This window comes from Taudactylus pleione, unplaced genomic scaffold (assembly GCF_031769625.1).
Source record: "Taudactylus pleione unplaced genomic scaffold, aTauple2 ptg000040l, whole genome shotgun sequence".
NCBI lineage: Eukaryota > Metazoa > Chordata > Amphibia > Anura > Myobatrachidae > Taudactylus > Taudactylus pleione.
The window spans coordinates 32822974-32893446 of NW_028284442.1; the positions used below are offsets into that span (position 1 = coordinate 32822974).

The following is a 70473-nucleotide window of genomic DNA, read 5'->3' on the forward strand; positions in this document are numbered from 1 at the left end:
GCCAGAGCTGGGGCACTTGAGCAGGGAGTCTGGTAGTATTCCCTAGGGAATTCCAGTGTGGAAAAAAATTGTATTCCCGTTATGTTGACAGCACTATTTCCACATACACACACACCTGGGCTGCAGGTGTGGGTTTGTGTGTGTGTGAGTTTGGTGAATGGTATGATATATCTGTGTGCAACGCTTGCAACAAGGTCGCTCATGCGCACTGACATGCATGGACATGTCTGGACCTGCCCCCAGTCGGGGTTTGCTGTTCGACGCACACTGCTCAGGACACTTTGTTAAAATGAATGCAATGGTAGTGTGGTGGCGGTCTCGGGCAAACCCCGACTGGGGGCAGGTCCAGACATGTCAGCGCGCATGAGCAACCTTGTTGCAAGCTTTGCATACAGATATATCCGACCATTCACCAAACTTTTTAGACAGGCCTCGTGTATATAATAAAAATGTGTGTGTGTGTGTGTGTGTGTGTGTGTATATAAAATTATTTTCCTGTGGTGTACTACAGGTTTCAGTATGCCCAAGCCACTTGGTATGCCTAAGCATACTGAAATACATTAAAAAGATCATGGAGAATCCCAACTGTAATACAGTCAGGTGCATAAATATTGGGACATTGACAGAATTTTCATATTTTGGCCTCTATTCACCACCACAATGGCTTTGAAATTAAACAAACAAGATGTGCTTTAACTGCAGACTTTCAGATTTAATTTGAGGGTAATTACATCCAAATCAGGTGAACGGTGTAGGAATTACAACGGTTTCTATATGTGCCTCCCACTTTTTAAGGGGCCAAAAGTAATGGGACAAACTAAACAATCCTAAATCTAACTTTCACTTTTTAATATTTTGTTGCAAATTCTTTGCTGGCAATTACAGCCTGAAGTCTGGAACGCATAGACCTCACCAGACGCTGGGTTTCATCCCTGGTGATGCTCTGCCAGGCCTCTACTGTAAATGTCTTCAGTTCCTGCTTGTTCTTGGGGCATTTTCCCTTCAGTTTTGTCTTCATCAAGTGAAATGCATGCTCAATCGGATTCAGGTCAGGGGATTGACTTGGCCATTGCATAATATTCCACTTTTTAGCCTTAAAAAACTCTTGGGTTGCTTTTGCAGTATGCTTCGGGTCATTGTCCATCTGCACTGTGAAGCGCCGTCCAATGAGTTCTGAAGCATTTGACTGAATATGAGCATATAATATTGCCCAAAACACTTCAGAATTCATTCTGCTGCTTTTGTCAGCAGTCACATCATCAATAAATACAAGGGAACCAGTTCCATTGGCAGCCATACATGCCCACGCCATGACACTACCACCACCATGCTTCACTGATGAGGTGGTATGTTTTGCATCATGAGCAGTTCCTTTCCTTCTCCATACTCTTCTCTTCCTATCACTCTGGTACAAGTTGATCTTTGTCTCATCTGTCCATAGGATGTTGTTCCAGAACTGTAATGGCTTTTTTAGATGTTGTTTGGCAAACTCTAATCTGGTCTTCCTGTTTTTGTGGCTCACCAATGGTTTGCATCTTGTGGTGAACCCTCTATATTCACTCTTGTGAAGTCTTCTCTTGATTGTTGACTTTGACACATATACACCTACCTCCTGGAGAGTGTTCTTGATTTGGACAACTGTTGTGAAGGGGTTTTTCTTCGCCAGGGAAATAATTCTTCTCTCATCCACCACAGTTGTTTTCCGTGGTCTTCCGGATCTTTTGGTGTTGCTGAGCTCTCCAGTGCGTTCTTTCTTTTTAAGAATGTTCTAAACAGTTGATTTGGCCACACCTAATGTTTTTGCTATCTCTGATGGGTTTGTTTTGATTTCTCAGCCTAATGATGGCTTGCTTCACTGATAGTGACAGCTCTTTGGATCTCATATTGAGAGTCGACAGCAACTGATTCCAAATGCAAATGTCACACCTAGAATCAACTCCAGACCTTTTACCTGCTTAATTGATAATGAAATAACGAGGGAATAGCCCACATCTGTCCATGAAATAGCTTTTGAGTTGATAGTCCCATTACTTTTGGCCCCTTAAAAAGTGGGAGGCATATATAGAAACCGTTGTAATTCCTACACCGTTCACCTGATTTGGATGTAATCACCCTCAAATTAAATCTGAAAGTCTGCAGTTAAAGCACATCTTGTTTGTTTAATTTCAAAGCCATTGTGGTGGTGAATAGAGGCCAAAATATGAAAATTCTGTCAATGTCCCAATATATATGGACCTGACTGTATGTACATTGAAGTGATACGATGCATCTGCATGACATTAGCTTAAAGTACAATACACATTTTACATAACATACACATTCACAAGCATCAGCATTTTGTGATAGTTCCCAGGATTACTTTGCATGCGGTTTTCCAAGGTTTATGTTTTGTTGATGTATATGTTGTACTGTTTAAATTCTGTAGCTTTGCAGAAAATGGATCAAGCTTCAATAGACTTTTAATGTGACATTTAATTTAGTTTCAAAAAGCCTAGTGCTCTGTTCATAGAGGAGGCATGATAATCTTGGTGCAGTTTCCTCAGTTTGATAAGAGATCACTAGGAGCACTGTAGGAACACTGCAAGTTTTATAAAGTAACGTTGTTCTTGTGAAATGTTGCATTTTGTCTAGTAAAAGTATATTTCTGTTGCTCTAGTTCTTTCTATTGTTTGCAAGGTGATATCATGAGTAACTTACAAAGGCATTTCTTGATATGAATATTCAGGCTTTTGTTTATTAGTTTGCATTCTTTTGGTTTATATGCAGGAACCATCAATACGACAGTTTCTGCTGACTAACTTGGTGCAAGAGAACGAACATTTTAAGTGGAGAGTGAATCTAGAGGCTATCACCAATCATCTGCCTGATCTGCTAGACTTTCCCGAGTTTCATACTACTTATCCTGGGCCTGCCCTGTTTCTGGGAGGGGCAAATTCTCCATACATCAGGTGATTATTAGGAGTATATTTAGTAAGAATCGTGTCTGGCCCCGTATTAAACACGTTGGGCATCACATGGACACGAGTGATTTACTAAGAATTGTATTTCAGCGAAACGTGTCTGTCAATGGTGTATACAACCGTGTGTGTGTGTGTGTGTGTGTGTATTCAGTGGTATTTGGACTGAAAACAATAGACCTGCCTGTCAGCAGCAAGTTTACCAGAAGCGCTTCACAGATCTGTGCAGTCTTCTGAGTGTAATAGTTATGAAAGGGTTAAATAATAAAGAAAAAAAAAGCTCAGGGCGCTTCCCTGCGCCCGTGAGGCCGCGACCTCCTCCCCGCGGCCTCCGCTGCAAGTGTATGGGCTGTCGACTGACCACCCGCTCACACCGCACGAAGAGCAGATATATCTGCCATCGACTGTGCAGCACAGATGACGTGATAGGTCTGTGAACAACATCGTTCAGACCTATCGCTGGTACACACTGGCCGACAGACACACGATATAATGTCCAATCAATTGATCAGCCAGTGTGTACCCAGCATTAGAGTGCAGGGGCTTTATCCACTGCAGCCTGATTGCTCCCCATAAAGTGCATGTTATACAGTGTTACTTTTTATTTTGTTGAGTTTAACTATAACATTGTGGAAAGATGGAAAGGAAGGAAATGTGGCCAAGCCCGAGTCAGATCTATAGATAATTATACTCCATTGAACAGGAAGCAGTAATGCAGAGATGTATTATCATCCTGGCCCCCAGCATGTGTGATGCGCTGTGTCTAACCTCCTGGATGGTCCCAGTGCGCATGCGAGAGATCTTACATGCAGCCAGGCCAGCAGGGTAATCCTGCAGATATGTGAAAATATTATAAGCCACAAAAGTACGCTTATCGTTTTTTAATAACATCTGAATGATTTTCCGTCGCCATACAGTAGTATGGTTATACCAACTAAAAAAAAGTATTTTCCTCTAGGTTATCTGCTTTCATACATACCAATGTTTAACGTAAGTGACAAATAGCGCTGGTTATGGCGTGTTTGGCACTTACCGCCTCTTCTTACATCTCCCCCAAGGGCCCAACCTTGGCTGTAATTAATGAGCTTGTCATTAACCATTATTTAGTCGGCTTTATTGTAACCAGATGGAATATCCATTTAAAACCATTGGCTAGATCTAATCCAGTGCAGGAGCCACAGGCATCCCAGTTTGCTTATTGTTCTGGTCGCTCTTTCAATAGGTGTCTTTCCGGGAATCAAGTCACACTATAAGGCTCATGGGGGGAAATGTATCAAGCAGTGAAAAGAGTGGAGATGTGGACCAGCAACCAACCAGCTTCCACCTATCATAGAGTGTACATGATAGATTCTACTTCAAAGCTGATTGGTTGCTATATGGAACTTCTACATTGGTCCACTCATCACACTGCTTGATACATCAACCCCACGATGTCTGTGATCAACAGTCTCCAAAGTCCATACACCTGCACACTTTCACAAACCACATCCAGGTGCAAACCCTACATCTGAAAATAGGCATAGTTATACTTTGCGTCCAATCTGCTTAGTGCTGACTACATCCCGTGACAGGGCCGGACTGCCCATCTGGCACTTCTGGCAAATGCCAGATGGGCCGGTTAGGCTGCAAACCCCGGCTAGGCAACTCTGCCTCCCGGCTCTCTCTGCTTGGCTGGGACACTGAAAGACGGGGGCGTGCAGCAAGACCAATGCCCCCTTTGCTCATGAAACACCCCCTTTGTGACGAGGCCACACACCCTTTTGCAGGGGTCCATGCCTGTCCCGTGAGAATGCCCCCTTTACAGCCCACTAGTACCTGTGTACACCCAGTTCCAGAGGCTGTTTAGTACGATAACACGCAAGTTACACTGTGACTATATACAGTATGTCTACAAATCATGCAGTGGCTCTGTCATTTACATGCTCAATGTGTAATCTGTAAAAATGTTTTAAAGTAATACAGATTTAAGTCAAGCTATTTATGATCATTTTTGTGTTAATAGTTCAGAAAATTATCCTGACATAGAACGGCTCTTCCCAGCTTCAAGCGTGGAGTACATTCACGATGCTGGGCACTGGGTGCATGCGGAGCAGACACGGGATTTCCTCAGCGCCATCTGCAACTTTATAGAGACAACATAACACGAGTCCCCCGTATCCGGCATAGAGCCCGCCCATGAGGAGCAGTGTTATGCTATCTGTGCTCTGCCGTCACGGAAGCTGGAAAGACTTTATACTATTTATATGTATTGCAATGTTTACAGGATGGGGTATTTATATTTTAGACTGGTTGACACAACTTCGGATGTATTATTATCACTTTTCAATTGTCGCCAATAAAATGTTCTTATTTAATAATAATATCCTGGCAATAGGTGATAAACAAAGTTGGACAAAAATACTACTATAAGTGGGCAATTTATTTTTTAAATTATTATTAAGTTCCAGAATATATAAATGTATTGGGAGTAGTCTGTTGGGACTGATCTATTATGACTATACATCTAATGTATTTCTTTTATCTCATATTTTATTTGTAATCTGTGTTAAGGACAAGTGGTATTTAAGTAATAAAAGCAATGCAGCATATCTACAACTGTGTCCATCTGTCCTTCCAGAGTAGTCTGTCCTGCACAGTCATGCTCCTGTTATCCTGATGTTAGGGCTGTGTCTGACTGCTATTCAGGAACTGTGCACTTTATTATATGGGCAGAGAATGCTCTCCAGATGACTACTATAGTTTATGATTTTTCATGCCCTCTGAAGATGTTCTCAAACCCGGTCCTGAAGGTTTCACAACAGTTTAGGTTTCCATGGTTGAGGACAGGTGATTACATCAAAATGACTGAGGTACTAATAAAGCCACCTGTACTTAACCATGGATATCTCTAAAACCTGCTGTTGGGGAGCCTTGAGGACCGCGTTTGGGAACCTATGTTCTATGCTTTTTATGGTCCTCCTACATTGCTGCCTTCTGACTTCACTTCCAACTTTCTTTTTTTTTTTCTGATTTGGGTAAACTACAAGCAGAGCTCTATGCAGTGCCAGAACTAGTGAGTGGTGGGCCCGGGAGCAACAATATGCTTTCCCCCCCCCCCCCCCCCCCAAACATCATATTATTAGAGGCTTGTGGTGCATGCCTATAAAAGGAGTGCGGTCTCGTGAGGAAGGGGACTTGGCCTTACAGCACACAGGGTATCAGCATTATACTATTTTGCATTCTACATGAATAACACTAATGCTCTGTGTGGAGTGTGTGCAGTGTATGTTGGGAATGGGTCATTTGGCACAGCAGAAGGGTGACTGGGATGGGACGAAATTTGAAAGAGTCTTTATTTACCTGGGTCCATGACAGAACTGCAGCTTGTCGAGGGAGGCTCCTCCTCTACTCCCTGGGTCTTTGCACCTGGGACGGTCATAAGATCATGACTTCAGATTCCAAACGGCAAGAGCAGGACCGATTGAGATAGGCAAAAAGGACTCAGAGAAATGAGGGGAGGAAGCATTTTACCCTCCTCCTCTCCAGGAGTGAAGCTAGCCTTTCTGTCCCCCCGGGCAAAGACTCCTTATGACCCATCCTTATCCCAGTGGACGGCATCACTTTTTACCTATATGACCGCCATATAATACAGACAGCATTAGTGACCGCCATATACTACAGACAGCATTAGTGATCTCCATATACTACAAACTGCATTACTCTGCAATATACTACAGACAGCAGTACTGACTGCCATATACTACAGATAACATAAATTTTTAATTAATTTGAACACAGTGCCCATTGAATTCGTATGCTAACCGAGGCTTTCTGGGCAGATTGTATGTCACGTGCATGTCTGTTTTGAGTGACACAAAAGATTTAGTGACTGTCGTGAGGATGTCGAAGATGATGAACATCCCAGAAAGCCTTGCACATCAAAACACATGAAAATGTGGAAAAAATTTAGGAAGTTGTTCGAATTGACCATCGACTCAGCATCCAAATGATGAATCAACATTACTACAAAACTGGCAGATTAGCGGGAAAGAATCAGAAGAGAGAGGCCAGAGTTGTGGGAAAATAGTTTCATCCTTCATCAGGACAATGCACCAGCCCACACAGCTCTCTCTGTGAACAGTTTTTGGCTGAGAAACAGATTGCAGTGATAGAACACCCTCCACACTCGCCAGACCGGGCACTATGTGACTTTTCTTTTCCCTAAAGTCAAATCTGTACTCAAGGGAACCCGTTTTACATCAGTTACTGAGGTAAAGAAGGAAATGACGGAGCTGTTGAGATAGCTGACAGATAATGAGCTGTGACCAATGGAAAATAAGAATACAGTGATGTGTGGCTGCAGAAGGGGAGTACATAGAAGAGGTAAAGAGTTAAAATGCACTTAATATAATTAAATATAAATTATAGCATCAGTCTCATTATTTAGTAACAACGCCTATTACTTGTACAATCAGGCTGGATTTTTATTAATGAAACCTTGTCTTTCCTTTGTAAAATGTATTGTTAGCTTGCGAGCAGGGCCTTCCTACCTATATATCTGGCTGTTATTACCCAGTTTTGTTCTATTAATGTTTACAATTGTAAAGCGCTACAGAATATGTTGCGCTATAGAAGAAACTGTTAATAAATAAATAAAATGTATGACTTCCTTGTCCCAGAGGCTATTATGCTTACGATGCAATCTCTGGTAAATTCTGTGACACTTAGGATGGAGGCACACTCAAAATCACATGCTGAAACAATCATCCCTGTGGTCAGAGCCGGGAAAATTATATCGGGGTGTGGTATAAAAGATAGACAATGTCTCTAGATCACAGGTTCTCAAACTCGGTCCTCAGGACCCCAAACAGTGCATGTTTTCCAGGTCTCCTCTCAGAAACGCAAGTGAAATAATTAGCTCCACCTGTGGATCTTTTAAAATGCTTTAGTGAGTAATGACTACACCTGTGCAGCTGTTGGGTGACCTGGAAAACGTGACCTGTGTGGGGTCCTGAGGACCGAGTTTGAGAACCACTGCTCTAGATAGATATTAGACAGGCAATAGGTCAACATGGACAAAAGGTCGACGCAGAAGAGGTTGACAGATAAAGTTTGACAGGTACATAAGGTCAGGGCCGTAACTAGGGTAGTGTGACCAGTGCCATGGCACAGGGCACCGCAGGGCAGGGGGCACTGTATGGGACTGTCAATTTTCTGTTTATTATCGTTCTCACTGGTAGCGTCCTCTTATTTCATCCCCAGCATCTCCTGGCCTCCCCTATCTCTTCCCTGGCCCTTCCCCATGAGGACATGGCCCTTTTTTGGGTGCGTATGTCCCTATTTGAAAAATGGGGGGAGCGCCAATGCTCTTTCTTGCACAGGGCACCAAAAAGTCTAGTTACAGCTCTGCATAAGGTCAACATTATCAAAAGGTCAACGCAATAAAATAGTCGGCAACTTTTTTTTTTTTTCTAACCTAATATTCATCCTAACCCTCCTCTTGGTGCCTAACACTCCCTTCCTGGTGCCTAACCCTAGCCAATGGGGTAAGTGCCTAACCCTAACTGTCCCTCCTAGAGCGTAACCCTCTGGTAAGTGCCTAACCTTATAAAACAAAGAAAAGCAATGCATTGACCATTTTTGTGTCAACCTTTTGACCCTGTTGACCTTTTGTACGTCTACATTCATCCATGTCGACCTTTTGCCCCTGTTGATCTTTTGTTCCTGTCACCCTAATTCCTGTCTAACATCTGTTCTCTATTTAGACATTGTCAACCTTTTTAATGTAGATCTGTTGACTGGAACCCATTATGTAATGAGTTACTATATTAACCTAGGGTACACTGACAAGCGGCACTGAAAGTATTGATAAGGGATCAATGTCTGGATGTAATGTAAAATATTTCCTGAAGAGTTCCATGTAATATTTCTTGTATCAGCTGTACTTCTAGTAAATCCACAAGGTGGCAGTGTTGTATTAATTCTAGTCATCTATAAAGCATTAAAGAAATGGAGTGAGTCCTTAAGGTAAATTTTTCAATCTTTTTCAAATCAAAATAGATAGGAATCACTACAGGGGGGAAATGAATTAGTTGTCCCAAGTCTCTAATCTTTGCAACAGCGATTTTTAGCTTTTTCTTTTGATTTTAAAAAGATAATTCACTAGAAGTGTTAAAAAATCTTAGAGACGCTCCCACTCTGAGGTATATTTAATAAAGTGCTGGTTTTTAAAAGTAGAGATGTTGCCCATAGCAACCAATCAGATTGTAATCTTCTAGAACAAGTGTGGGCAATAAATGGCCCTCCAGCTGTTGTTGAACTACACATCCCAGCATTCCTTGCAACTGTTATAGCATGGCCAAATAGCAAAATTGTGGCAGGGCATGCTGGGATGTGTAGTTCTACAACAGCTGAGGGGCCGTTTATTGCCCACCCCTATAAGAAAGTGCTAGATAAATGATAAGTAGAATCTGATTGGTTGCTATGGGAAACATCTCCACTTCTAAAAACCTGCACTTTAGTAAATATACCCCCTACATATCACATATATTTAAATGAATAGGTGAACCTCCAAGATTTCTGAGCCTCACTGGTGAATTCCCTTTTTCTATGAAACAAGGTGCCGGTGGTGACTTGTCACGAATTGCTGCGTTGGAGAGGAAGAGCAGCTGTCCTCGCGATACCTGTCGCTGATTGGGCACTGCATAAGGGGCACTACTGCTGTGGGCATTGTGTAAGGGGCACCACTGCTGTGGGCATTGTATTAGGGGCACTACTACAGTGGGCAATGTATAAGTGGCACTACTACTGTGGGCATTGTGTATAAGGGGCACTGCTACTGTGTGTCATAACATGAATAAGAGACTACTGTGGGAATCAGTATGATTTACCGCCGGCCACGTGGCCGGCGGTTCTAATCCCAGCAGCCTGACAGAGGAGGAAATCCCGATCATCCTTAAGGTAAGTATAAGACCAGGTTACTATAGGGACCTCGTTGCCCGGCGTTGGTGCTCGATATCAATCATCCAGCACTCCGGGAAGGTGCAGGACGATCAGTCAGCGATATCGTTATGGCTGACTGATCGTACCGTGTGTTCGCACCATTATTCTGGTTAGACTTTTTTTGTAATTTGTTCTGTAACCAATTATTTGGAAAAAAAACCCTTTCAAAATCCTGCATATGCCACTGTCTTCAGATAGGCAATGTCGGCAGTGGGTGTCTTTTTCCTACCTCCGGCGGCATCAGCATGATTTCACACAGCAGCTGCAACTCTAAATCAGGCCCATTGCCAGCTACTATTGTCATTATGCAATGGCTTTACATACAGGCACAGCACACAGCACACAGCACATGGAAACAGCGTAACATGATGCTGCACTTTCACATGACTGTATGTTAAACAAGAAAGTCCTGTAAGACTGACAGTATTCCATGTTCGAAGTCCACTCCTATTTTGCAGAACAGCCAATTAACACCATAGTAAGAGAGGTTTGTCATGCATTGTGCTTCCTACTTCCTGTACATTCAGTAACCATCCTGCATGGTAGTACGAGCTGAGATATGGCTGGTAATGTATACATCTTCTTCTTATTATTATTATTATTAGCATTTATTTATATGGCGCCACAAGTGTTCCGCAGCGCCTTACAAAGTACAAAAACAAATTGTATACAAGTGACTTACAGAACAATACAATACAGGACATGGATAATATATATTGCTACATTAGTTACCATATCACCCAGATAAGCAACAGAGCATTAGCAACCAAGTGTTAGGTGCCCTAGTGGTGAGTAAGAAGTAAATGACACTATAGTAAGGAGAAGCACAAGAGGGTAGATGGCCCTGCTCGTGAGAGCTTACATTCTAAAAAGGTGGGGGAAGACAAACTGGGTTGACACAGATGGGGTAGATGGGGATCTTATAGTAACAAATGAAGGTTCTGCAGTGTAACATTACACCTACTTCTGCCAGAGCTTTTATCCTGCACCTCTTCTTCCTTTGTTCTCCTTCTATCCCCTGCACTTATCTGGCTCTATGGGCAGAGGCATAAGAGACTGTGCTCTGAATGTTTCAAAATCAGTGGACAAGTGAAGTTACTCATAGCAACCAATCAGCTTCTACCTGTCATTTTTATAGCTAATAGTTGACTGGCTGCTATGGAAAACTTCTCCACTTGTACCCTTAGGGGTTGGCAATAAGCGGCACCCCAGATGTTGTAAAACTACACATCACAGCATTCCCTGCCACAGTTTTGCTATTTGGCCATGCTAAAAAAATATTGAAATGCATGCTGGGATTTGTAGTTCAACAACAGCTGGAGGGAGGGCTGCTTATTGCCCACCTCTGTTTGATATATTTCCTCCTGTGTGTTAGGGATAGCCATTGGGGGGGGGGTTAACCATCGATGGTACCATTGGTGTTTAACCCTAATGGTCATCCCTGCTCTATTACTCACCGGGCAGTGTGTCAAACAGAATTGGGGACTTTGTGGGATATGTCGCAATGTAAAAAAAAAATAACATTGCAGGGCTCTGTGCCATCAATGGTGGGGAACCATTGAAGCTCCTCTATCAATGGTAAACCGTGGAAAACCATCGATGATAGTTCATATGAATTCTGCACTTTATACAATTAACCCACTGATGACAGGAAGTGTTTTATACCTTTGTGACCAATACAAAGTTCAACAATTTCCTGTTAGGTATTTTTTTTTGCTGGACTTAATTTATTTCAGTAGCATATATATATGTATTTATTTTTTAATTGGGTTATATAATACATTAGACATTAGCTATTGTTTGCATTAATGAAAAAAATGACTTTAAAAAAGTGACATTTTATTGCGCTATCAATTTATCTAAGCCCCCTATATTATGATAGTTTTAACTATAGTAACATGAAGAGGTTGATGAAGAGGTTGGCATCTTATCTCCTTTCACTTTGTCTCCTAACACTGCTTAGTAAATAGACCCCACGGCCTGTATCAGCTCGGTAACTGTGGGTCCCGATGCAGGTCACACCCCCCCTGCATGATATCATGCAGAGGGGGTGGAGTCACAAACACCAAGAATGGCAGCAATGCCCAGAGCATCTTCAGGTTGCTCCAGGGGGCTGTAAGGGCACATCTGGAGCTTCCCAAGAACGCTCTGGGCGGCACTGCTGCAGAGATTCTGGCTACAGGGTGGCGTTCCAGGTAACCTGCTAGCCCAATGCAGGGACCACTGTTGAATGGTGGTGCCGACTACCAGGCCCGCCAAGAGCCACGCCAGGCCCCGGGGAAAGGGGGTGTGGCCTAATCACGGGAGGCGTAACCACGCCCCCTTAGGTCCCAAAAAAAAGTTTTGCCCCGACGCGGCTCTGCGCGCTGGCGAGAGGGGTGCAGTGAGCCCCTTCAGCCCGGCATATAACCAGTGGGGGGTGCGATCAGCTTGATCGGTCCCCCCACAGGCATAGGAGACTGCTGTGGCTACTTCTTAGCAGCCGCGAGCAGTCTCCAAGTGCAGGCCAGCACACAGCAGCGTGTGCTGGGCTGCTGTGATGTAAGAGGGGGGGGAGCGGTGCCGAGCCCCTTCAGCAGGCCTGGGCGCGGGTATATTGTACCCGACCCCCTCCCGGCGCCCCTGCCGACCACAGGGCTCTGCACTCGGTGTGACGGCACCGCTCGCAAACCCCTAGTCAGGGCCTTGTCCTGTATCAACTCGTACCAGCACCTTTCTTCCTAGATAATAAGCACTGCTCAAGAGTATTACAGTATCCTGATAGAAAGTTTTCTCCTTGAGTGATCTAACAATCTAACCACTGTAATATCATTTTCCAGATAAACTTCGGGCAGTGCGAGCAGAATTTGTCAGCCGCTGCAACATTGCACTCCTAAAAGGGCTGTTGGATGACTCACTGGACATAGGAATACTCAATAGCGCGGAGGTGGAAACAATTGATGAAGGGAACAGGCTGTGTAGTGACAAATGCCGCGCACTGATTGATATGGTGAAAAACAAGGGAGACGATGCCAGCAATGCACTGATCCAACAAGTACTACAGAGAGACAAGACACTAAGTAAGACACTGGGGATAACAGGTACATTATTACAATCATTAAGCTATAATTATATCACATTACTTTTAGTGACAACACTATATTTGTAAATATGAAATAAATGAAGAAAGACTAATAATAGAGCATATCGTTTTGATGAAAAGGCTTCATGCAAGCGGTGATACTGCGTGATCTCAGAATAACCTCTATACCCACTAATCATCCTATCAAAGTGAATAGTAAAGAAAAATGTTATATGTACAGTAGACAGAAGAGGATCACATCTTCCAACCACAGTGACAGCAGAGGCGCACACAGGGAGGGTTTGTGAGTACCCAGAAACCCCCTCAACAGGCAGAGTTTTATTATCAGACAGAGACAGCTGTGTGTCTCCATAATTACAGTGAATGGCCCCCTCGAGCCTGTTAATCCATGATCTGAACAAATCGGTTGTATATATATATATATACACATATATTTATATATATAATATATGTGTATCCTGTATACATATATATGTATATATATATATATATATATACACACACACATATACATATATATATATATATATATATATATATAGAGCACTTATTCAGAAACCGCCCTGCGTTTGCCGATGTCCAGGCACCAATAATGTTGTATCTTCCCCAATCTTGCCGTCCACTTTGTGGACAAATTAGACAGTTATTCTAAAAGTTCAGTGCTACACCTTTTTGGTAGGGGCCCAGAGCAACTAACCTGTTAGGGCCCCTACCAAAAAAATTATCAATGATATATGGGCCTGATTCAGAGCTGAACACTCTGACCAGAGCGCTCGATCTGAATCAGAGCCCTCCTACCTATTTTAGCAGCGTCCTCATGGACGCTCGCATAGCTGTGGGTTACCACCCACAGCTTATGCGAGCGTCCATGATGATTGTCGCGATGGTCAAGACCATCGCGACCATCGGGCTTGCGACGGAGACCCTGCGGTAGGGTCTCGCTGTCGCAAGCCCTGGAGTGATTTTGGCTCTATCAGAGCCAAAATCACTCCCACTGACATCTCTAGTGATGTCAGTGGGGCCGGCTTCAGACGGTAGGCGTTCCCATGGGAACGCGTCCGTCTGGCAGGCACGCCCCCGGCACGCCCACCAAAGGGGGCGTGCTGTCAATCAACATCGACAGCACGCCCCCTTTGGTGCAAGACCTGGAGCGATGGAGAGCCCGTCGCTCGCCGGGTCTCGCGCATGCGCACGACGGAGCTCCCTCCGTCGTGCGCATGCGCAGTGGGAGAACATCGACCCGCTTGCGAGCGTACTGCCGCTCACGAGCGGGTCTGAATGACCCCCTATGTTGGCAATGTTATTAAAATGGATAATATGTAAATACTCCCAGCACCACAAATGTGTTATACACACTGTAGGTAATCGGTATGTATTACCACCGGAACCTAAGTCCGGCGGATGAAATCCTGACGCCGGAGGCTGGCAGATGAAGATCCTGACCTAAGGTAAGTACCCTAACCCTCCCCTAACCCTCCCTTAGGGTTGCCTACTCCTAACCTCCCCCCTTAATGCCTAACCCTAACCTCCCCCCAAGGGTGCCTAAACCTAACCCCGCCTCCCTGCACCCTAACCCTCCCGGGCAGGTGCCTAACCCTAACCTCCCCCCAGTGGTGCCTGACCCTAACCCTCCCTGGTGGTGCCTGATAGCATGACCCTCCCGGGGGGTGCCTAACCCTAAGTCCCCCCGGGAGTCCCTAATCCTAATCCCCCCCCGGCGGCTATGAGCTCCCGACGCCCGGCTTACCTACGTTCGGTATGCCAGGCGTCGAGATTTTGGCATGGGGCTAATTATAGGTGTTGGTATTTAGACGCCCATGCCGGGCTTTCACTGTCGGGAAGTCAGCGGTCAGCATTTTGCCCGCCGGCTTCCTGACTACATCCCCCCTGTAGTGCCCCCAACTCCACATCATGCCACACATTAACTCCAGTTCACATATGCCACAGTGTCTCCTACGCTCATGATGTAGCTATGTGCCCCCTCATATGTGCTGGACCCTGTGCGTCAGCCTTTTGCCACCCTGTTGTTAATCCGTCACTGGTGTCCAGTGTTTTTGTATTGTTACAACAATAGACTCTCTGTAAGTAGATGTGTGTACCTGATGGGATGAAAGAGGGATAGCAACAGAGAGATGAGTGGGAAGAGGCATGTCCTACTTGAACATTAAATTCCAGTGTAAAATTAAATTAATGCTGTGTTAATTTGTGGGCTACATGTGAAGCAACCAGTATTTACCCTGCCTGCTATAACTAAATGAATGTATTTATATCTCTTGCATTGCAAAATCGGTCCTTTTTTTAGCTTTGCTCCCAACTCTGAATCAACCATCACATGCTTATAAAATAATTTCATTATTATCAGAGTGTGAAAAAAGTCTTTAATACCCCTTTTACACCAGAGCTAAAACTCGGATTATTGCAGGGTTAACCCGGGTAGCTCCTTGGTGTAAAAGGGGAGAGGGTTGGATCGCTGGGTCGAGTGACCCAGCAATCCAACCCAGGTAACTTGCAGGGTTTAACACGGGAATAACCCGTGAAACCCTGCAGTGTAAACGTCGCGATCCGGGTCAGGGTGACCTGGATCGTGTCGCATGCCTGCCGATTGGTCCGGCTTCAGTGGTGCTTGGAGATGACTTCATCTCCAAGTGTTCACTTCAACGCCGGTGTGAATGGCGCCGACTTGGGAATATCCTGGGTCGGCGCCGGGGAAATTCTTGGTCAGATCTGGATTGGAACCCTGTTCCAACCTCTGGGTCAGAACCGTAATTTCGGTATATAAGCGGTATAAGAGAACAGAAGTGCTGGGATCACCACACAAATGTCTGTTCATTTCTTATATTATAACTATTAAGGGGGAGATTCAATTAGCGGCTAATTACTCGTGCCGGCCAATTCAACTAGCGGCGTTTACCATGTTTGTTAAGACCCAGAGGTGAACTTTTCCACACCAATAAGCACCCTAATGGGGAAAACCCATTTTATGTGGAATCAATTGGGTAGCACACGTTAAGCCAGCGTTTACCGCACGGGGAAAAGGCCGTTTTACTGAATAGCTCCGGGTGTGAAGCCTCAATGTTTCTAAATAAGCTCTAGAGTTTATATAGAAATAATATGTTAGTAAGTATGTAATTATAAGTACTCCTGGTATTTCATTAAGATAGATACTTTAAGGCAATGGTTCCTATACATGGTCCTCAAGGCACCCTAACAGTCCAGGTTTAAAGGATATCCATGCTTGAGCACAGTTGGCTTAATTAGCACCTCAGTCAGTTTGATTATACTATCTGTGCACAAGCATAGATATCCTTAAAACCTGGACTGTTAAGATGTCTTAGAGGACCAGGTTGGGAAACCCTGCTCCTGCTGTAAGGTTTGCTTTTCACTGTAGATATGTAGATTTTCTTAAAAACAACTGTATACATAAAGGCTAATTAAGAAATTGTAATAAAAAGCCAATATTCTCTCTGAAAGCATTATTCATGGCTTGCAGCATCACTAATGTGGGTAAACCCATCGATTCCACAGTTTGTGCGGGATCAGTGTGTTTCCGTGCATTAACAACTGATTACCATGTGGGGAAAATGCTATTTCATTGAATAGCATTTCACCGTGCAGCGTGGGTAATTAGCCGAGAGATAAATTATAATACATACATAATGGAGGATAACGTTAAACCTTCTTATGTTTTCAGCACCTGAGGAGCTTCCACTGCCAACACAGGAACAGAAGAATGTACAGCCCAGCCCGAAAGGTGATACCAGCAAAAGTCTGTAAAGATTTCAATGTGAATTAATGTGACTGTCTTTGCAGGCCGGTGTGCAGATGGGTGTTGTATATCATCTACATATGAGCATATGGGCCTCATTGTGAGTCGGATGCAGTGGAACTATTTTTTTTTCTTCTGCGCATGCGTCCAGATATCGCCTGAGGCGCACGAGAGAAGCGCTGTCTCAGAAATGTAGTGGGTGTTCCTGTGCGTGTGTCAGGGAGGTGGCTTAGCAGACGATGGTCCCTGTGCAGTGACGCACCTCCTTGTGCAGTGACGCACCTCCCTGTGCAGTGAGGCACCTCCCTGTGCAGTGAGGCACAGGGAGGTTGCTTAGCAGACGCACAGATGGGAGTGTCGTGGGCATGTCGCTGATATCGGTTTCATACAGAGACTCCTATCTGCTCACACAGAAGGCTATACCCAGACAGAAAAACTGCACCTGCCAAAGGGCTGGTGCAAGTTTTGATGGTGCATCTAAAGCAGGGGTGGGGAACCTTTTAAATGCTGAGGGCCATTTTGATATAGATAACATTATCCGTGGGCCTGGTGCCGGCCACGCCCCCTCCATGTGACATCGTGCGGGGCGGGGCCACATTCGATGGTGATTACAGCACTGTAAGGGCAGCGATGTGACCGTCTGAAGCATCATAAGGACACTCCAGACGGCACTGCTGCATAGATTCTGGCTGCAGGGTGCCATTCTAGGCACCCTGCTAGCCAAATGAGGCTAGCATAAAAAGCTCAGAGGGCCAGACCAAATTATTCCGCGGGCCTTATATGGAGGTCCCCCATCCCTGATCTAAAGACTGCATAAAGAAACAGGTGGGATATAGGCAAAGACACTGACGTGGCTGCGTCCGACTCAGATTTAGGGCCTGATTCAGAGCCAGACGCTCGTTCAGAAAAAGGGGGTGGCTATTCAAATGAACCGTTCGCTCTTTGCGGTCTGTTGACGCCTCTATGTCTGAACGAGCGAACAAAACATGCGGTCGTAATTTTGAAAAATACGCCCCCTGGCCACTCGCATCATACGTCATGTCCGCTATTTATTAGATTAATCGAGTACATCGAACAGCGTATGAACTGCTCGCTATTCTTGTGGTTGGTTTTTCCTACCGCTATTTTGCGAGCAGTTCTGACTATAAAATAACCCAGTGACGTGGTCAATGACGCTGCTTTATTAATTATGCACACCCTTAAAATGCCCGTTTTGACCTTTAAGCACGCCTACGTTCTGAATTCCACTCCCCGTTTTCAAGCACCTTCCCCTGTTACCACCCACATAGGTCTCCTCCTGTCACTCAAATTAGCAGGCATTCGCTGTTTAGCGAACAAACGATTTTCGGCCGCACTTACTGGTTCGCGCATGCGTATTACAATCCGTACGCATGCGCAGATGTGCGAACATCGCTCGGAACAAGCGAACGGCCGCTTACGAGCGGCTCTGAATGAAGCCCTTAGTTCCCATGTGTTTGTACATGCAAGTCTATTTGTTATTAAAACTGTGGCAAATGCCTTACATGTCTAGAACAAATGGGGCTAGATACTTAAACATGGCACAACAGATCTATATATTCATTGTTGTTCATATTTCATATAATTAGTGATTAGAGGATCAGGGCCTCCGCTCTATCAAGTGACAGACATATAAATTTCCTTTGAACATCGATAACTGCTGACATATTTGCAGACTGTTCTTCCTCCTTCCAGCTTCCAATATCAGAACACCTGGAAGCCCTGTACTTCCAGTGCCAACGAGGCACCGGAAACTGCATTGAATGGTTCCCCGGTGCCAACACTAAGCGCAATAAGCGAAAGTGGGCTGTCCCTGTTGACGGCAGCCATTGGTCATTGATTAATGCTGAGGGAGGTGCTATACCTATCTAGCCAGTGGCGTAAATTCATCCCAGATGCCCGGAGGCAAGTTGTAATCACAGCCGCTGACACTGTAATGTAGCAATTTGCATATTCGCATGCAAACAGGCTATAGATAGACAAAAGCAGAAGCTGATGATCTGACATGGAGCTCTCCACTAGTGTATGGTGGCTTCTCAGGTGCCGGGAAGGGGTGCCTCTACATAGTTACAGCCCTAAGTGGGGTGAATATGTTGTGGACAATGGAGGAGGTGCCCCTTCAGAGCTGGAGCCCGGCGGCAGGCGCCTCTATTGTCTCCCATAGTTCTGCCCCTGTATCTAGCGCCTGCTACTTGGAGGGCTTCCCATGGCTCACCTACCAACCCCCTTACTGGTTCTGAATGCTACTACCTTAATGGATAGCATGGATAGGAAAATTGAGGCCACTATTTAGTCGGATTACAAGATGGGAGGAGCCTCCCTTAGACCATTCTTAGTCTTGGCTTGGGTTGATAGGCAGTGCAGAAGTGAACAGAGCAATATCTCAGATCCTAGTTGGATTTTCTAGCTCTGGTGGAGCATATACATAGAACCTATGAAAAGTTGAGGGATGTTGTCATTGATGATCATTGGGGTTAGGATTGATTTCAGCCTCAGCCATCTTGGCATGCCTTGCCCTGTGACCTAAGGTGTGGTAGACAAACACAACGTCCAAAAGGACTTGTTCTTCTCTTGGGAGGTCTTGTTTGGTTGTTTATCTCCCTAACCATAGGGGGAAAGAGTTCCTTTCTCTCTGTTAATGCCCCAGACTGAATGGCTCTAGGTTTTGCTTCTTTCAGCCCTCAGGTTAAGTGAAGAATCAGACCTCCAGAGTACAAACCACCACTCCTCACAGAGTTCAGCAGATAGAAAAATAGGCTTTGGTAGTTAAGTGTCCAGCTATCAAGTCTTTATAGATACAATCAACATGAAAGGCAGATTAAGCACCAAGGTTGTGTGTGGTATGATATATCGACATTCAACATGTCCCTGGTGGCCCATGGATGACTTACCTGCTCCTGACGGCTGCAGCGGCTCCATTATGACTTCCATGTCCTGGTGTTCATGTGACTGTCGCTTCTGGGTCAAATCACAGATGCTCCAGCATTCTGGCGAGTACTCCTCCCACAGCCTAATCCTAACCTCTCCCCCGCAGGCTATTCCTTACCCATCCCCCCGCAGCCTAACTCTAACCCTCCTGCTCGCAGCCTAACCTGAATGTTGACATTCTCACAATATCAACTTTCCACATGTCGACATTATGAGTATGTGGACATGTTGCCTGTCGACATTGTAATATTGTCGCCATCATAGCTGTCGAAAGTGTAGCGTCAACATTATGAATGTGGACATTATAAATAGTGACTTTTTTACTACATACCGAACAGGTGGTACAATTCCAACACAGACCCCTGAGTGAAAGGAGTCTGTTCTCAGGGATATAGAATACATATCCTGAAGTCACTACTGGCTCCGTGGAAACAAAACAATTTGCTTTATGGGAAACTATTCAGTCCTTGATCTACTCAAGACTAGTTATTGTAGGCTCATAAGAGCAGAGGGGATTCAGGATTAAGGGCCTGATTCAGAGGCGCTCGCTATTTGCGAGCGCTCGCTCTGAATCAGAGCAGGTTTTTTTTTTTTTTTTTTAGGCGGCCTGGCGATGGTCGCGATTATCGCGACCATCGGGCTTGCGAGGAGACCCTGTGGTAGGGTCTCAGCACTCGCAAGCCCGAGTGGACTTCTTGCTCTAATAGAGTGGGAAGTCCACTACTGACATCACGAGTGCGTCTTTTTCCGGGTCCCAGTGGCCATGTGACAGTCACTTCCTGTGTGTACCTGTGATGCTCCAGCGTTCCATCCCCCTAGTGTCTAACCTTAACCTCCCTTTCCCATCCCCTAAAGCCTTACCATAACTTACCCGGTGGCTCCTAACCATGGCGTCATTTCCGATGTTGACATTGTGAACTTGTCGACCTTCTGACTAGATACCCTCGATACATAGATACCAATTAACACATTGGTTATACTATTTCATCAATGTTCCTGCTTTGTCAATATCAGCAAATACTTAGGGTTGTGTCTGACCCCTGATTTTTATATTGTTAACATAGTGAGTATTACTAATAGCTTTATTGATGTTGATTCATTGCTTTGTGTATATCTGGGACTGCTCCGTATGGCATTGTGATTGGAAATTGTATGGTTGTTTATGGTTACACAGCATCACGCACAGTGACGTCATTACAGCGTGACGACGGCTCTGAGAGCCGCAATACGCAATACCTGGGGTATTCATTACTATGTTAGGTGACCATATGTTTGTTTATATAACCCTGAGGAAGATATTATTAAAACATTGAAAAGTTGGTTTTGTAAACTACAAGCAGCGTCTTTTCTGTTTTAGTACCTGAGTGATGCCGCCAGTGGAGTTTGTTTATTGTCAGGATCCTGTATCCTATATTCAGAGGATGGATGGATATTACATACATTATAGAAGATAACATTATACCTTCTTGCGTTTCAGCACCTGAGGAGCTTCCATTGCCAACACAGGAACAGAAGAACGTACAACCCAGCCAAACAGATGAAACCAGCAAAAGTATGGAAAGATTTAAATAGGAATTAATGTGACTAACTGTGGGGCCTATTCATCATCACTTAGGGCCTATTCATGATGTTAATTATCAGAGTCCGAACCACGATAATTAGCATTCTAACTCGACGCAAGCGCCGGAGCAATTCATCATTCCGAAATTCGTCTGTCTCCCCAAACTGTTTCACTGCTCCTTTCGCTTCCTTTCGGAGCAGTGAGACAAGTATGCATGTGTGACCTACAGACAGTGAGCCCCGACATCCGGCAGAAGGAGCCGGACAGGGGCGGAGGGATCCAAAAGTATCCCTCTTGGCAACCCGGGACTCCACCCCAGCTGAAGATGGTGAATGCTCCTGCACTCAAGCTCCAGAAATATAGTATTTTCGGAGCTTGATGAATTCTGTCCCCATACTAGTGTATAGGGACAGCAAGCCATTCCGGGAGAGAAAGGTAAGCAGGAGATATCTGTAATATCTCCTACTTTCTCTCTTGATGAATGGCCCAATAACTTAATTTCTACAATTGCAGGTGAAAATTGTAATTTTCACCTGCTTTTGTAGAAATTAAGTGATGATGAATAGGCCCCTTAATGTCTACAAAAGCAGGTGAAAATAAACATTTTCACCTGCAATTGTAGAAATTAAGTTATTGGGCCATTCATTAAGAATGTAAAGCAGGATATATCACCGTCCTCTCGCTGTCCCCATACACTAGTATGGGGACAGAATTCATCAAACTTCGAAGATACAATATTTTTGGAGCTTGATTGCGGGAGCATTTGCCATCTTCTCCCGCTTGGGGCTCGCAACCCGGGTTGCGAAGAGGGATACTTTTGGATCTCTCTACTCTTGTCCGGCTCCTTCCACCGGATGTATGAGCTCTTGTGCACATGCGCACTTGTCTCACTGCTCCGAAAAGGAGCAGTGAAACACTTCGGGGAGAACGCTGATTTTCAGATCAGCTGTCTCCGCACTGGACCAATGATGAATTGCTCCGGCGCTTGCGTCGACTTAAAATGTTATTTATCAGGGTCCGTTCGGACTCCGATAATTAACATCATGAATAGGCCCCTCAGTCTTGGTATGCTGGTGTGCAGATAGGCATTATATACTGTATTGTCTATATATGAGCATTTTGTCTTTCTACATGCAAGTCTATTTGTTATTAAAATTGTGGCACATACCTTACATGTCTCTAACAGATGGGACCAGTTACAGAGTGCATGACACAACAGTTCTCCTGTACGCATAATTGTTCATAGTTCATGTTTCATATAATTAGTGATTAGAGGATCATGGCCACCTTAATATCAAGTGACAAACATTTAAATGTCCTTATGTTATGTACATTAGTAACTGCTGGCATATTTGCAGACTGTTCTTCCTCCTTCTCACTTCCAATATCAGAACCCCTGATAATCCCATATCTTCAGCGCCAACGAGGAACCAGAAACTGCACTTGACAGTTTTCAGGCTCCAAGAGGGGGTTAGTGGGGGTCTTCCTCTCATGGAATCAAACACTAGGCTCACTAAGGGAAAGTGGGTTGTCCCTATGGAAGGCAGTCATTCATTGATGCGGGGCCCTGAGGGGGACGCTATCCCTACTCCTTGGAGAACTTTCCATGGCTCACCTATCCACCACCATTCTGATTCCAAATAGTACTACCTTAAGGCATAAAATTGATAGGAAAATTGAGGCCACCTATGACTTTGATTACAGGGTGGTAGGAGCCTCCCTTAGACAATTCTTATCTTTGGCTTGGGCTGATAAGGCAGTGGAGAGGTGGATGGAGCAATCTAGCAGATCCAGTTTAGATTTTCTAACTCTGGTGAAGCATATACTTAGAAACTATGGAAATTTGGGGGATGTTGTCATTGATGCTCATTGGGGTTAGGATTGATTTCAGCCTCTGGAGTCTCTATCCTTCTCTTGGCAGATCTTGTTTGGTTGTGAACAGACAATATTATTTCCCTAAAAACAGGGGGAAAAAGTTCCTTTCTATCCATTAATGACCACAGACTTTCGACCTTCAGATAAGGTGAAGAATTAGACCTCCAGTGGACAAACCTCCACTCCTCATAGAGTTCAGCAGATAGAAAAACGGACTTTGGTAGCTAAGTATCCAGCTACTGAGTCTTCATAAAAACAATCAACATGACAGGCAGATAAACCACCGGGTATCTCTAATCGTGGGAGCCACAGACACCTGGATAAAAGGAATCAGTCATCAGCGATACATAGACAGTAGATCTCCTGAAGTCACTACTGGCTCCGTGGAAACAAAACAAAGTAAATTGCTCTACAGGAAAACATTTCTGTACTTGATCTCCTGGTGATAAGTTGTTGCGGTTCTAGAAGAGCAGAGGGGATTCAGGCTTAACTCAAGCCTCTTCTTTGTTCATAAACGAGATGGGATTTTCGACCCATTCTAAATCTTAAATACCTGAACATAAGGCGCTGCAGAACACTTGTGGCGCCATATAAATAAACGATAATAATAATTCATCTTTGGTTGGGTAAGTTCAAAAGGAGATCCTTGAGCTCTGTCATGAACAGCATGGAGCAGGGTGGGCTTATGGTGTTTATGGACAGCAAGTATACATACTTGCATCTCCCAATCTTAGAGAGTCACTAGCACCTCCTTAATTTTGTCTCAGCATTTCCAGTTGTAGGCTATACCCTTTGGTCTGGTAACAGGCCCCAGGGTGTTAAACAGAATTATGGAAATGATGGCTGTGCTTCACAGATTGAGGGACAGATTGTTATTCCCTATCTGCTGGTCAAGGCAGGCTCTAAGGCCTTGCAGCAACCACGTTTGGTAGATGTCCAGATCTTAGAATCTCACTGTTGGATCATTAGCTACAAGAAAGCCATGCTGACTCCTTCTGAGCAGATGATCTTACTTGGGACTGATGTTCAACCCCCAGCAGCAGCAGATGTTATTGCTACAAAGAAAAATCCTGTGCTTAAAGTGTCATAAAGCCCCCATTAGCTTAAAAACTGATTTTGTTTTACTTTTGCATGAAATTCTTAGGCAAGATGGTCTTCACCTTTGACGGTGATGCAATGTGCATGCCCGACCAGCTAGTTCATCATAATGTAACAAAAGTGTGGCGATCTCTCATCTGGTGGCTGTGGAGACACTACTATTTAACAGCAGGTGCCCCGTCACTATTTGGGAATTGACACTGGTGAGTGGGTGACTGCAACCTATAGTGGTGTTTCCAGGGCCTTTGGATTTTAGAGGAGCCAAAGCTCCATATAAATATGCTGGGGTTCAGAGCAGCTTTTAATGCCCTAGTCAGAACTTGCCATGTAGAATGTGTATCATATTTTTGTAATATGTATCAAGTATGTGTATCAATGTAAGCCTGGCAAATCAATATAGTATTCCACCAAGCAAAGTTCTGTTTAATTCCAACCAACCTTTCTTGTGGGCATCATAGAGGACCTAGATACATCCTATGAATGTAAGGGGTATTATGCACAAGTCCCTGACCAGGCCAAGAGAGAGAAGAGAGCCCTATTTTCCATTGAATTAGACTGGTCTAAAGCCTATGTCACTATATCCTGATTAAGATCCTGCTGGCCATTTTAGGCTGAAAGGAAGGCTTAGACCATAGATCAGCCCTGAATTCATGAAAAATTGAGACACAGAGATCTTCAAGACAGAGACCTCAGCTCAGAAAGTCTCCTGGGTGTGGAGATGGGCAGGAGAAAGGTAGTCTTCCAGTTCCTCCAAATTCGAGGGTTCGAAAGGAGGTTGCTACATGGCTGTTCTCACCAGATTGAAATGCCAAAGTGCTCCTGGGGAATGTATGAAGTCTGTACATGCATCAGACCTTGTAAAAATGTCTGCTCAACCAGTAAAAGTGCCAGCTTTCTCTGAAAGAAAAGTGATAGGACAGAAACCCGAATCTCAAAGTCTCAAGCCCCCGTCCACAGTCTTCTGCAAGTGGAGAAGTAAATGGGTCCATGTATCATACTTCAGGCAGGGGAGGTGTATTCAATCACCAGTTATGGTTAGAGCTAGAAGGGTCAAGGCACAAATTTTAACAAGACCCCGGTCTTCACCCTAGACTGCCGCAAAGCAACATGAACTTGGCCTATTTAGAAGGCTTGATGCATCTCGCCCATAGTACACTAAATCCGCGGAGAAGTTACGAGATGTTAATCAGGGACAAGATAGAAGGTTTTGTCTATGCTTTAACTAATGTTGTGTTTCATTGTCCCTGTCTTGGATCACATAGGGGATGACACAGAGTTGTACATAAGTGCATTTTGCAGATAGATCTTGTGTATTTTTTAATTGTGCACGCCCAGGAGCCGAGTGCATGCATGGATGGGGGCAGCTCGGTTACATAGATGTGTACAACTCTGCGTACAGGCGAATAGCTGCATTCTTCATTGTGCCGCCAATGTGGGTGTAATTACAGCCAGCATGCATGCTGCTCTTAATCAGCCCAATAATCTTTACTTCCTGTAAGCAGTCCTTTATTTATCTGTGAGTTTGTTTTGCACACTACGCTCCCCTTTGGTTTGAAGATGAATTAAGCTGAGTATATTATTATCTGTTCATTTTCTAGAATTGAATGGAATCACACTGTGCTCAGAGGATGAATATCAGGAAATAACGGCTAAAGAAAAGGAGGTGAGAGCATCTCTAAGTAACGCTCATGCAGATTACTCACAGCTCTGTACCGCAGGTTACTCTTGATCAGGTCAGTTTTTCCAATGTGTCAAAATTAGAACCTTGGCCCTCATTCAGAGCCGTACGCTCTGAGCAGAGCGCATGCTCTGAATGAGGGCCGGGCTCCATTTTCATGGAGCGTCCTCCTGGACGCTCGTATAGCTGTGGGTCACCACCCACAGGCTATACGAGCGTGCATTGTGATGGTCGCGATGGTCGAGACCATCGCGACCATCGAATTTGCGAGCCGGAGCCTGCGGTTGAGGTTTTCAACCGCAAGCTCCGGAGTGATTTTGGCTCTATCAGAGCCAAAATCACTCCCACTGACATCACTAGTGATGTCAGTGGGCCGGCTTCTGATGGGAGGCGTTCCCGTGGGAACGCCCCCGTCAGGGAGGCACGCCCCCGGCACGCCCACCAAAGGGGGCGTGCTGTCAATCAACATTGACAGCACGCCCCCTTTGATCGGACACAACGAGCGAAGGACTTTCCTTCGCTCGTCGCGTCTGGCGCATGCGCACGACGGAGCTCCCTCCGTCGTGCGGATGCTCAGTCCATAACATCGACCCACTTGCGAGCGGACAGCCGCTCGCGAGTGGGTCTGAATCAGGCCCCTTGTTTCTGTAGAGATGTGTGTACTACTTTGTGGTGGACAAAGTTTATAAATACTAGATGCTAGCGGAAATAATAATATAGTGCCAGGCACAACAGATGGATAGAACTTAACCAGGAGCTTTGGTTTATAGCAGTACTAGAGATACTGTACAGCCGTACTCACTGTCACACATACAGGAAGTGTAGATGGAAAGGAGCATACAGAGGACCTAGGAGTGTACAGAGGACCTGTCAGTCATGTATGTAGACAGCAGTGATGTGCGGTCAGGTGAGGCAGAGCCTTTCCTGTCATACTCAGGTATACTCTAGAGTTTTGACTATAATAATTATAAGAAAAATTTAGAGAAAATATTATAAATATCTTCTTATTTTAATCATTTTTACAGTCAAAACTCTGGAGTAAAAAGTGTATGGCAGGTGATGCACTGCCTCCCCTGTCTATCATTTCCGCACAACCCTGATCAAAGCACACCAAATTTCCAGCACTAAATACTGCTGCACCTTTGTATAATGCCCACATAAACCCTCGGGTTCACATATGTATCTGTAAATTTGGCTCTAAAACTAGCCAGTACTTTTACCAGCCATTTTACCTCATCGCAAGTCACTGGTAGGCAGGTACAGCTGGGATTTAGCAGGTTCCCCACGAAGCTGGGAAGGGTATCCGGAGCTTAGATAGTAAAAAGGTCGACAGTGTCTAGATAGAGACATCAGTTGTTAGACAGTCAATAGGTCGACAGGGAAAAAAATATGAGATATGGTAAGAACTTACCCTTGTTATCTCTATTTCTACGAAGTCCATAGGGTTCCACAGGATACCTTGGGGTATAGGTGTGACGTCAGTCATCGGCACCAAAGAGTTAAGCTTTCAGCCTCCCAGGATGCACTAGGTCCCCCTCCTATACCCCGCCCCCGAGCCAAGGCATCTCAGTTAGTTTCCAAGCCATAGGCCGGAGGAGGAGAAGGAAGAGAGAGAACAAAGATCTGGACACATACAAGAATCACATTCTCACCAGAGGGAGATGGAAAACTGGTGACCAGAGCAAAGCCCATCTGCAGCACAGGTGCGACAGGGCGGGAGTCCTGTGGAACCCTATGGACTTCGTAGAAATAGAGATAACAAGGGTAAGTTCTTACCATATCTTATATTTTCTACTTCAGGGTCCATAGGGTATCCACAGGATACCTTGGGGATGTCCCAAAGCAGTATCCTTTAAGGGTGGGGACGCTCCTGTGCAAAAAGGAGAATCCGCCGCCCGAAGGAAGCATCCTGAGAGGCGAAGGTGTCAAACCTGTAATACCTCACGAAGGTATGGACAGAGGACCACGTAGCAGCCTTGCATATCTGGACTGCAGAGGCACCACGTCGAGCTGCCCACGAAGGACCCACAGACCTAGTGGAATGAGCCTTCACAGAAGGAGGAACCGGCAGGCCTTCATGAAGATAAGCTTCAGAAATAGCCATACGGATCCAGGCTGCCAAAGTTTGCTTTGAAGCAGGCCAACCCTTTTTACGGAAGCCATAGAGGACAAACAAAGCGTCCGACTTCCTAAACGAAGAAGTGCGGTCAACATAAGTCCTTAAGGCCCGCACAACATCCAAAGAGGCCTCACCCACGGAAAGACCCGGTGAGTTAAAGGCCGGAACAACGATTTCCTCGTTAACATGAAACTGGGAAACAACTTTGGGAAGAAACTCGGGCCGAGCGCGGAGCACTGCCCTGTTCCCATGAAAAACCAAGAAAGGGGGTCTACAAGAAAGAGCCCCTAACTCAGAAACACGTCTGGCCGAAGCAATAGCCAGAAGGAAAACAGTCTTAGCTGTTAGCCATTTAAGATCCACTGAGCCCAGTGGTTCAAACGGCGGTCCTTGGAGAGCCCTCAGGACCACAGCTAAATCCCAAGGCGCCACAGGTGGAACAAAGGGCGGCTGAATGCAGACAACACCTTGCATAAAGGTGCGCACATCCGGGATTGTAGCAATTCTACAGTGAAACCAGACAGACAGGGCCGAAACCTGTACCTTCAAAGAAGCAAGGCGAAGCCCATGATCTAGTCCCGCTTGTAGGAAGGCGAGAATCCGAGACAGACGAAACTCCCGCGGTGCATAACCTCTCGGTCGACACCACTGGAAGAACGTATGCCACACGCGATGGTATATCCTCTCGGAAGACGGTTTCCGAGCTCGCAACATGGTACGCACCACAGAGCTGGAAAACCCCCGGGACCTCAGCATGGCCGTCTCAACAGCCACGCCGTCAAAGACAGCCGAGTCAGGTCCGGGTGAAGATAAGGACCCTGAGACAGAAGGTCCAGTCGTAGCGGCAACCGCAGAGGACTGACCACAGACAGACCCTGAAGGTCTGAGAACCAGTGCTGTCTGGGCCACGCGGGAGCTATCAACAGGAGCGTCCCTCCTTCCTGTTTGAATTTCCGGATTACCCGTGGAAGAAGGGAGACCGGAGGGAACAGGTATGCGAACCGGAACGTCCACCGGATGGACAGAGCATCCACCAGAGACGCCCCTTCGTCTCTTGTGCGAGACCCGTACACCGGCAACTTGTTGTTGTGCCGGGACGCCATGAGGTCGATCTCTGGAAGACCCCACCTGTCCACCAGCAGTTGAAAAACGTCCGGGTGCAGGGACCATTCCCCCGGATGAACGTCCTGGCGACTTAGAAAGTCCGCCTCCCAATTTAGCACTCCCGGGATGAAGACCGCTGATATGGCCGGAAGATTGCGCTCCGCCCAAACCAGGATCCGAGAGACCTCTACGAGAGCCGCCCGACTGCGGGTTCCTCCTTGCCTGTTTATGTAGGCCACGGTGGTAGCGTTGTCCGACTGGACCTGTACCGGGTGACCCTGGAGAAACCGATGTGCCTGCTGGAGAGCATTGAAGACCGCATGGATTTCCAAGATATTTATGGGAAGCTCCGCTTCTGTCGGCGTCCACCTGCCCTGGAACAAGTGTGGACCCAAAACCGCTCCCCAGCCCCGAAGACTGGCGTCCGTTGTCAACAGGACCCAATTTGGAACCCAGAACGGACGTCCCTTGTTGAGGTGGGTCGTCTGTAACCACCAAGCAAGGGACAGGCGAACTTCCGGGGTGAGCACAATCGTCTGGGACTTCAGAGACTGAGGCAGCCCGTTCCACTTGGACAGGATCAGGTGCTGCAGAGGTCTGGAGTGAAACTGGGCGTATTCCACCATGTCGAACACCGACACCATGGAGCCCAGTAACTTCATCGCCGAGTGTAGGGACACCCGGCGGCTGTGCAGACAACTGCGCACCCTTGACTGTAAAGCAGAGATCTTGTCCTCCGTCACGAAGATCCTTTGCTGTCCCGAGTCCAATAAGGCTCCAAGATGCAGAATCCTCCGAGACGGGATTAGAGTGGACTTCTGCCAGTTGATTAGCCAGCCATGCCGTTGCAGCAGTGCAATGGTCAGGTCCAAGTGGCGTAACAGGAGCTCTGGAGATCCTGCCACCAATAACAGGTCGTCCAAGTACGGCAACATGCGGACTCCCTGCAGCCGCAGAGAAGCCGCCATGACCGCCATCACCTTGGTGAAAACCTGTGGTGCTGTCGCCAGGCCAAAAGGTAACGCCCGAAACTGAAGTGGTCGCTGCGGATTGCAAACCTGAGGAACTGTTGATGGCGCAAAAGAATAGGGACATGCAGGTAAGCGTCCTGTATGTCCAATGACACCATGTAGTCCCCAGGTTCCAGCGCCAGAATGATGGACCGTAGGGTCTCCATCCGAAACTTCGGTACCCGCAAAGACCTGTTGAGTGCTTTGAGGTTGAGAATCGGACGATACGACCCATTGGGTTTCTGTACCAAAAAAAGATTTGAATAGAAACCCTGGCCCCTCTGGGAGAATGGAACAGGCACTATAACTCCAGCCTGGAGCATAGTGTGCAATACCTTCCGCAGCTCCGTAGCCTTGTTCCGGTCTGATGGTAGACCCGTGGTGAAGAATCGAGCCGGGGGTCTGTGCCGGAAGGAGAGGGCGTACCCGTGGGAGACCACCTCCAGAACCCAAGTGTCTGTCGTAGTGGTCGACCAACACTGGGCGAACAGCAGCAGGCGGCCTCCCACCCTGGGATCCCCCAAAGGGAGGCCCGGACCGTCAGGGCGCAGGCTTGTCATCTGGCTTGGGGGCCGGACGTCTGGTACTCCATGTCTGCTTCCGGGGCTTGACCGATTTCTTAGGGCCAGCCTGTCGAGGAAACGACTGTGGTTTGGGCCTGCCCTGGGCCCTAGATGACCGAAAGGACGATGGTCCAGAACCAGAAGGAGCAGCGGCTCCAGATCCGGACCGAAGAGAACTTCTCCGGTAAACGGCAACGCCTCCAGACCCTTTTTGGAATCTGTGTCCGCCTTCCAGGATCGCAGCCACAAGGTGCGACGAGCAGCTACCGCTGCTGAAGAAATCCTAGACACCAGAGTACTAATGTCTAGGGCCGCCTCGTTGATGTAGGTGGCCGAATCACGGAGATTGCCAATCAACTGCCTGTTCGGCCGGACAGTCGGAATCAAAAGAAGCCTCTAATGAATCCGCCCAGCGCTCCATCGCTCTGGCAACCCAGCAAATGGCCATAGCCGGCCGTGCTGCCCCCCCCCCCAGCAAGGGAATAAGCGGACTTCAGGCAGATCTCCACCTTGCGGTCCATAGCATCCTTAAGGGAGGACATGGATGGCATCGGCAATGTGGCACTACGGACAAGACGGGTCACGTGAGAATCCACCTGTGGAGGGGATTCCCACTTTGCAAAATAATTATCCGCGATCGGATAAGCCACCGCCAGGCGTCTCTGCGGCTGGTATCTTTTGCCAGGCTGTTTCCACGCCTCCTCTAAATGGTCCACCAACTGACCCAAAAGAGAAAAGACTGTGGCATCGCCCTTCACATCTTTGAAAAAGGCATACTTAGATTTAGCCGCTGGGGGAACTTCGTCCTCAATCACCAAGGCTGTGTGGACCGCCCGAATAAGTCCAGGAATATATACTTTGGACTTAGCATCAGCGTCCTTAGCATGGAGAGGTTCCTGATCGTAAGGATCCAGAATCTCCCCATCATCAGACGTCCCCTCGTCATCCTCATAAGGAGCCGACAGAGACGCCACCGGCCGTTTATGCGGCCGCATCACAGACTCCCCTTGCAACACATCCGACAAGTGCTGTACAGAACTCGTCAGGGAGTTAACCCACGCTGGCTCCTGAGAAACCGGAAGCGGGGAAATAGGGAGACTGTGGGGTACCACCAATTGTCGTGGGAAACCCTGCATGGGTGACGACACCACTGACTGCTGGGACAAACCCATCGGTGTAAACGCGGGCTGCGGAGCTAACTGGCCCACTAAGGCTGTAAGCGCTTGAGCGAAACAAGCCCAGGGCGGCTCCTGTTCCGGTGCAGTAACCGTAAGAGGCCGCGCCATAGACAAACACTGCCGGCAGAGGCCCTCCGCGCTACCCTCCCCCTCCGCTAACGGTACTTTACACGTAGTACACTGTAGCCGGAGGGGAAAATCACTTTCAGACATGATGGCACCACGTATGTGACCCCTCTCACCAATTATATATTTAAGAGGCGAGAGACCACCCTGCAGCACCGCACCGCAAGGGCTTAGCATAAAAAACAGGGACAGTATAAAGCTGACAGTTTAGAAAAAAAGTTACAGGCAGCAGCGCTAGCACAGTCACATACAATGCAGAGAAATAACAATTCCTGCACTAACAGCGCTGATCACTCAACTACACAGACACAGGGCCTGGTAGGACACAGCGCTGCATACACAGACCTGACCACAGCGGAGGAGAGGTATGCGGGGGGACCCAGACCACGATGCTTCCAATGCAGGCTTCCAGCAGCGTTCACCATGCTTCAGAAAAGATGGCCACCGAGGAGCAGAGAGAAGGCTGGCCTGGGGGAGGAGCGCTGACACAGGGCCAGTCAGCACAGTGCAGAGAGGGCTGTGTGCAGCGGGGGAGGCGCCGGCTGTGAGACAGGGAAGGCGCGCTCCCCTGGCATGCATTTAACCCCTGGGACGCCGCAGCGCTACCGCTCTGCTGCGGTCCGCTGTCCCAGGGGGTAGTGGAAGCGCAGGTTGGTCGCCTGGCTCCACGCTGCAGCCAGTCCCCAGGGAGCCCCCTGCCTGGGGACTTAGGACCATGTGATCAGCGGGGACCCCCTGCGGGACCCCGCTGCTTACCTCTGTCCCCCTTGAATCCGGCCATGGTCCGAACATCTGGGGTCACCGCCAGCTGTGACCCCAGATGTCCACCAGCATCCCCGGATCAGTACCGGCGTTCTGGTACCGGCGGGGTGTAGGGAAGACAGCATGGACGTCAGGACTGACTGTCCATGCTGTTCATCCAGATGTGCAGCCACAGCTGCATGAAGAAAAAGCTTCAGGGGCTCTTCTAAGCCCCCCTCTAGCAGGTGCCTCCGACTACGGCCGGGCACCAAACGAAACTGGGATGCCTTGGCTCGGAGGCGGGGTATAGGAGGGGGACCTAGTGCATCCTGGGAGGCTGAAAGCTTAACTCTTTGGTGCCCGATGACTGACGTCACACCTATACCCCAAGGTATCCTGTGGATACCCTATGGACCCTGAAGTAGAAATATCATCAGGTACAAATGGTCATCATGGTCAAAAGGTCGACAAGAAAATAGTTGACACACAAAGGTTAGGCACTTACCGGAGGGTTTGGGTTAGGCACTAGAAGGGATGGTTAGGGTCAGGCACCTACCCCGACAGTTAGGGTTAGGCACCAAGAGGGAGGGTTAAGGGTTAGTTAACAAAGGGAGGGTTAGGGTGAAGATTAGGGTTAGAAAAAAACAAAACATATGTCAACCATTTATGTGACAACAATTTTTTTCAGTGTCGACCTTTACTGTGTCGACCTTTTGTCCCTGTTGACTGTCTAATATCTGGTGTCTATCTAGACACTGTCGGCCTTTTCACTGTATATCTTTTATAAAATCCTAGAGGTGACTTCTGTCATTTTTCAAACACAGCCTGCAACATGACAGGAGCTGATTGGTTGGTACTTTATCTTGGTCTACTTTATCTCTCTACAAGGCTTAGTACATAGACCCCTAGGTTCACACTTTGCTTCTTGCAACCTAATTGTTCTCTCCTCCAATAGCGCTCCAGTTGCTGGCTGCTCTGCAGAATAGACTCAGGCTGACATGAGTCTCCATGGGTCTGCAATGCAGGGTAGTGACTGACACTGCAGCAGGGACAGGAGCTGTAATAGTGAGCAGCTGGTAACCAGAATATCAGAGGAAGGGGTGCAGCAGTACATACCACTTTGCTGAGGCTTAGTAATGAAAGGGGAGAGGTGTTTGCAGCGCCACTCACCTATACCTCTTGCCAGTGTCACCCAGGGATGCCCATCGACCATCGATAGTTAACCATCATCGATGGTAAACTGCCAACGGTTTTGCCATCGATGGCAGAGAGCCAATGGTTCTCCGCCACCAATGGTTGAGTGGGACCCTATGTTTTTTTATTGTTGTTTTTTTGTTACGGGATAGAGCTTAGCTCCGCCCCAGCACTCGCTAAGCTCCACCCCCATTTCTGATTGTCGTCCGGCCGTGCCCCCAGCAGCAGTTCCCATCGAGGGTTGCAAACCATTGATTGTTGATCATGGTTTTTGTGCCATCAATGGTAATCACTGATGAAACCATCAATGGTGACCATCAATGGACACCCCACCGATGGCCATCCCTATGTCTCCATCTTTCCAGTGATGTTTTCGGGACAATAGGACATGCACAGGAGATGGCACAGTGCCAGAGCCTTTGCTATCTCCTGTAATGGCACCATTGGCTGAAGGTATAGGGGGGAGTGCAGTTTGTTCTGGGTGTAGGGCACCCCATAACCAATGGGCCACCCTGCACCCATCATAGATACACCACTGCCAAAAGAGAGATTAAGGGGCCTATTCATCAAACAATAAATGGCCCGGTAACCATGCGGAAACGCTAGTTTCCGCATATTTAAGTAACCGGGCCATTCATCAATAGGGGTCCGATAGAACCCCCTTGGTATTCAGCAAACTCTGAAAACTAAAACTTTTCGGAGTTTGCTGCCGAGAACAAGCGCCATCTTCAGACGGCGCTTGCTCTCGTAGCCCCGCTCCTTTCTATGGGAAGGAGTTCCAGGGATGCGAAGAGGAATCCGAGCAGATCCCTCCGCCGCCTAATCACTACCTCCCCGGCGGCAGTACGCATTCGTGGCCTCGGGTCACGCATGCGTAGCCAGGACGCCGGGGATGAGGTAAGTAACGCAGCTACATCAGTAGCTGCGATACTAACCGAGGGGACAGCTGCTTTTCGGAGCAGTTGTCCCCTTCCTCTGCTGTGAGTTGGATAGTTAAGTATCCCTCGCAGCGAGTTCAAAACGTCATCATCGGAGGACATGCGGCCTTCGATGATAAATAGGCCCCTAACACTCTTGCTCTGATATGCTAATTTCTGTGGTGGTACTTTAAATATTCACCATATACACACGTACATGCCCTCTGCATTCAGCATGACGTGTGAAATGAAAAAGTGCATCCACTGTGTAAAAGTGAGAGCGTAAAATGAACATATCTGTTTTCTCCTTAAGTACTGCTTGGTTTAGACACATCTACAGCATAACACTGATCATGACAGTGAGGCAATATGTGGACTGTATTTAATACATGTGGATTTTGTGTATGTGCAAATTTTTTTCATTATATTGCAAATGTAAGTCTTAAAGTATAGGACAAAACCTACGTACTACCACCTGCTGGCGGGTACAATATTTAAGTCCTATTGACCAGTAGAATGACCTTGTGCCCCTATGCAGAGTGAGAAACACAGACAAATTGTACACCTCACCCCATTATCTCATTTTAATAATCCTATTTGTAAAAAGCAAATCTAATTTCTGCAGTGCTCCACAAAACTAGGCACACCCTGCCTTCATGCCGTGCCTTGCAAGGAACGTGGTAACTTCACCCATGCCATCATCATCTCCTCTGCCATTGCGACCTCCTGGCTCCATAAACCCATGTGCCCCCGCACACTTGGCTTTGAACTGTGAAGTAGCCTTTTCTAATTAGCGTCCGACCTACTGTATACTGTCAGACAGCTAATACATTTAAGAATTTAAAAATAGTTACAGTAAATGAAAATTCCGTCTATCAACTGGATGACAGTGTCCTTTAAAAAATACAAAAACACAGATGTGTTAAAAGCTTCTGTAACTTTCATCTATGTGTTTTCCATATAATGACCACTTCCAGTTCTTACATTTATTTCATCTGCATACTGGCTCCTTTATTTTCTCCAGTAATTTAGTCAAATGAAATATTCTTAGAGATATGTGTCTCCTTGTTCCGCTAGATATATCCCATACTGCTGCATGCCGAGGGTAAGCGCACACGCCTGGCACTGATCATTTGTAATATTAAGTTTCACCATCTTCCTGAACGGGCTGGGGCAGAGTGTGATCTGACTGGAATGCAGAATCTGCTAGAAGGACTTGGCTACAGAGTACAACATGCAACGAACCTGACCGCCCAGGTAATACGGAACACCACAATGTGTGTATATTGCCCTATTTTAAGTTGTCATCAAAATGTTCTTTATAAAGTTTCATTTAGATTTTCCCCTATTTGATTTTTAATAATACAAAGTAAAAAAAAGAACATACAAGTGCACAGATATATTATACAGTATATACATTATGACTCAATTTTATAGATATAACCTGTAATAAAGTATCTAACATTCTGTGCACAAGTGTTTCCCAAATAGAGTCCGCAGGGAACCCTGACGCTTGGTAAACACTACACAGTGTGTGTGCCCAGCGACAGCAGACAGCATGATGTGGCGGCACGATGCATTGCAACGCCCGTCAGGGCCGTAGCTAGGGTAGTGCGGCCGGTGCCATGGCACAGGGCAACACAGGTCAGGGGGCGCTGTTTGGGCCTGTCAAATTTGTGTTTATTATCATTCTTGCTTGTAGCTTCCTCTTATATCATCCCCAGCATCTCCTGGCCTCTCCTATCTCTTCCCTGGCCCTTACCCTTGAAGCCATGGCCCTTGTTTTGGGTGCATTATGTCCCTTTGAAAGATGAGGGGGGCGCCAATGCTCTTTCTGGCACAGGGCACCAAAAAGTCTAGTTACGGCTCTGACGCCCGTACACACTGCACGATGCAGGGGACGACGGCGTGATGTGTAGTTCCATGCTTTAGCAGCATGGCGTCTCTCATTGCATTGTTCCATGTGACAATGCGATAAATGACCCACGGGCACACGCAATCAGAAGTAAACACTATGCGTTCTGCACAATATATTGTCCCGATACGCACCGAAACCATATATCGCGCAATGGATCGTGCCTATTTTCCATACTCAGTTCTTGAGCACAGGTGTATTCATTAGTGAATAATACATTTTAAATTATTCACAGGTGGTACACATTAGACGATACATTGTTTTGACGTGGATTGGAACCATATATTGAGCAAATCGTCTAATGTGTACCCGCGATTGCATGCTCCCACGGGTCGTCAGTGATGTTGTCACATCTGCTGTTCTGAAGAGCAGAGTTGATGATCCGGCAGCTGCCGCAACGCTCCTGGATGTGGCCACTGAACGATATATCCTGCAGTCACGCGTTATATTGTTCTAGGTGTATGGGCGACCGATATATTGTTGCATCAGTTGTCCCGTCGGCCACGATCCAGGATTGTCTAATGTGTACCCAGCATTAGTGTTCCCTGAGGATTGCAGTTAGCAAAAACTGCTGTACAATATGGGGGTCATTCAGGCCAGCTCGCGAGGGAAGTTCGCTCGCAAGCGGGTCGATGTTTGGCGCATGCGCACGCCGGAGGGAGCTCCGTCGTGCGCATGCGCGAGACCCGGCGAGCGACGAGAAATACGTCGCTCGGGGTCTTGCACCAAAGGGGGCATGCTGTCGATGGTGAGTGACAGCACGCCCCCTTTGGTGGGCGTGCCGGGGGCGTGGCTGCCAAACGGAGGCGTTCCCATGGGAACGCCTACCGTCTGAGTCCGGCCCCACTGACATCAGTAATGATGTCTGATAGAGCCAAAATCACTCCTGGGCTTGTGGAAGCGAGACCCTACCGCAGGGTCTCGTCGCAAGCCCGATGGTCGCGATGGTCTTTGACCATCGCGACCATCAACATGGACGCTCGCTATAGCTGTGGGTGGTAACCCACAGCTATATGAGCGTCCATGAGGCTGCTCCAAAAACAGGTAGGAGGGCTCTGATTCAGAGCGAGCGCTCTGGTCAGAGCGTTCAGCTCTGAATCAGGCCCTATGTTCATAATGTGGAAATATAGGCCCCCATTTACGTAAATACCAGCAGAATTTTTCGTTTAGTATCACTGAGATACTAACGAAAAAATCCGGTGTTATCGCATGCGCGCCGGTCTGTCTGTGCATGCGCATGACACGGGGACCCACCAGTGCCTGGAAGGCTTCGCTGTAGCCGGAAAGGCACCGCCGGGTCTCCATTGCTGGCAATGGGTCCGCATCACTCTCACCATCCAAAAGATGGCGAGAGCGATGCTGTGACAAGCAACAGTAATCAGTAAAATTACCGCTGTTTGTTAAATGCAGAAATGAGAACATAACCCCTTTAGTGAGCGCTAAAGGGGTTATGCTTCGTTGGTAAATAGGGGCCTCAGAATGTTGACATTGACAGTTACTAGCAACCTGTAGTAAGTTAATGAAGGATGGAAAAGTGATCGTTCCCTCATTCATTAACTCGTTCAAGTGTGGACGGGCAATCCCCGTTATCGGAATGAATGCCCATCGCTGCAATGTGTACCCAGCTTTTCTGATTTCTGATCTGTGCTCCTTGCTGCCTGTGTAACTTAAATACAATAAAAAAATAGTTATAACAACATGCTAATAAGTAAAAGCCCTAATTGTGCTCTAACAAAACAAAACAAAGAAAACTATATAAAATGCAGCAAGATAGATTAAGGGATTATTCTCACTGTAACTGACACAGTCCAGGCAGGTCTGGCATCCTGACATAAGAGATTGGCATAATCCCCTGGCAGTGAAATGGTTACATATACGTACATTTCTGATCCGGTTTACCCCCTAGGAGATGCGAGGCACAATGAAGACATTTGCTGCTGAGAGTGAGCACAAGGATTCTGACAGCACCTTTCTGGTTTTAATGTCTCATGGAGAGAAAGACGTCATCTGTGGTACTGATAGCCAAGCAGTAAAAGATGATAAGGGTGAATGTAAGGCGATTGGTACTCTGCATGTTCATGAGATCTTCAATATCTTCAACAATGTGAACTGCTCTGGACTGCGCGATAAACCAAAGGTTATCATTATCCAGGCCTGTCGTGGGGGTGAGTTACAGATCTGTGATATTTATGTATTGAAATACAGTATTATATTACATTCTGACAAACTGTTAGATCATGCTTTTTAAAAGGAGGAAGAGTAGAGAGCTTTAAGTGCTATAGTAATTGAAATGTGGTGGGAACGGGATGCAGGCGCTCAGAATGCCGACACCAGCATTTCGACTGTGTTACAACGCCGACACCTACCGGTAAGTAGGCTCACAGCACCCCTACAGCTAAACTTAACCCTACTCCTCACCGCGGCCTAGACCGAAACCCTCCACCCCGCAGCTAAAACCTAACACTCCCTCCCCTTCGTTGCATAACTCTAACCCTCCCCCTAGTGCCTAACCCCTGACTGCAAATGCAGGTGCTACAGAGCGGCACACATCTCAGCTGTATCTCTATTGGTGGCTGAGTGGGTTACTGGCTTGTTGTATGTAGGTTAGTGTAGGATAAGTGTTCCTTTGTGACGTGTAGGCTGCATTGCGGGTTGTTCAGTGGTGAGTGTACGCAGAGATCCAGTCTGATTTCAGACAGATCTCTTGCACCAGGTTTAGAGCTGGTGCAAATGCACGCTGATAGTGATAACAGCTACGCTCACAGACCAGACAGATAGGGTAGTTGCATTTTTTTCAGCAGTGTTTCTAAAGCTTTCTACACCTTTTGGCAAGGACTTCGGAAAGAAGATTCTTGTTTATTTATAATTTTAATTACATAGGCACATACAGATGTGTTCACATCCATCTTACCTCCATGCGCTACAAGTCGTGTTAAACATAATGTATGAGCGCCGTACAACTCACAATTATTAATAATGCATGTTGCATGTTCCAAATGGATTGTAATTAAATAAACGCCTCCACACGCTTTGTTTAGTCCTTTAAAAATCAAATTGAATCTTCTTTGGGCACTGATTCATATAATATGGCCACAACACTGATGGATTAACGATCAGAAGTGGCTAGATAGTACTTGCTGACAGTCATCATCCTCATCGTGGCGCTTTGCACCAGCCCTCAAGAACCCACAAGAGAGGCGGTATGCGGTCACATTGCCGATGGACGGAATGCCGGGTGTCAATATCGATCCCTGGCAAAATGCCGGCGGCGATATCCCGACAGTGAACAGGATACCGACGCCGGCATCTCGAAGCTCCAGAATCCTGATCGTCTAGACGGGTAAGTAATGCCAAAGTCCCCGGGGAAGGGTTTAGGCAACACTGGGTGGGAGGGTAGGGTTAGGCACCCCCCAGGAGTGTTAGGCTAGGGAAAGGGGGGGGGTTAGGGTTAGGCGTCACTAGGGGGGAGGATAGGCATCCCCCAGGAGGGTTAGGTTTAGGGTGCTTGGAGGGGGGGTTAGGTTTAAGCAACACTAGTGGGTAGGTTAAGGTTAGGCACTCTCTCCATAGGTTAGGGTTAGGCGCCACCAAGGGAGGGTTGGGGGGGTAGGGGTAGGTTAAAGTACTTACTTACCGCTGCCGGGATTCTCAACCAGCCAGGATTCCACTGTCAGGATTCCAGCCGGTGGCTTTTCAGCCGCCGGCTTATCATACCCAGAGAGGAACCTTCAACATGGCATAGCAGTTGGTGAGAAGGCAAAATGACTTACAGAGGACAAGGCTGTAAGGGATTCAAATTACAGACAATATGGAAATGGACTGTGGTGGTAAAATGAATTGAATGGGAGGGTGGTATGGGAGTGATAAATTACAGTGGCTGAAGACACAGGCGGGAGGTGTGCACTACTGTATCATGAAGAGGGAGCGGATAAACCAATGGGAAAGGAAGTGGACGGTAGACCACCATTCCATGTTATGGACACCTCCTCCGATGGAATGGTGACAAGCTGATGATGCTGCACCTAATGAGTCTAGTATCCTAGACCTAGCTCTGCTAGGAGTATCCTGATTCATCTCCTACGGTCAGTGTTCTTTATGGATCTCCTAGAAATAATTGCTTAGGCCATCTTATGCAGCAGCTGAGGTGGCTAGAGCCATATTTACATGGGAGGAATACCTTCTAAAGGGGTTACGAAATGGCACGTCCAATCGATGCAGCTTGCAATATCATAGACTGCAATATCTTTGTTGACATGTTTGTTCTGTATCTGGATGATATCATGGTTTACCGTCTCCTGTTCCTGAAGTGACATGACAGGATTATAAGCAGCCCTAAACTGTTGCTGACCTTTTAGATTTCCTTGGTGTTCCCGAGCTTCTGTTTCAGTGTGGTTCTTAAATCTTTCCTCCATAACATTTTTAGTATATCTCATATACTAAATTTCCTCCAAGGGAATTGAAAAAGTACTGTCTCTGAAATCTCTCAAGGTGCAGGTTTGTACACTCTCGTTGGCTGCTTACAGATGTTGGGGTCTTTTTAACAAGAAAGAGCCCATGTTAGGCAGCCTTCCATTCTCCTTTATCCAAAGGTTCTGCTGGTTGAGCCCTTTTGTTCTATTACTTTGTGTTTTCTTACCTGGAATAAAGTATCTTTCCTAGCTATTATTTTGGCTATTTGAGTCTCCTAGCTTGCACTTCTTTCCCATGAGTCTCTTTTACAATGAAAACAAGGCAGTGCTGCAAAGAATTTTTGCATCAATCAGGAACTAGTGGAACCATCCATATGGCCTTATGCAAGCAATTCATGATGTACATGATCTGTGGATCTATCTGTCCAGGACTCTGGGCTTCTGTCACTTGGATGCCCTTACTGTCCTTCATGAGGGTCATTACATGGGATACGGTGCTTTCCCTCAATTGATCTCCTGCTGAATCAGAACAGCAATTAGGCTGAACTATTCTCATGTAGAGGTACTGACTCGGCTGATGGCATATTTCACCAAAGCAGTAATTTATTCTAGGGAAGTATGTCGTGGGACATTAGTGAGCTGGGATTGTGGAGCAGCCACCTGACCAAACCTACATGGGTACAGTAGTGGATGTTGCTGCTGGTTTTGGTCCTCCAGGTAGTTACTCATAGCTAAGCACATATTCCCTCTCATTGAAGGTGAATTCCTTTAGTCTCTACCAATAGCAGGTCCCAATACTACAGGAAAATAATTAAGTGCGTGTAATATGTCCTAACAAATGTGTTGGCCTTTTTTTTTTATGCAGATGAGAGGAGCAAAGTGATGGTATGCGACAGTACTTCTGCTTCACCTAGCCCACCCCCGCCAGCACAGTTAGAGGATGACGTAATTCGCATGGTTCAGAAAGAACGTGACTTCATCTGCTTCTATTCAACAACCCCAGGTACACAAGACATACAGAAAATCATACTGTATCAATAAGTTCCCAAGTGACACAAAATAAGAAAATCATATATATATACAGTCAGGTCCATAAATATTGGGACATTGACAGAATTTTCAGATTTTGGCCTCTATTCACCACCACAATGGTTTTGAAATGAAACAAACAAGATGTGCTTTAACTGCAGACTTTCAGATTTAATTTAAGGGTAATTACATCCAAATCGGGTGAACGGTGTAGGAATTACAACAGTTTCAATATGTGCCTCCCACTTTTTAAGGGACCAAAAGTAACGGGACTATCAACTCAAAAGCTATTTCATGGACAGGTGTGAGCTATTCCCTCGTTATTTCATTATCAATTAAGCAGGTAAAAGGTCTGGAGTTGATTCTAGATGTGACATTTGCATTTGGAATCAGTTGCTATCAACTCTCAATATGAGATCCAAAGAGCTGTCACTATCAGTGAAGCAAGCCATCATTAGGCTGAAAAATCAAAACAAACCCATCAGAGAGATAGCAAAAACATTAGGTGTGGCCAAATCAACTGTTTGGAACATTCTTAAAAAGAAAGAACGCACCGGAGAGCTCAGCAACACCAAAAGACCCGGAAGACCACGGAAGACAACTGTGGTGGATGACAAAAGATTTATTTCCCTGGTGAAGAAAAACCCCTTCACAACAGTTGGCCAAATCAAGAACACTCTCCAGGAGGTAGATGTATATGTAACAAAGTCAACAATCAAGAGAAGACTTCACAAGAGTGAATATAGAGGGTTCACCACAAGATGCAAACCATTGGTGAGCCAAAAAAACAGGAAGACCAGATTAGAATTTGCCAAACAACATCTAAAAAAGCCATTACAGTTCTGGAACAACATCCTATGGACAGATGAGACAAATATCAACTTGTACCAGAGTGATGGGAAGGGAAGAGAAGGAAAGGAACTGCTCATGATCCAAAACATACCACCTCATCAGTGAAGCATGGTGGTGGTAGTGTCATGGCGTGGGCATGTATGGCTGCCAATGGAACTGGTTCCCTTGTATTTATTGATGATGTGACTGCTGACAAAAGCAGCAGAATGAATTCTGAAGTGTTTCGGGCAATATTATATGCTCATATTCAGTCAAATACTTCAGAACTCATTGGACGGCGCTTCACAGTGCAGATGGACAATGACCCGAAGCATACTGCATAAGCAACCAAGGAGTTTTTTAAGGCTAAAAAGTGGAATGTTATGCAATGGCCAAGTCAATCCCCTGACCTGAATCCGATTGAGCATGCATTTCACTTGATGAAGACAAAACTGAAGGGAAAATGCCCCAAGAACAAGCAGGAACTGAAGACATTTGCAGTAGAGGCCTGGCAGAGCATCACCAAGGATGAAACCCAGCGTCTGATGATGTCTATGCGTTCCAGACTTCAGCCTGTAATTGCCTGCAAAGGATTTGCATCAAAGTATTAAAAAGTGAAAGTTAGATTTAGGATTGTTTAGTTTGTCCCATTACTTTTGGCCCCTTAAAAAGTGGGAGGCACATATAGAAACCGTTGTAATTCCTACACCGTTCACCTGATTTGGATGTAATTACCCTCAAATTAAATCTGATAGTCTGCAGTTAAAGCACATCTTGTTTGTTTCATTTCAAAGCCATTCTGGTGGTGAATAGAGGACAAAATATGAAAATTCTGTCAATGTCCCAATATTTATGGACCTGACTGTATATATATATATATTTTTTTTTTATTATTATTTTTTTTATTTACATCATACCTCTCAATTGATATAAGATGATCCCTTCAATTTTTTTTTTTTATATTGGATGAAAAAAAAAGAATATTACCATTTAAACAACCCTGGAGAACCAGCAGTTGTTATATTAGAGAGTACCAAACTTGTATGAATAAAGTATAAAACAAAATAACTGTACCTGCGAGTGCCTGTTCTTTTGTAGTTAAATGATAAGGGGCATCGCATTTTGGATATGATGCATCCCGCCAATCATCACATGTATACCGGTGTTTAGTAACGCCGTATGCCTAATGATTTTAGCAAGGTACAGCTCTCCCAATAAGAGCTGTCCTTTGCGGTGTCGGGACTCCCGTAATTTATGACCTGGGAGTCCCTCTGCGTATTTGTGACCCTATTGGATCCTTCTCAGGGAAGTCCCCCAAAAAGAAGCCCCTAGGCTTCTATCAGGCAACTCCATTTATAGATGGCGTTGCCTAACAGGTCCAAGTTCCAGAAAGCTTTACTTTCCGGAGCTTGGTGCATATGGAAAATGCATTTTCTGTGGTTTGACCTCATTTTTAGCATTGCTGCATCCCACCCAAGGTGCATGTAAAATGTATGCCTCAATAATGGTGCATTATGTATCAATAATGTCAACATTCTGCATGGAGCGGTGGGTCAGGGTTGGGCTGTAGCAGCGGATGGATAGGGTTAGGCTATGGGATGGGAGGGTTAGGGTTTGGCTGCAGGAAGTCTTTGCTCTGATTGGCAATAGCGTGAGAAGTGATTGGGTTTTTTTTGCAGCCAGCCCCCACATAGGGACTTAATGAGGGGTGTAGCCAGCATGTTGTTGGCCCCATAGCATTATTTTATTCCCCATACTAGTGCCCTAATTAATTTTATATACCATAGCGGTGCCCTAGTTCCTTTAATGCGCTAGAATAGTGCCCTAGATCACATCATACCACACAGTACCCGCAGTTCATATTATGCCATACTGTAGTGCCCCCCAGTGCATAGTATGCCACATTGTAGTGCTTCAATACATATTATGCCACACTGTATTGGCCCCAGTTCATACTGTAAATACTTACAGTGCCCCTAGTTCATATTATGCCACATTACAGTGCCCCACAGTTCATATTATGACACATTATAGTGTCCTCCAAGTTCTATGTCACATTACAGGATCCCCCAAGTTCACATTATTTATTTATAATTAACAATTACTTATATAGCACCAGTATATACCTTTGCGCTTTGCATTGAGAATAAAACAGTAATTAAACTAGAATGGATAATAACAGACAGACAAAAGGTAAAAGGGCCCTGCTCACAAGCTTACAGTCCAATTCATATTATGCCACATTACAGTGCCTCCAGTTTCAGTATTCACTACATATCCCCCATACAATTATAACATTCATCACACACATTACTCACTGACAATTTATTATCATTAAATTAAGCAGCCTTTGCCTACGTGATGTAGGTTAATATACCTACGGACGGGATGGCGGCTGCCTAAATCCCGGCGCCGGAATCCCGATCAGCGTTTGAAGGACGGATCCGGAATACCGACATGGCTGGAGATGCCGACACCGGAATCCTTACAGCCGGCATCCCGATCGTAAGTATATTGGGGCGGGTAGGTTTTAGCCACGGGGAGGAGGGGGGGCTAGGTTTAGGCATCCCAAGGGGGGGGGGAGTTAGGGTTAGGCTGCAGGAGGGGGAAGGTTAGGGTTAGGCTCCAGACAGGGGGGGTTAGGGTTAGGCACTAAAGGGGGAAGGTTAGGTTTAGGCACTACGGGGATGGTTAGGGTGCAGGGTAGAGAGGGTTAGTATTAGGGAGGGTGGAGGGTTAGGGGGTGAATAGGGCAGGGGAACACTACTTACTGTTCCCCTGTTGGGATTGTAGGCATCAAGATGCCGCCGTCAGTCTATTGACAGCTGGTATCCCGACTGTTGGGATATCATTCTTAGGGCTCTATTTATTAACATTATTTTTACTAAAATAGAGTGAAAAAGGGTGTTTTCACACCCTTTTCACATTATTTTAGTTTCACCTGTAGTTACTATAGGGCAATTGGAGTAGAATTAGTAAAATTCTACTCCAACCCCTAGTATCACTTATTTTTAGTAAAGCAGATCGCATTTCCCATAATTGTAATGGGAAATGTGATCAGACCATAGTTACTAAAAATAAATTGTAAAAAAATACCGGGGAAGCCCTGTGATAATAACGTCACCTGGAGGTGGCGTTATCCAGGGTCTCCCCCGGTTACCGGGCTCCCACTCTGCTCTAACGTGGAGAGCAGAGGCGGGAGCCGGTACCAGTAATCAGCTATGTGGTCTAAATAGACCGCAAGCTGATTGCTGTAAAAAAAGAAAAAAAAAATGAAACATTTTTTTTTTACTTACCTGACTCCAGGGGCCGGTGATCGGGCCTCCGGTGATGGCTCCTCTCCGATCAGCTGGTCTCCCACAGTGCACTGCTGCCTGGTCATCAGGTGATCGGGCCCCAGTGCAGTATGGGAGATCACCTGATCGGGAAGCCCGGAGAAGATCACCGGAGGCCAGGAGGATGCAGGTAAGTGTAATGAAGGGAGGGGGGGTCGCGGGGGTCCGCGATCGCGGGGGTGGGGCTTAGCACCGGGGCGGGGCTTAGCGATGGGGGGGGCAGCAGCGACGGTGGGTCGGCGCATGCGCGGGCTCTTAGTCGCGGTATTTTTTCCGAAAATACCGCGACTAGAGTGCGGATGGGAGCCGCAGGGACAGAGCTTTATCGCAAGTTCTGTCCCTGCAAGGGATTTATAGTAAATCCCTGTGATATTGCCTGAATTCGCAATGCGAATTCACTCGGTAATATCACACTACAATCCGCATTCAATATGCGGATTGTAGTAAATAGAGCCCATAGCCTACATAGAAGTCTGGTAAGAAATCAGGCGGTTGTTGTATTAAGCAGTAAAAAGAGTGGGGAAGTAGAACAGTGGAGAAGTTGCACATAGCAACCAATCAGCTTCTACTTATCATTTTATAGAATGTACTTGATAAATGCTACCTCAAAGCTGTTTGGTTGCTATGGGGAACTTCTCCACTCTTTTCACTGCTTAATACATAATATCCCAATGACCTCTTATCTCATCTGTTATCCAATGGCAATGTTTCAGGTTCTCCATCCCTATTGCCAGCTTCAGGGCTGAGAAGACTGCAGCTTCAAGTGAGTGTAAAGACAGAGGGCCTAATTCAGCATGGATCGCTATTGCGATAGCGTACGCAGACGGACGATTGTTGTGTACTGCGCATGCGTATGCACCACAGTGAGTTTGCATTGTGATCTCTCTGCGATCACTCACACAGATAAAGCCATCGCAGTGGAGGGATGGGACGTCAGTGTTTAGGGGTGGTGATGGGGGAGTGTTCAGAAAAACGTAGGCGTTGCATGGGCGTGCATAAATTAGCCACTGTGACGGCATATGCGGCTCGAGTACTCACTGTGTGCGACGAGGTTAGCAATTTCTGAGTAAGGTCAGACCTGTTGTAATTGTGCGTGAGGGACCGATGTTACTCGATGTTCCCGATGTATACACAGGATTGCAAGGTATTACGGATGTGCGAAAGCGATAGTGGGCGTCTCTATGCTGGCTTTGGACATTCCTTACTGGCTTTGCGATTGCTATCATTAGGATATTTTCTCAGCAGACCCACGTGCGTAATCGCAGCTGTGATCACAATAGCGATCCGTAATGAATCAGGCCCAGAGAAGGAGGCGCTGGGGACAACCAGCTTCTATATGAGGGTGATACTTCCTAATGCAACCACTACAGCTACGCCCATGGACTTAATTAACATTCTAGCAGATTCCAGAAGAGGGTGTGGCTGACACGGGGCACCGGCTGGTACCTAACAATAGGCCCTCGCTTGGCCATACCAGCAAACCCCTGTAATTAGTACCCGCTCCTTCCTCATCTCGGCGCCCCTGCACACCCTACGGCTGGTCACTCAGTACACAGGTCCCAGTCAGTGAGGTCAGACGATGATACACACACTAGAAGATTGTGGCGATAAACAAATGGGATTTCCTGCAGCAAGAGCTAAGTAATCTTTATTAGGTTTTAATTGGTAGTGCTGATAGTTTTGATCAGTGGTTATTTGGGCACACATGAGGCTTTGGTGCCACGGTGGTCTAAACAAAGACTCCGTGGAAATAACAGTTGATATCGGCAACTTTAGAGCAGCCAGTAGTCATTGAATGTTGTCTTAATCAGTAAAGGTGCATACACACGTAACGATTTTTTGAACGATTTATCTATAACGATGTCGTTATCGTTCAATTGTTGAAAAACTCGTTCAGTTTCTGAGTTATTACGATGAACGATTATCATTCATGCGCGTTCCCGTTTGGAGTTTGTAGTACATTCTGATTGACCAACTGAACGATTTTCATTAAGGGAAGTTACAAAAATCGTTTGTTACACTTTAAAAAATCTGACAGATAATCTGACAGAAAATCGTTCATAAAATCGTTGGTAACAAAATCGTTGTGTGTATGCAGCTTCATAGTTATGGTGCATACACACGATCAGATTTTTCCTTCAGATATGAACGATAACGATTTAAAAATCGTTCAGTCGTTCATATCTGAAGGAAAATCGTTCATATCTGACATGCCTGAATGATGGACGATCAACGATGCGCGTTCCCGATGGTCAGATAACGATTTCTGACATCTGATGTGTTTGCAGTCAGACTTGGACGATTCCATTCATTTTAATGCAGTCAAAAATCGTTCAATCGTTCAAATCGTTCAAATCATTCAAAACTTTGGTAAAATCGTTCAAATCGTTCAATCGTTCAGTCGTTCATCTGACAAATCTGACAAGTCTGACAAATCTGACCGTGTGTACGCTCCATTAGAATGTAACATGCTTGTGTGCAGCCAATGTTCCACTAGAAATTGTAGCAATCAGAGGCTGGAACCATGTTAGCATAACTGCAAGAGCAATTTAGTGGGAAAACAACAACGGTAACGTTTATAGTTTAATGACTATATACAGTAATTCCATGGACTCTGATAGCTTTCTAGGCGTAAAGATTCTTTTTTCAGGTTAGGTTAACAACACATATATAATATCTTCCCCAATTCACCAGACAAGTGCACAGTTCAATTGATTTGGGGGGAGGGGGGGAATTGAGCAGTAGGGGGGAGTCTTGGGAACAAGAAAGGTTTGGGGAGGGGATACACAGAAGCTAGCAGCAATATTAATTATTGAAAAACAAAAATATATATTCAAAATGTAGCAATAACATGTATCTTTTCATGGACTGAAAGCAATTTTATGTGCAACAATTTCTGGTATCTTACAACATTAAGGCAACAAAAATCTGGACAAACACTCAAACAGTACAAGTATCCTATCAATCTACACCAGTAATTTCCAATGCTTAATCATTTCTGATTTTTATTTTTATTTTTAGCTTATTTTTATGCATATGAATCCAACTTAGCATAGGCCAAGACAAGCTTGCTGCGTACTGATGTGCTGATGTAAAAATTATAATGGCAGTAAAACAACGTGACTTTATATTTACATATGCAGACACCCTTTCCTGGAGAAGTAAGGATACAGGTTCCTTGTTTATACAACGTTTAATCGAAGATATGAAAACAGATGCTCACTGCTCTTCTCTAGAGGATATCTTCCGCAAAGTAAGGAAATGTAATAAGACTGTGTAAAGAATAATCCCTCTGTAAGGTGCCTTCTGCATGTTAGTGAAGTAAAATAGTCCTAAAATGTCTAAAGGTGATAACAATAGACATTGAAGATCAGGTACAGGGCTGCCCATAGAAGAGAACGGGGGGGCACATGTCTAAGGGCCAAGCAGGTTAGGGGGCACCAGTCAACCCAAAGACACTTGCACAAATTTCTTTGTCTGGTATCTATATAAAGCCCAGCCAGGGCTGTCAAGGCGTACGGCAGGTCCCAGTGATACTGAGGGGCCGTGATTAAATCTAGGAGGCATGGCAACACTCCCACCGAAAATAATCTATGAAAAATACTGTGTGAAGCAGTGGTGCATATTGCATTTGTAACCCTCAACAGCTGGCCCTCATCTACTTTGGTTGTAGCAGTGCTGCAGCAGAGCGGATGCGCATCCTGTGCCAGCCCCTGAACGCATGTTGTCATGACGTTGCACCGAGAGGACGGGGCCACTAGTGCCTGGAAGTACAGCACTGCCCAGAGTCAGTGGCGTCCCTCCCCCCGGTGACACCCGGTGCAGGGATGAATGCTAAGCGCCCGGCGAAGTCACGCACTGCTAAAAAAAGTGGGTGTGGCCTTGTGTGTAGGGGCGGAGTATTGCAGACAGGGGGCATGGCCCGAACCCCGTCCCCTGCCCGTGATTATTATCATCGCTTGGGTGGTGAGTGCCGAGGGTGCGGAGTGCCGGCTCCCTCACTGTGACAGAAGCCAAGTGCTGCACTTACTGCTACAGTGCAGCACCCATCTCCTGTCACTGAGGGGGAGCCAGCACCTTGGTGTCACCCCTCAGCAGGTGACACCCAGATGTGGCCCGCATTCTCCGCACCCCCCTTGTGACGCCACTGCCGAGAGCGTCCTCAGGACTCTCCAGGGTGGCTGTACAGACTACAGGGTGCAAGCATGGAATGTCTAATCATACTGGCTACCAGGGTGCCATTCCAGGCACCCTGGTAGCCAGATGCAGGGGCCGTGTGGCAGCGACGGTGCTACCCACCGAACCCTGTGGTCTGTGTGAGGTCACCGCTCGCACACCCTTATTTACAGCCCTGGGTACTAGACTGTGTAATGGGTGAACTCTCAGCATCACTGAGGTGCGACATATCTAAAATAAGGAGGTGGGACTCGGGATAGTGTCTAAACTTCAGTTTATAAATTACTACAGATATACTGTAGAGCAATTGCATTTTTCAAACTCTCCTCCCAAGAAAAGATGGGTTGTGGCAAGAAAATTGCTATGTCTGGCTTTTCTGTATTATTTAAATTGCGGTGCTGAAATGTATAGTAAGCTTCATTTTTATGGGCCGTCCTGATGTCGTAATTAGCATATTTTATATAAGTTGAGAAAATGTTTATACTTTATAACACATTTTGGCAACAGTTTTATAACTATTAATGTAGAAATATCTAAAAAAAAGTAGACTTGCTAATGTTATGGCTTCCGCTGAGCACTAGATGAATCCATAGAACCAGATGTATTGGGTTCTGCATCTACAGCTATTTGCCTTTCCCATACATTTGGGATGTCCTCAGGTTCACAATAATAGAGATTTATGGAAGTGTCAGGTAGCACAGGAATATGTACTGTAGACCAGCCTTGAGTCAAGGCAGTGAAAAAAGTGAACCTCTGAAAATATAACCAGAGGTCAGTACTGGCAGCAGAGATATATCTCCAGGAATGTAGTCTAGGTCAGGACAGGCAGCAAACAGAGTAAATCCAATAACATAGCCAAGAATCAGGACAGGTAGCAGATGGTATAATTCCAAACATGTAGACAAGGGTCAGAACAGGTAGCAGACAAAAACAGGAGATAAATGCAAAGCGGATGCACTGAACTCCCTTCCATTGAACACCTCGTACCTCCTAAACATATGCTCGGGCTTTTGTCATGGGGAAGCAATCGGGAAGCCGACTGCCTAAATACCGGCAGCTGGCTTCCCGACTGTCTTATCCCGGCATGGGTGAAATGTCGGGCGTCTAGATGTAGACGCCCGCATTTCCCCGACGCCGGGAGACCGGCGCCCGGCATCACGATCGTAGTGATGCCGGGCGCCGCGAGCGGACAGCCGCTGGGGGGGAGGCAGGGCCGGATTAACAATGGGGCGGGTGGAGCTACAGCTCCAGGCCTCCCATTGAAAATAGGCCCTCACGGACAGCAGTGCATACAGGAAAAAAAAAGTTTTGTTTTTTTTTCCTGTCAGTCAGCTCTCTCACCCAATGGCTGCCAAAATCAGCTTAGTGAATTCTGACCTCCCCACCTGTTCCCCTCCACTTGAAGCGGATCGATAGGCCAGGCCAAAGGCCCACTGACCCTCGGACCGATAAAGCCCCGCCCACCTCCGATGCCCCGCCCACCACAGACCCGTCGAAGCTCCGCCCCATTATACCGAGGCTCCGCCCCTGAACCGTTCTACTCCACTTGAAGTGGATCGATAGGCCAGGCCAAAGCCCCGCTCACCCTCGGACCGCTGAAGCCAAGCCCACCTCTGATGTCCCGCCCACCACAGACCCGCTGAAGCTCCGCCCCATTATACCGAGGCTACGCCCCTGAACCGTTCTACTCTAAAGGCAGCTCAGCCCAGCATGTCAGGATTTTTACTCAGGTCAGTGTAATGTCTGGCCCCTGTCTATATATATATATATATATATATATATATATATACACTAAGCTCTTATACCCACCTAATCTGTTTATAAATGTGTGTATATATGCACGTACATTTGTGTATATGTATGTATATATATACACACACACGTGTGTGTGTGTTTGTATATGTACTGTATGTATACACACACACGCGTATATGTATATACGTACTTGTGTGTGTATATATACAGTATATAAATATATATATATGTGTGTGTGTATATGTATATACACACACACACTTGTGTTTATATACATACATAAACACACATATATATATATACAAATGTACGTGCATTTATATATATATATATATACACACACGAGTGTATATATATATATATACACGTACGTGTGTGTGTGTATATATATATATATGTGTGTGTGTATATGTATATATACATACACACACACGGTGGTAAATAGGGATGTACAGGAGCTTCAGGCACATTTAAGGGGACTGTGGCAGGTGTGGAATGATATGTAAACATTCATCATGTTGATAGGAGAATGTCAACATGGTCATAATGTTGAAGTTGTCCGTGTCGACATTCATGTAGACAGTGATGGAATGTCGACATATCATCCCTGTTGGCCCAGCGCTCACTGACCTGCTCCTGATGGCTGCAGTGACTCCAGCACGGCTTCCGGGTCCCAGCGGTCATGACCTCTGCGGCTCCAGTCTTCCAGTGAGTATCCCCCCCTAACCCTAATGCCTACCCCTAACTTATAGTACCTTTCCCTAACCTCCTCCCGCGCAGTTTAACTGTAACCTCCCCCTAGTGCCTAACCCTATCCTCCTCCCCCCGTAGCCTAACCCTAACCTTTCCCTAGTGCCTAACCCTAACCTCCTCCCCCCGTAGCCTAACCCTAACCCTCCCCCTAGTGCCTAACCCTAACCTTCCCCTAGTGCCTAACCCCCCCATGTAGCCTAACCCTAACCTTCCCCTAGTGCCTAACCCCCCCATGTAGCCTAACCCTAACCTTCCCCTAGTGCCCAACCCTATCCTCCTCCCCTTTAGCATAACCGTAACCTTCCCCTAGTGCCTAACCCTATCCTCCTCCCCCCGTAGACTAACCCTAACCTTCCCCTAGTGCCTAAACCTATCCGCTTCCCCCCGTAGCCTAACCCTAACCTTCCCCTAGTGCCTAACCTCCCCCATGTAGCCTAACCCTAACCCTCCCCCTAGTGCCTAACCCCCCCATGTAGCCTAACCCTCCCCCTAGTGCCTAACCCCCCCATGTAGCCTAACCCTAACCTTCCCCTAGTTCCCAACCCTATCCTCCTCCCCCTTTAGCATAACCGTAACCTTCCCCTAGTGCCTAACCATATCCTCCTCCCCCCGTAGCCTAACCCTAACCTTCCCCTAGTGCCTAACCCTATCCTCCTCCCCCCGTAGCCTAACCCTAACCTTCCCCTAGTGCCTAACCCCCCCATGTAGCCTAACCCTAACCCTCCCCCTAGTGCCTAACCCCCCCATGTAGCTTAACCCTAACCCTCCCCCTAGTGCCTAACCCCCCCATGTAGCCTAACCCTAACCTTCCCCTAGTGCCTAACCCCCCCATGTAGCCTAACCCTATCCTTCCCCTAGTGCCCAACCCTATCCTCCTCCCCCTTTAGCATAACCGTAACCTTCCCCTAGTGCCTAACCCCCCATGTAGCCTAACCCTAATGTCAACATTTTCATGACTGTCAACATATCACACCACACCTGCTTCGGTCCCCTTAAGTGTGCCTCAAGCCCCTGTACCATCACAATTTACATGTATATGTGGGTGTGTATGTGGGTGTGTAATGTATGTACACACCCACATACACATATATATAGCAGTCAAATGGGCGGCACTCTGGACGGCCTGTATAAAACACACTAATACTCAGTTTAAGTTATCAACGCTTCAGAACTTGTATTCATTCTTTTGTCAGGATTACTGAAGGGACGAATACAAGTTCTGAAATGTTGATAACTTAAATGGATTTTAATGTGTTTTATACAAGCTATCCAGAGTGCCGTCCATTCCACTGCTACATAGTTCCCTCCCTTCACAGGCAGTGGTAATTAGGAGGGCACCAGACGCCATAGCACTATCCTTTGCACAGGAGTGCTGGCCTACACATGCACAGTCAGCGGCATAGCAGGGCTAACTCCAGAGCACCCTGTGCTGACCTCGTTCCCCTTAAGTGTGTAACGTCATGCCATTGCATAGATGTGTTGAGGCCACCGGCACCTGAAAATGCAGCACTGCCCGGAGTGTCCTGGGAGAACGCTGCACTGGCCACACACCTATGTAAACCAACACCACACCGCACTGGTCATGACCCCACATTACCAGTCACACTGCAACGGCACTTGTCACCTCCCCTGCAGTGACATACAATAGGCTCATCATAAATTTCAGCTCCAGGCCCATGTGGACATTAATCTGGCACTGCGCATTTGCATACATACAGCACACACACACGCATTATATTTGCATACATACAGCACACATACATATTTGCATACATACAGCACACACACACGCATTATATTTGCATACATACAGCACACACACACGCATTATATTTGCATACATACAGCACACACACACATTATATTTTTATACATACAGCACACACACACGCATTATATTTGCATACATACAGCACACACACACACACACACACACACATTATATTTGCATACATACAGCACACACACACGCATTATATTTGCATACATACAGCACACATACATATTTGCATACATACAGCACACCACACACACGCGCATTATATTTGCATACATATAGCACATGCGCATTATATTTGCATACATACAGCACACACACACACATTATATTTGCAAACATACAGCACACACACACATTATATTTGCATACATACAGCACACACACACACATTATATTTGCATACATATAGCACACACACACGCATTATATTTGCATACATACAGCACACACAGATGCATTATATTTGCATACATACAGCACACACACACGCATTATAGTTGCATACATACAGCACAAACTCACACATTATATTTGCATACATACAGCACACACACACACATTATATTTGCATACATACAGCACACACACACGCATTATATTTGCATACATACAGCACACACACACACATTATATTTGCATACATACAGCACACACACACACGTGCATTATATTTGCATACATACAGGACACACACATTATATTTGCATACATACAGCACACATACACACACATTATATTTGCATACATACAGCACACACAAACGCATTATATTTCCATACATACAGCACACACACACGCATTATATTTGCATACATACAGCACACACACATACATTATATTTGCATACATACAGCACACACACGCATTATATTTGCATACATACAGCTCACACACACATTATATTTGCATACATACAGCACACATAAACGCATTATATTTGCATACATACAGCACACACACACACATTATATTTGCATACATACAGGACACACACACATTATATTTGCATACATACAGCACACACACACGCATTATATTTGCATACATACAGCACACACACATGCATTATATTTGCATACATACAGCACACACATGCATTATATTTGCATACATACAGCACACACACACGCATTATATTTGCATACATACAGCACACACACGCATTATATTTGCATACATACAGCACACACACATTATATTTGCATACATACAGCACACACACACACGCATTATATTTGCATACATACAGCACATACGCATTATATTTGCATACATACAGCACACACGCGCGCATTATATTTGCATACATACAGCACACACACACACGCATTATATTTGCATACATACAGCACTCACACACACATTATATTTGCATACATACAGCACACACACACACGCATTATATTTGCATACATACAGCACACACACACTTTACCTAACCCAGGGGCGTATTAAGAGTTGAAAGGGCGACAGGTCCCCTCCTCTCTCCCCAGCAGCTGGCAGCGCACTGAGTGCAGCAGTAGACTCTGGGCACTAGTCTGTGCCCAGAGTCTACTGTGCATGTCACTGGGGAAATGGCACAGTTGCCATTTTCCTGGTGATTTCACTACTGCGCATACGCAAAACACCGTGAAAATGGCTGGTGACCATTTTCCCATTTTCTAGGTGATTTATGCAGCCCTACTGCAGCGGACCCGGGACTCTGGAGAGGTGCACCCCTGTCCTAACCTTCTCTGTAGTGCCTAACCTTCTCCCCCCCGCAGTCTAACTGTAACCTCTCCCTAGCTCCTAACCCTCCCTGCAGTGCCTAACTCTATCCTCCCCCAACAGCCTAACCCTAGCCTTCCCTAGTGCCTAACACTATCCTCCTCCCCTCACAGCCTAACCCTAACCTTCCCTTCAACATACCACACTATGGCCCTCATTCAGAGCTGGACGCTCTGAGCAGAGCGCACGCTCTGAATGAGGGCCGTCCTCCACAATTATGGAGCGTCCTCCTGGACGCTCGTATAGCTGTGGGTCACCACCCACAGCCTATACGAGCGTGCAGGTTGATGGCTGCGATGGTCTTGACCATCGCGACCATCGCCACTGCGAGCCGGAGCCTGCGGTTGAGTTTCTCAACCGCAAGGCCCGGAGTGATTTTGGCTCTATCAGAGCCAAAATCACTCCCACTGACATCACTAGTGATGTCAGTGGGCCGGCTTCTGACGGTAGGCGTTCCCTTGGGAACGCCCCCGTCTGGGAGGCACGCCCACCAAAGGGGGCGTGCTGTCAATCAACATCGACAGCACGCCCCCTTTGATCAGACACAACGAGCGAAGGAAAGTCCTTCGCTCGTCGCGTCTGGCGCATGCGCACGACGGAGCTCCCTCTGTCGTGCGCATGCGCAGTGCACACCATCGACCCACTTGCGAGCGGACAGCCACTTGCGAGTGGGTCTGAATCAGGCCCTATACCCGCTTGGGTTCCCTTAAGTGTGTACCCTCCCAATTTACTATCTATCTGTCTGTCTGTCTATATAATGACATTTTTATAACACTTATAGAAAAAATATGCCAATAGTTTTGGATTTCTTTTTTTGTTTTATAAATCTACACTATTCTAGCACACAAGGTAAGGCAGACCATACAGCTTACATCCTTTCACAAGGTTGAAGGTAGGCGCCAGCTATGCCCTCCATGGAACTAAACACATCCACAGCACAGGCCACATCCCTATGTAAACCACACCTACACCGCACTGGTCACGACCCCACATCACCAGTCACACTACTGCAGCACTTGTCACACACCCTGCAGCGGCACACAATAGGCCCTTCATGAATTTCAGCTCCAGGCCCATGTGGACATTAATCTGGCACTGGGGGGAGGGTTAGGTTTAGGGCTCCCGGGGGGGACTTAGGGTTAGGCACCCCCCCAGGGGGGTTAGGGTTAGGCTAGGGGGAGGGAGGGTTAGGGTTAGGCACCCCCCCGGGGGACTTAGGTTTAGGCAGCGGGGAAGGGGGTGGTTAGGGTTAGGCACTTGGGGGGGAAGTTAGGGTTAGGCACCCCTAAGGAGGGTTAAGGGGGTTAGGTTAAGGTTAGTCTATACTTACCTATCCACGATCTGGATTTCCAGCGCTGTCGGGCTTCCGCTGCTTCGAACTCTGCTCCTGTCGGGCTGCCGATGACGGGAATCGAACCGCCGGCAATGCAGCCGGCGGTATATCATACCCATTCCTTGTCATGTAACCCACCCACAATCTCTGCGGCTGCGTCTCAGTTGCTAGGCAACATGCGTCCAGGACACGTAAGAAGGAAATGGTGGCCTTCTGCTAAGCGCTATTGCTATTAACGCCAAAATGTGTAAATTAAATTTGCTTATATATACGTATGACCCAATTTAATTTTTTGATAAAATTTACCTGACCGCAATTGCCATTTTGTTATAGTATTTTGTAGGTTTTTGTAGTTTTTGTAGGTGATAAATATTATTTGTTCATAGAACCGTTTGTAATATCTCTTTGAAAAGCGTTGGCACAAATGCACATTAATATTATATTCTATTAATTCTATTGATAAAATGTCCATTATTATTCTATTATTTTTATTGAATTGGAGAGCATACAGTGGACATAAAAAGTCTTCATACCCTTCTTGAAAATGTCAGACTTTTTCTATGTGATCTTGCAAGAAACAACTGATCTTTAATTATGGGATTATCACAATCCTTTTCAGTGCAGACAGGTAAAGGCTAATTACCTTTGAAAATGATAATGAATATAATAGCTCAATGAAGTGATTGATGAAATAATGGGTAATTAGCAAAACTGCCGCATTGGCAAATTGTTTGAATGCGGTAGTTGTGTATACAAAGTGGACCAGCAGACAATGAACTGGATCTGAGCACAAGGCCTGTGGTTGTAAACGGCTAAAGGATGCTACGAGCTGTATGGACAGTGGGTAGACCAGTATAATCCCACAGATGAATCACTTTTTCAATGACACCATGCAGATGGTAGGGTGAGGATATCGAGTCAACAACACAAAATAATTGATCCTGTTTGCATCATCATGACTCTTCAGGCTGGCGAAGGCCACAATATGGAGATGCAGATCATCGCATTTGGGCTAATATTCCCACAAAACATAGGGACAGTCAGTAGAGTCCAAGCCTAGAAGAATTCACACCGTATTAAGGTGGCCCAAGAAAGTATTAACCAGGTGGTCATAATGATTTGGCCACTCAATGTATATAAAATAATAAAATAGATTGGCGTTAGTATCGTATCAAACAGCAATCTCCTGCCTTACGGGGCTCAACACAAGACATGGAAGAGGCACGTCAGCAGTTAGCTGGCACCTCCTTCATACACAATAACACATATATTTTAGCTCTTTGTATTAAAAGTGTATGTTTATATCTCCATACAGGTCCAAAACTCCTTCAAGGACGGTATGCAAATGCCGACTCAGGAGAGAAAAACCCTCCTTAAGAAGTTTTTCCTTTTCCCTGGATTGTGACAGTTCCCTCCGGTACCATCCCAGCTGGTTTACATTCCACAGTAAAATACAGAACACTGACCAAAAACAGGTGTACAGTACAGTCTGCTACAAGTAGGTCCATCAGCAATGATAAGAGCAGCTGGTAAAATAAACAATATGATAGATATGCTCCTAGCACTGCCAGACTACAATATATTTAGGAAAGTCTCAGTAGTAGATGCTGAAACCATTTTCTATTGCAGGACAGAAAATAATGTATTTTATGTAGCAGATATATTTTATAGCATAAATACACAATATTGTACAAGTTGGTATATTTGTTTACTGATTTTTATATCAAAGGACAATAAAGTCACATATACCCTGTTTTCCTTTTACTCACAAACTGGGGCACTTGGGATTAGGATCCACCACCAGAGGACCACCTGGTAGATGGGATGTCCTCTCTGAGTCAAGCTCCAATACTCCACTCAATGATCTGATAAATGAACATGTGCAATACCTGTTACGCGGCGTAATCGCTGACTCGCTAAGGATCGCTATTCGTCTAATACGCACGCACCGCAGTTGCCAATATCAGCAGTGAAATGCAAGTATTTGCAATTGCATTGATGATCGCATCTTAACATAAGGACGCCCACTTCCCCTTACACACATCCGTATACTTGGGCAATATAACGAAATAATCGGTACCATCGAGTAACATCAGACCCATACGCACAGTTAAGACAGGTCAGACCTCCCTCAGGAATTGCTAACTTCAGCGCACGCTATGAGGCCTCAGGCTGCGTATAGTTTTGCAGTGGATTATTTACGCACGCCCCTGCAACGCACTGGGACGCCTACGTTCGGCCGACCACCCCCCTGTCACCACCCACAAACGGCACTTCCTGTCAATCACTCTATGAGAGGTCTGCGCAGCCTCTGCATTCGCAGTTCCCATCGCAATTACTAGTTTGCGAACGCGCATTGCGATTCATACACATGCGCAGTGCGGATACATCGGCCGAGTGCGTGCGTTCTCTCCTTTGCGTTCCTTGCTGAATCAGGCCCTGAATTTGGATTGATCCCTGTCCATTTTGAGTGTTTTATTAACCCCATGCACATAGTGATGTCAGGGCAACATGCCCAAAATGTTACTTAGGACGATAGTAGGTCCAGACTACAAACCACAACGGCAGATTCCTGAACTCTTTGCAGCATTCCATAAAAAAATGCTAACTTTGTTTTTCATTACTCAAATCAGAGAGATTATTAATGTAGAAGCAGCCAGTGAAATGTGCAGTGGGAGTACCAGCAGGTGCCAACTTGTTCCTTAAAGAGAGGTAAATAAATCACACACTACTGCAAAATTATATTGGGGATATGAAAAGGGAGAAAGGTCACCAGTAAACACCTGTATATTATGAATAATTAAGTTACTTTACAACACAATATGTCACTCCATACCAAAATGTTCGTCCGGGAATGATTAATGTGTCTGCATTAGTAGAACTCATTAATGCAGCAGGAAAAATGTTTTCCTGAATATTTTGACTCTCTGTGATGGATCAAGACTAACTTATAAGTGACTGTAAAAAATAAAACCCTTTCTACATATTGCTTACCTGTGAGCCTGACTCAGGGATGTACACTAATGCCATCGCAGCTGCTGTGCAAAGATATGCAAATGTCACAGACAGTGAGAGATGTATAGAGACGCCCACCTGTGGCTTTGCAAATCCAAGCATCTGCGTACATAGACGCAGCACCAGTTGCAAATCATTTGCGGTTCTGAGTAACCCTGTGGCTGATTAGAATGGCCGCGGGAACTGAGACACCGGAGCCACTTTCATAGCGTACGGGATCACAGACGCAGGCTTTGACACGCCTTGTAAACAGTTGCAACATATCTGCGTTCTTTGCCGCTTCTCCCCGTTACCTCCCCCAAACGTCCCCTTACTGTCAATAGAATGTTACTGTCAACAGTAATGTACCTTGACGCATGTACAGTGCAACTTAGACGCATGCGCAGTTTACCGATAATCGAGCAACTGAGTAAATATCGGCATTGGGTACAGTACGGGGTAAATTTACTAAGATTCGAAATGGTCCCGATTTTCAAAGTGATTTATCTCTATCCATTTTCTTTTACCAAATTTAAGAACAGGCGATTTGAGGCTAAACGAGTTTACCGATGGTGAAGCAGAACGAGATATCTCTCCCGAGTATCTCGTTTTGCAGGAGATTACTCACCCGAGATTGCAGTGTTTTCTCTCTGCAAATCTCTCCCGAGCTAGCAGCCAGCACATATCAGTGAGATATGTGCTTGCTGCTTGTGTGTTAAGCCTTGTAAAAAATAGATAAATGTTTTTTTTTTTTTAAAAGATGTGAGGCCCCCCCCCAAAAAAACTAAACAGCCTGTCCTGGTTCTTAACATTACAGGGAAAACAATGTGTAGGGATCCCCTGTAATGTAAGAACCAGCACAAGGCAGCAGGGACAGAGCTAGTTTTAAATATATGGAGAAAAAAAATGACATGAGGTCCCCCATAAATTTAAAACCAGTCCTGGACCCTTTCTAACGGGGGACTGATGACACAGCCAGGGGTGCCCTTTCACCGGGCCCCCCAGTCAGACTCATTATACTTCTGCCTGCTGCGGGCTACTTCATTGTGGCATGCCCAAGTCGGTGCAATATACCAGCTGGACTGCTGCTAGTTCCTCCTCTGATCCAGCATCCGTGTCTCAAAGGACAGCACAAATCACCCAGCAGCAAAGATCACAAAGGCAGACAACTACACCCGTCACCCCTCTCCCACACAGCAATCCTCATCCAGCACCCCTCACCCAGCACAGCACCCCTCGTACAGAACTCCTCTGCACTCTCCCAGCACAACACCCCTCAGCCAGCAGCACAGATCACAGCCACACCCATCACCAATCACCACTCACCTGGCCGGTTGGGAGCTGATTGGCTGGTGGATTATCTCTGTCCAGTTTATCACTTTTCAGAGCTTAGTACATCTGGCCCGTTTTAAATCTGGCTGGCTGCCTGTGCATCTGCCCTACTGTTTTGCAGCTCCAGCTGAGTCCTCCTCAGCTTGTGGGGGTGGCGCTGGCAGGCTGCAGGGAGTCAGTACAGGCTCAGCATGCTGGACTCCACAAAGGCCTATGGGAGGAGGAGCTGCTGCGGCTGGGAATGCACAACAGCCCTCCTCCAGAGACCAGCGGCCATATCTGTTGATGCCTAGTGCCCACTGCCCCACTGTGCAGATTCTGCTACTCTGCACCAGCTTCCCTGGACCTGCTTGCCCCCTGCAGTGGCATCCCGCTGTTGCTGACTGAGCTGCCTGCTGCAGCTTCTGTCCAATTGGAGCTGAGAGGTCCAATTGCAGCCGTCTAACCACTAGCAGAGCCCTGCCGTCCAGGTGCCCCGCTCCTGCAACCGGCTGTTCTGCCACTGCCTGCCCGATCACTGTTTGATGCTGTCGGGCCTGATCGGAGCTTAGCTGACAGCTCCAACTGGGCCTGGCAGCAGCAAACAGTCTACGCTGCGAAGCGGCAGTAGCAGCTGCCCCAGCCGGCAGCAGTAGCCCCATGCCTCAGTGTCTGCCCCAAACCTCCGACGACCGCCAGCCCTAGGTGGGCGTGGATGCCCCTAGGTATTCCAAATGTCCTAGGCATTTGATTAATAGAGTAAGTATGAGAAATAACAGAAGTGTTTGGAGACTGTTACTGTGTGTTATGCCCAGGGCCGGCTCGAGGCACGTTCGACCAGTGCTGTCGAACAGGGGCGCCACCCCAAAGAGGGCGCACCCCTCCCAACCATCCCGATTTCAACGGGACAGTTCTACTTTTTGTGCACTGTCCTGCTGTTCCACCCATGGGCCAAAGTGTCCCGTGGGTGGTCGGGAGGTTGGACACCCCTACCGCCGCAGCGGTGTGGCAGTGCCAGACTCCGGAGAAGCTAAATGGATGCCGCTCGCATGCGTGCGGCATCCATTCAGTGCTGGGAGAAATCCGGGGGAAGCCCAGCTACTGACAGTGCTGGCCACGCCCCCAGCCCGACGTTACACGCGAGGCATGCCATACGGGCACGCCCCCAAATAACGTCATTTAAGGTGTGTGGCCTATGTTAATTAGGCCACACACCCTTTTCGGTCCCACGCGGCTTCGCCGCATGCAGGGATAAAGGACGCCTCAGTCCCATTCTGCACAGGACACAGCTCCTACTGGAGCCAGCCATGGTTATGCTGGAACTCTCTGGCTGTAACATCACTGACAGAGGGCCTGATTCAGAGCTGGACGCTCTGACCAGAGCGCTCACTCTGAATCAGGGCCCTCCTACATGAAAATGGAGCGGCCTTATGGACGCCCGCATAGCTGTGGATTACCACCCACAGCTTATGCGAGCGTCCATGATGATGGTCGCAATGGTCAAGACCATCGCGACCATCGGGCTTGTGACGAAGACCCTGCGGTAGGGTCTCGCTGCCGCAAGCCCTGGAGTGATTTTGGCTCTATCAGAGCCAAAATCACTCCCACTGACATCACTAGTGATGTCAGTGGTGCCGGCTTCAGACGGTAGGCGTTCCCATGGGAACGCCTCCGTCTGGCAGCCACGCCCCCGACACGCCCACCAAAGTGGGCGTGCTGTCAATCAACATCGACAGCACGCCCCTTTTGGTGCGAGACCCGGAGCGACGAAGAGCCCGTCGCTAGCCGGGTCTCGCGCATGCGCACGACGGAGCTCCCTCCGTCGTGCGCATGCGCAGTAGGGCACCATCGACCCGCTTGCGAGCGTCCTGTGCTCGCAAGCGAGTCTGAATGACCCCCAGAGATCAGGGCCTGATTCAGAGCCGGACGCTCTGACAAGAGCGCTCGCTCTGAATCAGGGCCCTCCTACCTAAAATTGGAGCGGCCTCCTGGCCGCTCGCATAGCTGTGGTGACCACCCACAGCATATGCGAGCAGCCAAAAAGATGGTCGCGATGGTCAAGACCATCGCGACCATCGGGCTTGCGACGAGACCCTGCGGTATGGTCTCGCTGCCCCATGGGAACGCCTCCGCCTGGGCAGCCATGCCCCCGGCACGCCCACCAAAGGGGGCGTGCTGTCAGTCACCATCGACAGCACGCCCCCTTTGGTGCGAGACCCATAGCTATGCGGGTCTCGCACATGCGCACGACGGAGCTCCCTTCGTCGTGCGCATGTGCACTAGGGCACCATCGACCCGCTTGCGAGCACTCAGTGCTCGCGAGCGGGTCTGAATCAGGCCCTCAGTTCAGACCAAGGACCTGATTCAGTACATATCGCAACTGCATTCGCGGCTGCGATTACGCACGCAGTCCCACTGCGATGATATGCTAATTCACTGCGATCGCCATGCCGCTGCAGGCAGGACACCCACCTTACCACACACATCCGTAATACTTAGCATGATTGTGAAACCATCAGTAACATCAAGTACCATCGCAGCCTCATGCACAATTGCACAAGGTTTGACCTTACTCAGAAATTTCTAACCTTCCGGTACGCAGTGAGAGCTCAGGCTGTGTATGGCATCACAGTGGATAATCTATGCACACCCCTGCCACAGCGTTCAAACGCACTGGCACGCCTGCGTTTCGCCGGCCATCTCCCTGTCACCAGCCCCAAACAGTAGTTCCTGTCAATCACTCTGCGATGGGTGTGCGTAACCACTGCAATCGCAGTCCCGATCGCAGTGGCTGGTTCACGCACTGCGATGCATACGCATGCGCAATTTGCAACAATTGTCCGATTGCGTGCGTAATCGCAGTTGCGATCTCAGGCCTCTAGGGCGAGATGTAATAGGGTGCGAGTTTTGAAAATGAGTATTGAGCTATACCTGCACATTTTCAGAACTCACCCAATGTAATAGGGTGTGAGAACATGCAAACTTGCATGTTTCTCACACCCCCGCAACTCACAATGGCAAAACACGCACCCAGATGTTTTGCTATTGTGAGGATACAGCTCGGCAATGTAATAGAGTGCGAGTGTTTAACTCGCACACTATTACTTCTGAAAACACAAAAACAGAACTGCTTCAGGATAGCGAGTCTAGTCTGAGCAGGTCTGAGTAACACAGAAAGATGCACAGATTTGTGACATTCGGGCATCTTTTTGTGGAACTGATTCAGCAAGGAACACAAATGTGTGCACGCGCGCACGCACTCAGGCGCTGCGTGTATATGCTAATCAGTGCAAACGCATGGCAACCGCAGCACAAAATGCAAACACCCAGCAAAACATAATGCTGCTCACTTCCCTTTACTCACAGCCTGAGTAGTCCGCAAGATAGTGAAAACATCGGTAACATCGAGAACCATCGGACACATAAGCACAATTAGTGGTTCAACTGACCCTCCCGCAGACTGCTACATTTCCTGCTTGCAGTGAGGGCTCAGGCTGCATAGGGTCTCGCAATGGCTAATTTATGCACGCCTCTGCAACAGCTTTGAAACGCACTGGCACGCCTGCGTTCGCACGACCACACCCCATCACCGCCCACAAACGGCACTTTTTATCAATCACTGTTAGAGGGGTCTACGTACATGCTGCGCCTATTCTGCGTACCCTTTCCTGATCGCAGGTTCGCAGTGCGATGCATACGCATGCACAGTGCAAAACCATTGGCCGAATGCGTGAATGCTAGCGCACATTTGCGCTCCTTGCTGAATCATGCCCTGTGTTTTTAAAATAAGGAAACTTTATAATAAAAATGAATTTAAAAAAATGACGTGATCCCCCTCAGAAGCATAACCAGCCCAGGCTCTGTAGAGCCTGTCCTGTTTCGTAAAATACAGGGGAAGAAATGCGTACTTTACTTTCACGGTGTGTTCGTCTTGTGGTTATTTTAATACATATTTAACAGGTGAACTACAGGTACCAGCAGGCCCTTAATGTCCCGCATGCTGGTACTTGTGGTTCTCCAAGTGCCAGCATGCGAGGGAGTCTTGCTGGTACCTGCATATCAGCCCAGGCCTGGGGTGACCTGGAGAGGGGGACCCCTTTATTGGGGGGTCCCCACTTCCTCAGGGATCCCCAGCCTTGGCTGACTATCGGTCAGGTGTAATGGTTTTGGTGAACGGGTTCCCCCGGTTGTGGCATTACACCACCGCTAAAAAGAGTCCAGTGCTGGTTATGGAAAATACAGAGAACCCCTACTCATTTTGTCCCCGGTATTTCCACAAACAGGACCGGCTCAGCAGAACCTTGTGCTGGTTCATAAAATACAGGGGAATCCAATGCTTTTTTCCCCTGTATTTTAAGAACCAGGACAGGCTCAGCAGAGCCCAGTGCTGGTTCTTAGAATACAGGGGACCCCTATGCATTTCTTTCTCTTGTATTTTAAGAACCAGGACAGATTCTACAGAGCCCGGGGCTGGTTATTGTTACGGTCACCTATGACTCACCATGTAAGACCTCTAGAATCACTCAGACGAGGTCTTCGCCAACAACAGCCACCTGCTGTTCCCTTTAGTACTGGACACGTTCACTGGTACTTACGTGGCCGCCTGGACTTAACTTGCAATAGTAGAGGCTTACACGGTTATCCTAGGGCCACTAGATGTTATGTGACTGTTTGAGGATGAAAAGTAAGGTAATCTTGATGAAGTCTACAAGGTAGAGCTTGTGTAGTTGGGAAGCGGCAAGGACAGCGGAGGAGAGACTAGAGAGCCGAGAGGTGGCCTTGAGGCCTGAGGTGCGGCTATGACTGCCGGGATGCAACTTTGAGAGCCAATATGGAAACAAGATTAGAGGTGGCTTTGAGAGCCGAGGTGGTAACAAGCTGAGATGTGGCCTTGTGAGCCAAGGTGCGGCTTTGACAGCCGGGATGCGGCTTTGAAAGCCGAGCTGGTAACATGCTGAGGTGCGGCCTTCTGGGCTTTGACAGCAGGGATGGGGCTTTGAGAGCCGAGGTGGTAACAGGCAGAGGTGCGGTATTGTGGGCCGAGGTGTTGCTAGACAGCCAGGATGCGGCTTTGTGAGCCGAGGTGGTAACAGGCTGAGATGCGGCCTTGTGGGCTGAGGTGCGGCTAGACAACTGGGATGCGGGTTCGAGAGCCGAGGTGGTAACAGGCTGAAAGATGGAAACAGATTACTACAATTAGCGGTGATGCCGCAGGCACAGCACAACCCAGGAACACCGCAGGCAGTAATAAACGAACACTCTAGATGACAGAGTGATCCCTGTCGGGATTGCACATCGGGAAGCCGGCGATCGGCATTTCGACCGTCGGCTTCATGACTGCATACCATAATTAACATTGTCTGAACTAACCAGCATTGTGGATTTAACCTTTTGAATATGTAAATAACATTGGGCCTGATTCAGAGCCGTTCGCTATTTGTGGTCGTTCGTTCAAAAACAAGGGGTGGCTATTCAAATGATCCGTTCGCAAATTGCAGTCTGTTCCCACCTCTAAGTCTGAACGAGCGAGCAAAACATACGCTCGTTTATTTGATAAAAACGCCCCCTGGCCGCATGCACCATACGTCATGTCCGCTATTTATTAGATTAATCGAGTACATCGTACAGCGTATGAACTGCTCGCTATTCTTGTGGTTGGTGTTTTCAACCGCTATTTTGCGAGCAGTTCTGAGTTAAAAAAAACCAAGTGACGTGGTCAATGACGCTGCTGTATTAATTATGCACTCCCTTAAAACGCCCGTTTTGACCTTTAAGCACGCCTGCGTTCGGATCTCCACTCCCCGTTTTCAAGCACCTTCCCCTGTTACCACCCACATACGCCTCATTCTGTCACTCAAAATAGCAGGCCCTCGCTATATTGCGTACCAACGATTTTCGGCCGCACTGACTGGTTCGCGCATGCGTACTAAAAACCGTACGCATGCGCAGATGTGCGAACATCGCTCGGAACGAGCGTACTGCCGCTAGCGAGTGGCTCTGAATGAGGGCCATTGTCTTTACTAATCAGCATTGTGGTCAGACTAATATCTGACTAGAATACTTTGTCTCTTGGGATGAATAGATGCTTTAGAAATCCCAGTGAATAGTATGATACACTCTCCTATCTGTTATGTGGGTGTACTATTTATGGACATGATTCTGGGATGATCAGATGTCTTAGAGGTCCCTGTGATTAGTGTGGTACACTGATTATCTCTATGTGGGTGTACTATCTATGGACATGATTTTTGGAATATTTTGATTCCTATGACTACTGTGAATATCACTCTTAGGACCTGATTCAGACCCGCTCACTCTGAGCGATTTTTGCCCATCTGCGCATGTGTATAATTCACAGTGCACGTGCGCAAGCCATTCGTTGCGATCTGATTTTGGTTGCTCGTAAGCCACTATCAGGTCGCTGCTTTGAGTGACAGATAGTGTCGTTTGTGGGTGGTAACAGGGGAAGCTGCTTGTGAACGGGGGAGTGGATGTGTGAACGCAGGCGTGTCAGGCCGCCAAAACGCTGTTTAAAGGGTGTGCATAATTAGCAAAATAGTGTCATTGTACACGTCACCTGCATGTATTTCAGCCAGCATTGATAGCTGTGCTTGCGGCGGGTTAAGTCAAGGGCTGCAAGCAGCTCCGATGGCTCACGATGGTCCCGATTAATCCTACATTTCCCGGAGATGACGTGTGTTGCGAGTGGCAAGGGGGCGTCTTTAGACACTTGCGAGCGCACTTTATCGTAGCTCGCTAAAACATAGTGGGCGTCCTTACTCAACGCAGTGCGAGCACTTCATTTAAATATCCGGCCCCTTTTTGCCAGCAAGCGACTGCAACTTGCGAGCGGGTCTCAATGAGCTCCTTAGATCAATGAATGATGTATATATCCCTATGAACTAATGTGTAACAACACACTTTGTGGTATTTAAGTGTGCTATATATGAATATTCAATCCTGGCGGACTATGAGATAAGGAAAGGGAAAACGAGCGCTTGTTAAAACTAGATCAGAGAAAACAAAAAAATGAAACAATAAAAAAATAAAATAAAAAAATTATATGGAAAAACAAACAAACAAAGGAACAAACATAGGCCCTCATTCAGAGCCGCACGCAAGCGGGCGCACGTACGTTAGGCGTACGTACAAAAATATTTAAATTCAATGGCTCGCTCGTATTTTCGTTCGCATCTAAAATTCCTCCCTAAACTCTGACGACCCCTCCTCTAACTAACGAGCGTACGAAATAGCGAGCGTACATCCCCGAAATGGCTTGAAAGGAACGCACGCACAAGTATAAACAGGAAGTGGCCTTGTCAGATGTCGATTACCTGCTCCTTTATTCTGCCTACCTCCATCAATGGTATCATGCCAATCAATGTATCAATTAGCTTAATTGTTTGTTTTTTTTCAACACAATGCAAGAAACTTTACTCTTGTCTGTGTTTGTGTTTACCCGCAGAATACGTACGGATGAAACATTCGCTTTTATTGTTTAAAAAACATGTGAACCACAATTAAACAATTGTACTATTGCTGTGGATCCCCGCATATTTCCCTGGGTTCATTTCTTTATTTAAATTTGCTTACGCATGTCACTGCATCAAGCCTATCCTAACTCTCCAGAGATTTCTGGCCCTGTCGAACACATGACTCATACACTAACCAATAAAATTGCTCCTGTTAAGTTCCAAAATACATTAGCCAATCAGAAAATTTTTACACACTTTATCAAAAATGATTTTTAAGAAAAACACCATTGCCATCATGAGAGCCTCCGCATTCACCAGGCGTGAGCTGCTGGTGCTTACGGAGGTCATGGATCGCCGGATCACCAGCCAGCCAGAACCCATGACCAACCGACAGAAGCGCTCCGCGTATGCGGAGGTACGGTCCCGCCTGCGATCCTTCGGATCACGCCGCAACATCGGGCAGCTGGAGCGCAGGTGGTCCGACCTGCAACGGCGAACGCCCCGCTTGCTGGCATGCTTTCGCATGCAGATCCTGGCAAGTAAGTGTTATGTATTGTGGTTTTAATGTTTGTGTTTGTGGGGCAAACTGCGTGTGCATGTTTTCCTGTCTGTTCTATTTATTATTTGTACTCATATCTGCGTGTGCATGTTTTCCTGTCTGTTCTATTTATTATTTGTACTCATATCTGCGTGTGCATGTTTTCCTGTCTGTTC

General features: G+C 46.7%; 2 protein-coding genes across 4 annotated transcripts in view; both read left to right on the plus strand.

Moving 5' to 3' along the window:
• Positions 1-5536, plus strand: part of ABHD11 (abhydrolase domain containing 11) — a 20686-nt gene extending 15150 nt beyond the window's left edge. For both annotated transcript variants that reach the window (XM_088454200.1, XM_088454204.1), the window contains exons 5-6: positions 2767-2948; positions 4960-5536. In XM_088454200.1, the coding sequence (XP_088310326.1) occupies positions 2767-2948; positions 4960-5098 (321 nt within the window). In that variant the 3' untranslated portion in view covers positions 5099-5536. The remainder of the gene's footprint in view (positions 1-2766; positions 2949-4959) is intronic.
• Positions 5537-10431: 4895 nt separating this feature from the next.
• LOC148538510 (caspase-1-A-like) lies at positions 10432-59732 on the plus strand. 2 transcript variants are annotated; one of them, XM_088454217.1, is made up of 10 exons: positions 10432-10504; positions 12758-13018; positions 16712-16771; positions 21210-21284; positions 25865-25929; positions 35974-36153; positions 38718-38976; positions 42086-42223; positions 49559-49668; positions 59295-59732. In XM_088454217.1, exons 1-10 carry the CDS (start codon positions 10498-10500, stop codon positions 59382-59384), a joined length of 1245 nt encoding a protein of 414 aa, XP_088310343.1. In that variant the 5' UTR covers positions 10432-10497; the 3' UTR covers positions 59385-59732. The 2 variants fall into 2 exon arrangements, with proteins under 2 accessions (XP_088310343.1, XP_088310351.1); XM_088454225.1 differs by having other exon boundaries at positions 12758-12997.
• Positions 59733-70473: the final 10741 nt, after the last annotated feature.

Bases quoted from the DNA above. Each gene is read 5' to 3' on its own strand.
- LOC148538510 (XM_088454217.1), top strand. The intron at 36,154-38,717 runs GTAATACGGAAC...TTTACCCCCTAG, and splicing joins CAACGAACCTGACCGCCCAG to GAGATGCGAGGCACAATGAA. The intron at 42,224-49,558 runs GTACACAAGACA...TTACATATGCAG, and splicing joins CTTCTATTCAACAACCCCAG to ACACCCTTTCCTGGAGAAGT.